Source organism: Chlamydotis macqueenii, chromosome 6 (genome assembly GCF_036417535.1).
Source record: "Chlamydotis macqueenii isolate bChlMac1 chromosome 6, bChlMac1.mat, whole genome shotgun sequence".
Taxonomy (NCBI): domain Eukaryota; kingdom Metazoa; phylum Chordata; class Aves; order Otidiformes; family Otididae; genus Chlamydotis; species Chlamydotis macqueenii.
In genome coordinates this window covers 44,070,218-44,140,043 of record NC_141561.1, presented here as the reverse complement: position 1 = coordinate 44,140,043, position 69,826 = coordinate 44,070,218, and the positions used below count along the sequence as shown (strand labels likewise).

General features: G+C 55.8%; 1 protein-coding gene across 1 annotated transcript; it reads right to left on the bottom strand.

The window, feature by feature from the left end:
• Positions 1–9,786: 9,786 nt before the first annotated feature.
• LOC147600349 (axonemal central pair apparatus protein HYDIN-like) lies at positions 9,787–49,456 on the bottom strand. The gene is made up of 41 exons (XM_086751239.1): positions 49,384–49,456; positions 46,269–46,332; positions 45,829–46,087; positions 43,774–43,917; positions 42,471–42,614; positions 41,322–41,635; positions 39,568–39,715; positions 38,655–38,864; positions 37,634–37,771; positions 35,786–35,963; positions 35,463–35,593; positions 34,273–34,406; positions 33,655–33,791; positions 32,672–32,799; positions 32,372–32,563; positions 31,836–31,985; positions 30,935–31,174; positions 30,488–30,656; positions 29,760–29,945; positions 28,744–28,920; positions 27,930–28,106; positions 26,563–26,756; positions 25,673–25,825; positions 25,190–25,373; positions 24,591–24,732; positions 23,178–23,328; positions 22,002–22,415; positions 21,642–21,869; positions 20,947–21,159; positions 20,472–20,674; positions 20,112–20,294; positions 19,746–19,865; positions 19,214–19,373; positions 18,932–19,108; positions 18,610–18,804; positions 17,575–17,682; positions 16,655–17,236; positions 12,030–12,095; positions 10,792–11,455; positions 10,043–10,691; positions 9,787–9,931 (listed from the first exon to the last, which is right to left on the bottom strand). The coding sequence occupies exons 1-41, from the start codon at positions 49,454–49,456 to the stop codon at positions 9,787–9,789; spliced, it is 8,424 nt and encodes a 2,807-aa protein (XP_086607365.1).
• Between the last annotated feature and the right edge of the window lie 20,370 nt (positions 49,457–69,826).

Sequence of the window (69,826 nt, the reverse complement as noted above, 5' to 3'; positions counted from 1 at the left end):
AAACTGAAGCTGGGCTGAAGATGTTTGAAATGGCCCGGACACGGCGTTTGGTTTGTTGAGTTGTTAACGCGGGTGCAGCAGGCGGTATGAATGGATGCACAGACACCTCCTTGCTGCAGGGTGAGCACCTCAAGTCCCAGAGGTGTCGGTCCTACTCTCAGGGCTACAGAAGAATTTTCCTGCTGCAAGGCTCAAGTGGCATCTGCTGTGCAATGGTCTGTGGTTCCATGGGAGCGGAAGATTTTTAAGAGCTCTTTCTGGTTACCTTACCCCAAGTCTGGGCATTAAGGTTCTGACCAAGCGTCTGCATGCGGACCCACGGGGTTTCCTCCTAGGCTGGGGGCAGAGGTGGAGGGTCAGAGCTACTCGTGCGGCAGGGACTGCGTTAAGCCCCTCCCCTCCTGTTGCAGGAATGGCCGCAGACAGAGGTGCTAGGAAACAAACATCCAACCTGTAACGAGTTAAGAAAGAAGCAGAGGTCTGGGAGAGGGCTGGGGCTGAAGTGGGTGAGTGCAGGTGACGTGTTGTGGGGGATTCGTGCTCCTCTCATTCTCTGTCCAGGTACCAGCAGCGGTCAGGGGGGCGTGGGGCACCTTTCCCCCCGGCAGCCCCCCGGGTTCTGGCTGGCTTGTTGGGCACGTTGTTGCCATCCATTGCTTTTTGCTTGTTGCTGCCCGCTTGCTGCCTGCTGCTCCTTGCCTCCACCCCGTCCTTGTCTGGCTTCCCCTCCCACGGGGCTTTCGAGTGTTTTCCCACGTGGCACAGCCTCCTCTGCTTGGGTGAGCTGTTGTCCCACGGGGAGGTCTCTTGTGGCTTGGAGCCGCTGGCTGGCGCGGGGCGCTTGGCCTTCTTGCCGCCCGCCTGTCCTGCTGTGGGTGCCAGCTGGCAGGAGATGCTGGCCGGCAGCAGCGGCAAGCGAATTTGGGGCTTCCTCCGCAGCGCCTCCTCCAGCAGCTGGACCAGGCATGGCGGGTGATGCTGGGAGGAGCCGGGGGGCTGGGCAGGGGACTCAGCAGTGGGATGCGCAGGGGGCTTAGATGGGGACCCTCTGAAAGGTACTTCAGAGGAGCCTTCCGGGGACTGTCCCCAGCACTGTCCTCTGAAGTCTCGGCGGAAATCTCTGGAGACCTCTCTGGAGAGCTCTCCGCAGAAGTCTCTGGCCAGCTCTCCCGGGAAGTCTCCCAGGGGCTCAGTGGCAGCCAGCTGGGAAGGTCTGCCGCCAGCCCGCCCTGCTTCCCCTCAGGGTCCTGCGAGGGGGAGGCCGCCACTCCCCAGAAGGGGTCGGTATCCCCCAGCATGGCTTTCGCCAGGCGGTCCTTGGGGCAGCCCCCCTCCAGCCTGGACTCCAAGAAGTCAGGGACTTGGTTGAAGGAGGTGCTGCTGGCCGGGCTGCCGGAGACATCGGGGAAGGTGGTTTTGCTGTCTGTCAGTGTCGCCTCCCGATCGGCAACACGGCTTAGGCGCCCGTCCATCTGCACACCTCCCTACGCAGGTACACAAGAGACGGACACATGGTGTCTAGCTCTGAATGCCAATTTACTGCTGCGTCACAAAGCCTTATATACCCCCCGCTACTCGTACACCCGACCGCCCCCTGATCCTGTGATCCCTAGGTCCGCCCCCTGGTGCTCGCAGGCAACTCCCACCCGCCTGGCCCTGTATCCCGCATCTCCCCCCTCTTTATGCCCTGCGGTGTACCCCCATTACCGTTTCATAATCTCTACATTCTTGTTGCTAGTTCCCTAATTGAGCAAATTGCCTTTATTAGAGCTGCTTGTATGTGAGAGTTATCTCGGGTTTTTGTGCCTCTGACTCTTCACGCTCTTTATTTGTGTCAACATCTACCGGAAGCATCATAGAATGAATGCCTACAACGTGTTTGCGGATCATACCTTCCAGGAATCGGAGAAGCATAGGCAAAAGGCAAATAGTGAGGAGGCCAATGATAACCCACGTCAGTATGGTATCAATGAGTCCTGTGAGCCAGGTCCAGCTCCAAGAGAATCCATTTAGGTACCTAATTTTTTGTGAGGTATCGCCCAGTTCCTGGCCCATTGCCGTAGCACGAGCTAAGAGATTTTCGACTGTGCCGTTAGCGCGAACACAGCAGTAGGAAGCCAGGGCTGGCGGCAGCGATGCAGAGCAACCAGAGCCCAATGCAGTAAGAGCATAATCAATAGCCTGTGTATGTGCATCTTTCAAGATTTGCAACACTGTCGTGAGCACATCAATAACTTCTTTCGTACGGTTTGCGTTCTTTGCCACAATGCAGGCAAGGCTATCAACATTATTGGCGGTCCAGGCCGAAAGGAGAGGAGGCAGAAACATGGAGAGGAAAATACGGAGGCCGGACTTCGGCAGGTTGATGCGCTCTTGGCAGTCTGCCGCGATGCTTGTTGTCTGTGTTGTAATCTCTCGCTTTTTTTCTGGCCGCCGTACACTCGTCAGGCCAAAGTAACAGCCCAAGAGAACAGAGGCCGTAGGTTGTGTTCTTCGCTATCGTCTTCCAGCCAGTGCCGTTTGCACAGAATAGCCACCATGGCTCTGGGAGGCGGATGTTCTGTGGGGGTTGGTACCCAGGCACAAGCATAGAAGTCTCCACCTCACTGCCTTTGCTAGAGCTTTTCATCGGAAAAGACCATCTATGCACGCCGTCTGTCAGTAAAAAGTCCATAGGGCACTTCGACAGACCAGGCGGTCCTATCCAGAGCCATGGTACCGAGCGATTCTGGAGCATGCCTTCCGTGATCCAAGGTGGTTGGAGCTCCGCAGCTGAAATGGGAGTAGCGTTCCTTAGCAGCTCAAACGTGCCACACAGATAACAGCCGCCCATGACACGTTTTTCTGACCTGGTCCATTTGCTGGCTGTACTGTTTACGTCACTGTGAAGTGTGATGTTGAAGCTGTTTGAATTTTCCCAGAGGACCGTGGCATTCCAGTTCGTTGAGAAATTGACCTGAACGTCCACCGTTGTGAAATTGTATTTCCAGTTCCAGAGGCTGACTGCTTTGGATATGTCAGCCAATGTGCATTTCTTGTAGCTGGCATCGCCTTCGATGCAGGTGCCATTAGGGGACGTGCGGAAACCTACTGCACAGGTGATGATTGGGTCAGCCAGGCCATGCATCAGAATACAGATGTCCGAGTGCCATTGCTCGGCATACCTCTGCCAATAACCCGCTTCCAGATCCCCACCACTTAAGAGCAGGAGTGGTATCATCTGAAACGACAGGAATATATGTTAGTAGCAAACAGCCTTGTTCATTATGAGTGGCTGTCGTGGTTTTGTTTAGTGAGGGGGGCCTAAGGTGGCAGCTTCTGTAGGAAACTGCTAGAAGTCGCTCCCCTTTGTTCAGTGGACTCAGCCGGGCCTAGGGCAGACCCGCTGCTGGCCAAGGCCGAGCCGATTGGTAGCAGAATGTTCCCTGATAACGCCTCTGCGATAACGTATTTAAGTAGGGGAAAACAGAAGAAAAAGGGAGAAGAGAAGATGTGAAGAAGCTGAGCGGGGGGCAGAGAGGGGGAGGCGCGAGCCTTGTGGGCCTTGCAGGCCTCACCCTCTGGCCTCCCGCCAGGCAGCCGACTGGGCCCAACTTGGCCTGGCCTGGGTGCAAGAAGTGGAGAGGAGATGAGAAGTGAATAAGATGTAAAAAGATCCTGAGAGACATCTGCCAGCCTGTTGTGAGGAACGGCTGCAGACACCAAGGTCAGTGAAGAAGGAGGGGGAGGAGTAACGCGGCTCCTGGCCAAGATTCCCCTGCAGCCTGTGGTGACGACCATGGTGGAGCAGGTTGTCCCTCTGCAGCCCATGGAGGTCCACGGAGGAGCAGAGATCCACTTGGAGCCCATGAAGGACCCTATACCGGGGGAGGTGGATGCCTGAAGGTGGCTGTGGTCCGTGAAGGGCCTGCTGGGACAGCCGTTCTGGAGAGACTGCACCCGTGGAAGAGATGACCCACGCCGGAGCAGTTTCACAAAGGACTGTGGCCCGTGGGAGGGACCCCACAACGGAGCAGGGGAGGAATGTGAGGAGTTCTTCCCCCGACCATGAAGCAGTGGCGTAAAACAACGTGTGATGAAGTGACCGCAACCCCCATTCCCTCTTCCCTGCTATGCTGCTCGCGGGGGCGGGGGGGGGGGGGGGGCGAAGGTAGTAGAGATAATGTTAAGCTTGGGAAGAGGGAGGGGTGGAGGGAGGTTATCTTGTTCTCTGTCTCATTATCCTGCTGTTTGTAGTAATAAATGAATAGTTTTCCCCAAGTTGAGTCTGTTTTGCCCGTAACGGTAAGTTTAATGATTTCTCCCAGTCCTTATCTCAAACCTCGAGCCGTTTTTCTTATATCATCTCTCCCTGTTCTCTCGGAGGGTGGGGGGAGTGAGAGAGAAACTGCGTAGTCTGGTCCCACTCGGGGCTGAACTACGACAGTGGCGGTCACCCAGTGCCGGCTTAACCCATCGAGCAGGATACCACCGTGGCCCCGCAGGGGTCTGCACACAGGCATATCCTCGTCCTAGGACCAGCAGGGGAACAGGGTCTGTGGTCCACGACCCGTCCTCTTTGAGGACAAAGACCATGCCCATGGGAGCCCTCTCCGTCAACTGATGGTCTTGGGCACGGCGTTCTAGGTGACTGAGACTGTACAGGGCACGTAGCAGTACCGCATGGGGACAAAGTTCAGGTCCCGTCAGGTTTCCCCCCTCTTTAAGAGCCCGTAGCCGTGTCTTCAGGGTCTGATGTGCCCGCTCAACATAGGCCTGACCCGTGCTGTTTCCAGGAATGCCAAACACGTGCCGGATTCCCCATGCAGTGCACCAATTCTCAAAGGTGGCACTGTGGTACCCGGGCCCATTATCCATTTTCAGTTCTTGTGGTGCTCCCAGAACCGCGATGGCCATGCGAAGAGCCTTTACACAAAGATGCGCTGTTTGCCCTGTCAAGGCGGACGCCCATATCACTCCACTGCAAGTGTCTACTGCTACATGCAGATGGCGAAAGCGGCCAAATTCTGGGTAATCTGTGACGACCATCTGCCATATCTCATTGGGGTGTAATCCTCTTGGGTTAACTGCCGGGGCAAATGCCGGTGCCGTACGGCATCCTGGGCATGCCTGTACTATTTCCCGGGCAGCAGGCAGGGGGAGGCCAAACATGCGGTGTAAAGCAAGGGCCGACTGGTGGAACTGAGCATGCGACTGCTTGGCTACCTGCAAGTCACAAAGGGCCACATAACAGACTGCATCGGCCTGAGCATTCCCTGCTGTAATGTAACCTGGGAGTTGGGTGTGGCTGTTGACATGCATAATAAAGACAGGATGTCGCCGGCGCGACAAGGCATTGTATAGCAATACTGCCGTCTGTGTTCGGGGTTCAGTGCAGGAACAACAGAGACGAGCAGAGCGAAGACAATACTGGCTATCGGTAACAAGGTTAAGGGGTTCATCCTGAAAAGCCTCCAAAGCTAAGCATACTGCTTTTAGCTCAAGCTGCTGCAATGAACAGGAAGGGTCTTCTTGTACCACAGATCTCCACTTGCCGCGGTCGAGCCAGGTAACAGCATAGCGTGCTGTTTTCCCTGCAGCGTCAGTGAACGCCGTGCGGCCTGCCACCGGTTGGTCTAAGACAGGCAGTATGGGCATCACCGTCGCCAGGGAGAACAGGTCTGCATAAGGTGTGCGTGGTGAGGCAGCGAAGCAGCCCTGATATCCCGCAAGAGCGGTTTGCACAGGCAAGGAGTATCGCAGCATGCTGTCTAAGGAGATCGGGTCTACCTCTACGGTGATTCGTTGAGGCTCTGACCCTGCAACAGCAAGCACCCGATCCCTAGCCCAGCGAAGCGCTAAGGCAAGTAGCGTATCCCACTGAGGCAAAGCAACTTTAGGTGCAGCGACATAGCCAAACAACAATGCGGCTTGAACCTCCCCCTGATGCAGCTCAATGACAGCTCCCGCCGCCTGTAGTAGGAGATGCGCTGGGATGCCCCGTGTGGCATCCCGCCACCGTAAGGCACTGCGTTGTAGGCGTTCAAAGAAAACAGCTAACAACTGTCGGTGTTTTGCTGTCAGTCTTCGTGGAGCTGCCAGATCCGTGTCACCTTTTAGGAGATCTGTCAATTCACGCATTTCCTGCGGACTTAAGGGAGCAAACTGCCGCAACCACTGTATACCGCCCACCAGTGTTTGTAGCTGATGGAGGGAGGTCACAGTCGTTGTAGGTACTAAGAGCTTTTGTGGTTTTACTATGCGGGGAGAGAGCTCAGTACCCAAATATTTAAACGGTGGCACTGTCTGCATCTTTTCTTCTCCTATTGCAAGGCCAAAACGGGCCAAAACCTGTCTGATTGTGGTCAACAGGGCCGGAGGCAGACAGGCACTTGCGAAGAGGAGGTCATCCATATAATGGATGATAACCACATCAGGATAACGCTCTCTCACCGGCTGCAAAGCAGCATGTACAAACATTTGACAAATAGTTGGGGAATTTTTCATGCCTTGTGGCAGCACCACCCATTCGAAGCGCTGAGCCGGCGTCTGGTTGTTCACGGCAGGAATGGTCATGGCAAACCGCTTCGTCTCTTCTGGATGTAGAGGAATGCTGAAAAAACAGTCTTTCAGGTCAATCACAAGACATTGCCAATCTTGGGGTAACATTGATGGAAGAGGTAAGCCTGGTTGCAACGCCCCCATTGCCTCCATGGTGGCATTGACCCCTCTCAAGTCGTGGAGAAGTCGCCACTTACCAGATTTCTTTTTTATGACGAATACCGGGCTGTTCCAGGAGCTAGTTGATGGTATTAAATGCCCCTGCTGCACTTCTCTTTGTACAAGGTCCCATAGGGCAGTCAGTTTTTCTTGGGGTAGGGGCCACTGAGGAATCCACAGAGGGTCATCCGATCGCCATTGCAGACGCCAACAAGGGATGTCCCCAGCGGCCCCCACGAAAACCCTGCGGAGGACCAAGATGTATGACAGTGCCAGCACCGACCATGGCGTCCTTGCCCAAAAGGGTGATCGGTATGCTCAGAACATAAGGACGCAATGGGCCGGAGGTGCGTGACACCCCGCCATCCTCCCACCGCAGGGTGAGGGGCAGAGCACTATGATGAGCCACGGATTTTCCTCCCACGCCCCCCACCGTTACTGATCCCGTGTCCAAAGGCCCATCTCGGGGCCAGTCAGTAGTTGAGATGGTAGTCACGTCAGCCCCAGTGTCTACCAAGAAGGTGATCGTAGCTTGAGCAGGTTTGTGGTGTCGTGAACCTACCAGAGAAACCTGAACCTGTACCTTGGGTCGAGTAGTCATGTCAAATGTCAGTGCAATCAAGGGTAAGGGTTTTTTCTCTTGAGTCTCTGTATGCAGGGATGTAACTGCCACCCTCTGTCCATCGGTTTTTTGTGGTGGAATTTCATACCCCTGTTCAAGAGCCGTATGTCCCGCCACCCATGCCCCGGCCTCAACTTGATTGGTGAGGGGCCCTAGTGTAGAGGAGCCACACCCCACCTGGGCTGCCTTTGTTGCTATTCTTGCTCGGGTTCGGGCCCCGCCCACGGGCCCGTCCATGCGGCTGCTTGTGGGGTCCAGGCGTTTTGCCGGGCAGGCGACCCCTTGTTCCGTCCGGCCCCCCCATTTCCCTGATCACCTCGGAACCTCTGCGGACACTCTCGTGCTCGATGAGGGCCTCCACACACCCAGCAAACGATGTTTCCTCGTCCTTTCTTCTTTGGGCACTCCTTTACTCGGTGACCTGCTTTTCCACAATTAAAACAAGTACCCCCCCCCCGCTGGAGCCAGTCAACTGCACTGCAAAAGCTTGCAAGGCCTCAGCTAGCGGTGCTGTTTCCTACGTGCGACCAAATTCGCACCCTCGCTGGATGATATCCCTCACACTAGCCGTAGCCAGGAGCGCTGCAAGAGCTTGCTTGTACGCCGCTAAGCAGTTTGTACGCAAGCAGTCTCGCACTAGCACTTCCTGTGCAGCTGCTGGGAAAGAGGACCCTGCTATTGCAGTTTGCACTCTGTCTGCGAAGTGGCCGAAAGTCTCATTTGAGCCTTGTCTTATATGGAGATAACTCGGTGTCCCTGAGAGCACAGGATTCATACGCTCAAAGGCTTGTCGCCCGAGCCCAGCTGCAGCAATCAGCACAGGAAGTGGCAACTCAACTTGATCTTGCGGAGCGAGCCAGGGTCCCGTGCCTAGCAACATATCTATGTGGGCCCCATAAATGGGATGGTCTGGCTCATCTCTCGCCTGCAATAGCAGCTTTTCCCCTTCCTCTCGCAGCATCTGCTCCCAGATGGGGACTTGAGCAGGAGTAAGGCAAGCACGAGCGCATTGTCGCCAATCAAATATTAATGGGCCGCCCATGGCGATGGTGTCCAACAGCAGTTGTGCAGAGGGTCCCATGATACGCCCTTCTGTCACAGCTTTCCGCAACTGCATTAAAAGCTTGTAATCAAGCGGATTCCAAGCACGGTTTCCCCCTGGTTGGATCAGCACTGGATATGCCGTTCGCGCTGGCCCCTCCTCAGGCTGCAGCGTGCAATCAGCAAGCACGCCCTCCCGTGCGGTGATCGTCCAGCGTTCTGCTGCTGCTCGCTTCCTGTCCTTATTCGGTGCCCCCTCTTTGCACACCAAGCGCTTCATTTCTTCTCGTAACTCCTCTACCTTTTCCTCAAGCCTTTTCTCTCTTCCCTCTTTCTCCTGTATTTCTTCCCTTGCTCGCTCTGGGAGCAGCGCCTTATCCTCTCGCCCTGCTATCGGTACCCCATATGGCGGGGGCACTGAAGAGGGGACTCGTCCCCTTGGCTCCGGAGCCGGTGCCCTCTGGAGGCGCCTCGGGAATCCGGACCAATCCCCCTTTTCCCAAACCCCAGTACGCACCACCACCCTCTCTTCCCCACATCTGACACTCAGACGGCGCTGAAGGGCCAGAGGGGAGCATGTGGAGCGGCACTGTAAATGGCTCCAGTAACGGCTCTCCGGCCCCCCTCCCGCCATCTTCTTCCCCGCCGCCATTTTCTTTTCCCTCCACGACTTTAGCTGGGATGCAAACCTTCTCACAATTTGTTCCCCCACCCTGTCCCTCCCCGCACCCTTGTCCATTGCCCGCCTTCTCGCTCGGTCGTCCTGCAACCGAGTGGGTGCTGGGGAGCGGTGCCTGGCGCCCGGACCCACTAACCCCTTTGGGCACGGCTCCTGCTGGTCCTTTGTTAGAGGGTTGGGAAGGGACATTCCTGGGCGGTTCCAAGCCTCAGGCCGCAGCAAAGCACATGCCGCCTGCCACGCACCCCTGCAGTCTTTTGCTTTCTCCAGCATGGCCCGGAGGGAGCCTAATGCCGGCAGAAGACCGGAGAGAGCCTCTTTGTTCCCAACACAGGCTCTCTGGAATAGTTCCTCTGCTGTTTGTTCGAGGGCCCCCTTACTCACACAGTGAGAAGGAGCGGCCGCTATACCTGTCCGCACCATCCAACGGAAGAGCGGGTCCAGGTCCTTCTTATGCACAGGGCTCTCCACCTGCTGCCCCACGCCTTTCAGCATACTCACCACTTGCTCCATCAAAGCCATATCGAGCAGCTGAAACAGAGACGCCTTACTGCGCGCCTCCCTCACCAATGCAGGCCTGCCTTATCACGTCGGGGTCACCAATTGTCACCTCTCGATCGGCAGCACGGCTTAGGCGCCCGTCCGTCTGCGCAACTCCCTACGCAGGTACACAAGAGACGGACACATGGTGTCTAGCTCTGAATGCCAATTTACTGCTGCGTCACAAAGCCTTATATACCCCCCGCTACTCGTACACCCGACCGCCCCCTGACCCTGTGATCCCTAGGTCCGCCCCCTGGTGCTCGCAGGCACCTCCCACCCGCCTGGCCCTGTATCCCGCAGTCAGCATCGCCGCCACCACTTGCTCCTTGTTGCAGCCGCCTTCTGCCCTGCACTCCAAGAGGTGGGGGAGCTTGTTGAGGGAGGTGGTCAAGCGGGGGACACTGGCAACATCGGGGACAGCGTCCTCAGCATTCCCCAGCCCCGCTGCCCCCACTCACTCCTTGAGGCAGCTGCCCTCCGCCACGTACTCAGAGAGGTCGAGGAGCTCAGCGAGGGCCTCGGCAGTCAAGCTGGCGACATTGGCAGTCAAGGCGGTGTCCTGGCTGTCCCCTCGCTGCGTCTCAACAGCTTGGTCCTGGGGGCAGTCGCCAACCACCACGTCCCCCGAGAAGTTGTGGTGCTCAGGAAGGAAAGCAGTGCTGGCGAGGCTGTTGGGGAAAAGCAGGACGTGAGGGACGGTGCCCTGGCTGTTCCCCAGCCCTGCCAGTGCCACTTGCTCCTGTGGGCAGCTGCACTCAGCCACATACTTGGAGAGGTCGGGGAGCTCCTTGAGGAAGGCGGTAAAGTCGGGGACATGAGGGATGGTGTCCTTGCTGTCCCCCAGGCCTGCCAGCACCACTCCTTCTTGATGGCAGCCGCCCTCCGCCCCGTACTGGGAGAGGTCGGGGAGCTCGTGGAGGAAAGCGGCAAAGCTGGGGCTGTCGGGGACACTGGGGACAGTGTCCTCAGGGTGCGCAGCGTGGGGTCGGCTGAGCATGTTGTTGCTGGTGGCGTGCGCTGGCTGCTCCAGAAAGGGCTGGGTGAGAGCGGCTGGCCCCTTCTCGGGCACATGAGCAGGCTTGCCCGGAGCTTCCAGCGTGCTCAGTGCTGCAGGAAAAGCAAACACAGCCGAGCCAGCCGCGGGGCGATGCAAGCTTTCCTCGGCTTGGCCACCCGCCTGCAGGCTCCGTCACCCCGCAAAGCTCACCCTGGGGCTTTGCTGTGGTTCTGCCAGTGGGCAGAGTGAGGACAGGCTGGCGTGGGCTGGTGGCAGGGACGCTGTTCTTGGTGGTCTCCCCGTCCTCGCTGGAGGCCTGTGATGGCTTCTGGGTGCTGCCGGGCAGGGTGCGGAGCGCAGGGGGGCCCTGCACCCAATGCTGAGCTGCAGGGCGGCAGGGTGGCGGGGGCCCGTGGCAGGCAGCGATATGCAGCGGGCAGGAGCCTGTGGGGTAGAGGGGCTCCCCCTGCACCACAGCCCACAGCCCCAGCCCCGTCGGCTGGTGGGACACCAGTGTCCCCCTCACCACCTGCTGTTCCCAGCCATGGGCACGGGGACAGGAAGCAGGCATGGAGGGGAGCTGCACCACGGGAGGGAGCTGCCAGCTTTCGGGGAGCTGCTGCAACTTCCCCGCGGCCCCCAGGGGCCCTGGCACCCCGTGCCAGACGCTGGCCTGTGGCACCTGGTAGGTGACGGGGTGGACCTGGGCAGGCTTACAGGACCCCGGCAGCTCTGGAACAGAGGGCAGCACACAGGCGGGGACCGGCGGCGGCACGCCCGGAACCGTGAAGCTCGCACCGGGCACCTTGGACGGCATCGACAGCTGGAGAGGGAGCTTCTCTGTGGGGGAAGCAAAGCGGGGCGATGGGGTGAGCTGTTGGCAGGTGGGTCCGACAGGGGGTTACCTGGAGGGCAGGAGCCCCAGGAGGAGCTGGAGCCTGCTGCTGTACCTGCCATGGCAGCTGGTCAGAGTCAGGTTTCTGGGGGACAACCAGCCTGCATCCCTATGGCGAACACTGCGCCAGCACCTGCTTCAGCCAGCCTTGCCAGGGTTTGACTTTTCCTACCACAGCAACTCCCCAGCTCAAGGATTTCCTGTCCCGCTGATGATTTCCTGTCCCCAGTGCTCATTTCCCATCCCCACAATGGATTCCCAACCCAGCCATGACTTCTCAGCCCTGTCACGGTTTCCTACTCCAACAGTCTCCCATCCCCACCATTTCCCACCCCAAGGGTGATTTTTGCGGGGAGGTGAATTTTCTGTCCAAGGGGAAGGGATGGGGCCAGCACCCGTGGCCTGGCCATGCCCACCTTTGTGTGCTGCTCCCTCCTGCCCTGGCAGTGGGGATGGGGCTGGTTTTGGCACTTTTGAGGTTTTGTGACCCTGTCCCTCTCTGCCCCAGTGGGGCAACTGCTGTTCACAGCTGTGGTGGAACTGGTGCCGGTACTGTGCGGACACGATGGGAGCTGTCACAAAAATGCGACAGCTGGCCCGTGCCATCCAAGCAGAGAGGCTGGGGCGCAAAGTACGGCATCACAAGAGGAATTCTTGCAGTTGTGCATCTGAATGCGCGCCCACACTCTGCTTGTTCTGCAAAGCAACTCCAATTCTGTGGCATCGTCAGCCGATTCTTTCTTGATCCAGGCATCCCTGGAGTCGCTCTTGCTGCAGTTCCCTGTCTCTGCTGCCAGAGAAGGGCTCAGGCACCTGGGAGTTGTCCTTGTCTCTCTTCTGGTAGAGACCTGAAGCAGCTTGCCCCCAGAACAGACCTTCTTGTGCAGAGAAAGCCCTAAAAATGTAGAGCAAGTGCTTGGACCCTCTTGGACCCAGAGAATGAATTGTCTGGCTCCTCTGAGAACCTCGTGCTGCAAACATATCTGAACCTAACAAGGATGTGTATCCTGAAGGATTGTTTGTCCTGGCCAGAGTAACAGGGTTGCTTAAAACTGGGACCCTCATGCAAACAAGTAGAGGAAGTTGTCGGTCCTTGGTTTTTACTTTTTTGGGCAGGCGAGTGTCTGCGTTCCTTCTTGTCCTCATCTCCCTGACCTTTACCGGTTTTCCATAAAATACGTCAGAATATAGATGTGGAGAGCTGACTGACCCTACTCTCTTCTTGCTGTCTGAATCCCATCCTGACCTCCTGAGGCGTTTATTTAGCAGGCTGGAACAGTCTCATGCCCTAGCTGCAGCTCCCCGGCCATGCCTTGACCTGCAGCCGTTCCTCTCACAGAAATCCTTCACAACAGGCAGGCAGACGCCTCTCAGGGTCTCTTCACATCTCATTCCCATCTCATCTCCTCTCCGCTCCTTGCAGCCGGGCCGGGCCGAGTCGGGCCCAGACGCCGCCCGACGGGAGGCCAGAGGGTGAGGGGTGCAGGGCTCGTGCCTCCGCCTCCCTGCCCCCGCTCAGCTCCTTCACATCTTCTCTTTTTTTTTTTTTTTTTTTTTTCCCCTTCTTAAATACGTTATCGCAGAGGCGTTATCACGGAACATTCTGGTACCAATTGGCTAGGCCCTGGCCAGCAGCAGGTCCGCCCTAGGCCCGGCCGAGTCCTCTGGACAAGGGGGAAACTTCTAGAAGCTTCTTAGAGCAGCTGCCAGCGTAGTCCCCCCTCACTAAACAAAACCAGAACAGAACGTGGCACAGCACGGGAAGAGAGAATTTGCTCAATACCTGCTCAGGCAGAGAGAGAGCTGAGTTGCTTTGTGCTCAGTGGTTTGGCTTGGCTTTCAACACCAACTATGGACACTCAAAAACGGGCAGGCAGGCTAGCATCTTAGGATCTATCCAAATTCAAATAAGGTTTATCATCACCAGCGGGCAGTGTCTAAGTTGACTGGAAGGACTGAAGAAGTCCGTTTTTAAGGTCTGTAGCAGCAAAACGCAGACATCCACATTTTCCCTTTCCTTTCTAACCTGCCATTCCCGATGTTTTAGGCGCTGTTTTTGTACGGTTATATTGGGAACACAAACATTTCATAGAACTGTTTGTGAGTTTGAATACAATTCTGAGCATTGCCATTTCCCTGTCATTCAGTAAAACCACATGCAACGCTATTTCCACCAAAAGCAACCTGACAGTCCTTCTCACAGGCCCTTCCAACCCAGCCCTCATGTCAAAGACCTTTGAATGAGACTTCCAAACTCCTTGCACCAACAGCCAATGCGGACAGTCTAGAGCATCTCTAAAATCAGCTTCACTGAACACTGCCTGCAGTGTAAAGACTTCCCCAACAAAGACCTTCCAGCTGGAAGGAAATTCAGGTATCTGAGCAGTATTTCTTGCGTCATCTCCTACGTCTGTGTCCTGGTTTCAGCAGGGATGGAGTTAATTTTCGTCTCAGTAGCTGGTGTGCTTTGGATTTCATCTGTGAAGACTGTTGGCAAAAACACTCTGATGATAGGAGCTGTTGTGAAGGAGACCACGGACACTGTCTGGCTTGCCAAGTCTCGTTAAAGTCTCGTTAACGTGCAGATGTGGGAAGCTGGGCAGAAGACAGACAGAATAACTGGCCCAAGCTGGCCAAAGAGAGTATTCCATGCCATGAACGTCATCCTCAGCATAGAAGGGGGGGTTGCCCATGGGAGGGGGCATCCATTCGGGCATTCCATTCTGGCATGCACCCTTGGCATCCATCTTCTTTCCATCTCTCTTGCTTGCTGGCATCGTTCCCTCTCCCTTGCTGGCTTGCTCTCCCCCTTTGCTTGCTGCTCGGTGTCCTTTCGTGATGGCTGCTCGGGACGGGCTGTGTTGGTCATTCGGACATCGGGTGGTGAGAAATCCTACACTGTCCATTTTGTATATTTTGTAGATATTAATATCCTTATATTCTGTTATCCTTGTAGTTTTTAGTATTTCAGTAAACTGTTTTTATCTCAACCCACAAGTCTTCCTTTCTTCCCAGCTTCTCTCCCCCATCCCACTGGGCAGGGGGAGGGTGAGTGAGAAGCTGTGTGGTGACTTGGGCTAAACCACCACACTCTAGGACACAGAAGGGTTTCCCCCAGCTCCCGAATCTGGAGCTCGCTTCCAAAGCAGGAAGGCAATGAAAAAAACACTTGGCATGAATAATTGCAATCAAAATTCGTTAGCAAGCAGTCTCAAGATAGATCAGAAAGCCGAGCCACAGCCCATCAGCTGGAACCCTTGTCAGTGCAGCAGAGCCAACCCTGAGGAAAAAGGCACACAGCTTCTTCTGAAGAATACCAATCCGTGACGGCAAGCGCTGAGAATGAAAACGTTTGGGTAAGGATTAATAACAGGCTAGCAGATAAAAGTCCAGTGTGTGACAGGCTTGTCCTACCAGAGTGGCTGTCACGGCCAGGAGAAACTGCAGATCCTCCAGACAAAGCCCTTGCTGTTCAAGGAGCTTACAGCCACCGCACAAGGGGACCTGGACTGTCACACACGGTGACAAGGCCAAGGGAGCTGCGTGCAGGCCTCCCACGCGCGGCTTGGACCACGTTTGCAACTGAAGTCTCTCTCTGAACCAGGAAACAGCAACGGTAAAGACCGTCCAAGAAGGTGGGAACCCAGCACCACTCCCGCTGAACAGGCTGTTCCCGTGCCCCTGTAGCCGTCGCTCACCAAGGTCGGACCCTCACGGCAAGACGAGGGAGCCGTGGCTCCAGAGAATGAACTCTCAAACCTCCCCAGACTTCTCCCTCCTCTGCCTCACACGTTTGTTCCATGTTTGGTACAGAAACCCAGAAACAGAAACATGTAAAACCTGCACTCATTTGCCGGCCAAATGAAAATATGCAATGGCCAGGCAAAACAACATCCCTTCATCTACTCAGAAAAATACAGATATCCTTCAAAACAAAAGCGCACTTGGATGAGCTGCACAGCAAAAGCTGTTTGATCCTGGGGATTTCCACACACGCAAACAGGAACACACCCGTGTGCACAAGAAAGGCGGCACACAACTGGTGAACTGCTTGTTGGGGTGGCTGTGCCCCAAAGCCTTTTCTAAAGGACTGTTAGCAAGGAACGGCTGGCACACCCCGTCAGCTGCGTGTTCTGTTGGCCTCTCCTGGCTGGTGGAAAGGGTTCCTGCGCTTGAATGTCTCCTGAAGGTCCTGCTGGGTATAAGCGTCTACAGCCACCGGCTCATTCTGTTAGCAAATTTCATTCTTAAGAGCTGAAGCCAGCTCTGCTCCCATCAGGAGTCACAAGACAGGGCTCGATGGCAATCCAAACTCTTGCCTAACGAGTGAGCACTGAACAGCCGCGGGCTGAGCGCAGTGCTGGCAGAAACGGCTCCGTTTGATCCTTCTGTCAGTGCCTGAAGGGCACAAAGAACTGGAACTCGGGAGATCAGCACGGCATTCATGGGGATAGTTGCACAAATGAGATGGGAAAACCATTACCAGCCTTTGGCAAGGAAATTTGATCTCAGTCTTCACTCAGTAACGTGCTAAAAACCCCTGAAGAGACCGACACGCAAAGGCTACAAGTGATGTTGAGAGGCTGTGTTTTCAACTGGGAAAAGGGGGCAAGTGCTGACAAACAAACCCATTTCATACCACCCAGAACGGTAAGGCAAGGCACCCAGGATTGGCCCCGCTTCACCATGAAGGACTAACATGCTGAAAAGCAACCATAGATCAACGAGATCTCAAAAGACAGTTTTTCGGGATGGTCACAGGAAGCAATAGGGCTCTGGGGCTTCTGCTACCGGTCAACCCTTGCTGCCAGGGAGTCAAGGACTTGGTGTTATTCTGCATCCCAGCGCACCCAGCTCAGCTGCCAGAAATCAAGGTGTGGTTTTCTTTGCTCTGATTTTCTACATGGGCAATATTAATCTCTGGCCGCTAAGTCCCAAATTGTTTCTCTATTAGAATGCAACTCTGCAACATACTCTACTTTTACAACCACTAATTTGATGGATCCAGCTTAAATTAAGATGAATAGACACCAATGAGAACTCTTTTAATAGACTATGGGTGAGGGGCAGCTTTGTCCAGGGACCTCCCAAGGGGGCACAGGTCACTGGGGAGGGGGGAGGCCCCTGAGGTGGTAGACCCAGGAGATGCCTGCCCCTCCCCGGGCAGGAGAGCAGCACCTTGCTGGTGAAAGGGGCCTCGTCAGCGTACAGGCCGCCCTCCAAGGAGATGGTGATGGAGGGGGTCTTCCTGGCACGCCAGCTCTCAGGGCCCCTGATGGTGAAGGCCAGGTGCTCCACTGGGTCTGGAAAGGCCAGGGGCTGCGGGAAGAGGTTTTTGAAGGGGACGGAGGTAGTGGTGCCGCCGGCTGTGATGGTGAGGGGTCCCTGTGCCTTGGGCAGGAGGATGAGGCCGAAGAGGGATACGCCGGACTCCCCACCAAGCTGGGGGAAAAGCTGCAGCTTGGTCCTGCCTTTGCACACTTGGCGGGGCTTGGAGGTCACCTTCATGCTCTTCTCTGACCTCCTCTGGCTGGCACGGGCAATGCTGATGGTGAGGGGTCCCTGGGCCTTGGGCAGGAGGATGAGGCCGAAGAGGGATACGCCGGACTCCCCACCAAGCCGGATAGAGAGCTGCAGCCCGGCCCTGGCTCTGCACACTTGGTGGGGCTTGGAGGTCACCTCCATGCTCTTCTCTGACCTCCTCTGGCTGGCACGGGCCATGCTGATGGTTTTCGCTGACTGGAAGTTGGCCCAGTTGTTCTGCAGAGGAGAGAGAAGAGACAGTGGAGGGGCTGATCACCAAAGCAGAGCCAGCAGCTCGGGAAGGAACCGCTGGTCCCCTGCCATCATGCTGGCTGGGGTCCCTTTCCCTTGCCCATCACCCACCTGTACCCTCCCACCCCTCACACCACAGCCCTGGGGAGTGCTCGTGATGAATGGCCATAGGGGCTGCTGCCCAAACGTGCCCAGCAGGGACAACCCCGCACCCAAACGCTGGGGGACCTCAGCGCCCAGCTCTGGCAGCAGTGGAGAAGTGCTTTGGTTGCCCATCTGCAAAGGCACTGCCATGCACCCGCATTACTTTGTTTCGGGGGCACCCCCTGACCTTGAGAAACGCTGGTGCTCAGAGCAGGCTCGCAGGCCTCTGCAGAGATCTTGATGTTTTCGGTCTGAACGACCCCCAAGATGTCTTCTGCATCTGAAACCTGAGGTGACAAGAAACAAGCACTGCTTAGCCCCTTCTCCTCCATTCTTTTGCTAGACAATATCTGAGTCCTTGTCTCTACAGGCTGCTTCCCCCATGGCCTCCCCTGCGTGACAAGCGCTGTGAGCACACAAGCTTTCCTAACCTGTTCATCTCCCGGGCTGACCCAGCGGGGTTCTGCCGCAGTAAGAAACCCTGTCAGCCCAACTCTTCTCTCCGCCAGCAGCCGCGTGGCTGCTAAAGCACCCTGGGAAGCAAAGGGATCTTAAAGCCACCACAGGCGTGAGGTGTCCCAGAGCAGGGGGCATCGACAACCAACCCTCTCCTCTTCAATCACCCAGCGTCCTCACTGAAATGCATCCCCGAAACCATGGGGAACAGCCTCCCAGGGCGAGAGTTTGTCGCTCTCTGTCAAGAGCCCCAGACAGAGGCCAGGACGGGTGCAGCGAGCATGCCAAAGTCTGGACAACCCAAGGACAGCGTTCAACCTGGCACAGCAGCAAGGTGGTTGTAGCGCGGGCTCAGGGCGCAGCCTCATAACCCAGCCGTAAGCCCTGCAGAGGCAGCGGCTGGTTTTCTGAGGTGACGTGGATGCCCGGGGATGCAGCGTGTGTGCTGGCAAACCCAGCTGGAGGCAGCAGAAGCTGGGGTCGTAGCACCCCTGTCCCTGTCAGGCCCATCTCTTCCTGACTTCCCAATATACTTGCCCCATGGAGCTCAGCTACCAGGGCACCCGAGCAGTCACTTCGTCCCCAAGAGCCCCTTGCTGCTAAGGGCACGGCCCCCCAGCAGTGCAGGAAGGAAAGAATCTCTGGAAGCTCATCCTTTTGCCCTCTTTGCAGGGTACCCTTCAAGCAGCCTCCATCCCTAAGAGCACAGGGCTGATCACTCTGCCCTGCTCTGCCAGGGAGGGCACAGTCCCCCTCACCTCCAGCTGGATCGTCTTCAGAATGCTGAGAGCCTTTGTGGCCTTGAAATGCAGCTGCACAGCAAACTCCGTGTGGGGACCCACGATGCCGCTGTCTTCTGACACCGAGAAGTCCTCGCCCAGGTCTTCCAGCCCAATGAGCCGCCAGGCCACGGGCAGCGGTGTGCGGTTTTGCAGGGCCAGGGTCTCATTGTCCTTCCTGCAGACAAAAAGAGACACTCAGCACCAGCTGCTTGATGGGCATGTTAGTCTTGCAGTTGAATGGAACTTGGAGCAGCCCTGGCTGACAGCTCTCGTCCCCGGCGAGGGGCTGTGGGGTGACTGACCTGGGCAGAAGCAGCGTGTTGAACGACAGCTCCTTGGGGCTGACCCCCAGCTCCACCTGCACCCCCTGGCAGCACAGGCGGAAGACCACCGGCTCTGGGTTCCCCTGAACGCAGCAGATGAGCTTGTCTTCCACCAGGCCGGCTGAAGTGGGGTACGCCCAAACGCTCAGCTCCTAGCCCCGTCCCCACAAGAACAAACACACAAGAGCATTCAGTCAGCAAGAGAAACAGCTCCTGGGCACTGCCACCGCTGCCTGTCCTACCTGCCTGTCTCCTACCTGCTTCTCGTTCGGTTGCAGCCTCATGCTGGGAGGCTCTAAAAGGAACGTGCTCTCCTGGAGATCGCGCTCAAAGGAGAAATGCACCTCTGCTTCCAAGGGGCTGACGTTCAGGATGGTTATCTTCTCGCAGTTGCTGGGATAGCGCAGCTCCTTGTACCTGTCCACAAAAGGGGAAAAGGCTGCAGAGGAGATGCCAGGACCACAGCCTTGATCACATCTTGAGGAAAGCACCGTGTCCGGGCAGCGGCAGGCTGCACTGGAAGACCATGTTCCCACGAGCAGGCTAAGAAAAAGGATCACTTTGGGGCACATTGCACGGAATATGGGTTCATCCTTGCGTTGCTTTGATGTCTGCCCCTATACTTGGTGCCTCCATGCCAGAGGTGTGACGATGCAGTCACGCACTCAAAGAGCGTTTTACAAAATCTAAGTGGAAAGGCACCTGGAAAAATAACAGTATGCCAGGCACATGGCTTCTTCCACCTTCTGTGTGAGCATCAGCTGCTAACTCAGGGCTGGGAGCACGTACCCGTCTCTTGGCTTCCCACACAGCAGCGGTCCAAAGTGGAAAACACCCGTGTCCATGACATACTTCTTGAAGATGATGTCCTCATCCTCCTTGCTCTCCCTCTGGTGGGGAAACACCAGCCTGGGGAGAGAAACAGGGAATGAGGAGCTGTGAGATGCTCCTAGGTAGGAAACCTGGTCAGAAAGCCATAACCCTTCTGGGTGGCTGAGGTACCAGGACTGGTTCCCAGCTCCAAGCACGGGAAGATGCTGGGCTGCTCAGGCAGCACGCTGTGCCCAAGCCAGAAGGTCACAGGGGTACAAGGGGCAGCCCTGGCTCTGAGTTCAGGGGGAGCCATGCGTGAGGGCTCCCACGCGCCAGCCTTACCGCGGGTCCTGGCTGATGGCGGGATACAGGCAGGTGCCCCTGCAGGGCAGCTGGTACAGACGCTTTGTCCCCAGGATCTCAAAATGCAGCGTCTGCTCAAACTGGCCCAGTTCCGTGGAGCTGAAGTGGACCTTCAGTTGCACCTCACCGTGGGCAGGCACTATCCACCGACAGCTGCTCAGCCTGGCAATTAAAAAGGAGATTTCAAACACTGGGAAGAAGCAAATGAGGAACGGAGGGTTGTGGACTTGCCATGCCATGGAGGCACCGGCCGAGGGTGCCTGCAGAGCTGGAGATGAGGGACCTTGTCTGGCGAGATGGCTGCGAAGCAGAGGGGTCACCTCCTGCCTCACAGCTCGCCTGACAGGTCTCCCTGGGGATGGAACCGTGTCCACATCACTTTGGTCCAACCTGGGAGGACATGTGGGTGCTCCTGTGTCCGGCCTCTGGAGATCTCTGCTGCCCCGGCTGGAGCTGCGCTTCTTCCTCAGAGTCTTCGGGCTACCCACAGCTTTCTCCTTCCTCGACCGCCCCCTTGTTGGAGTGACCTGTTTCTTGGAGGTCTTAACAGCAAGGGGAGAGAGAGAAGAGAGAGAGAGGTCAGACCTGCCTGGAGACATCCCACCCTGGAAAGAAAGCTGTGGCTCTTTTCTCTCATGATAAAGAACCATCCTATTTCTCAGCAGAGAGACAGCACAGCTGTCTCTTTTGGACAGACAGAAGGGATGCCTGCAGACACGTGGCCCCGTCATGATTTGACCGCCCTTCCACAGTGATTCTTTTCCATCTCGCCTGCCCCCCGTGCCCCCATGCAGCCTGGCCCCTGCCCTGAAACCTTCACTGCGGGCACAGCGGGGGCATCCACGACACTTACAGTCGCCGCCTGTTCTCCTTCCGCAACAGCACCTTCTGGCACAACAAGCTGGAAGTGCTGGAGGGCTTCTCCTGCTGCAGGGGCCGTTCGCTTCTCCGGGTAGCGGATCACGGAGTACAAAGCAGGAGGGGGAATGGGAGGCCCAGAGGGACCCAGTCCCAGCTCATCCAAGATCTAAAGCAGAAGAGAAAACTCTCTTTATACTCCCGTCACCTTCAACCTCCCACTTCCTTAAAGGCACTGAGCTTTTGGCAATGGGGTTTTTAAAATTATTATTTATAGGGAGTACAGTGCTTTTTTACGCCCAGTGGGGTGGGCAGGCTCCAGAGCAGTGCCAGGACCTACAGCTGAGACCTAGAGAGAAATCTCTCCTCTGAGTGACTCAGCTGAAGGCAACACTGACCGTGAGCTGCCCTGCCCTGGAACCATCTGGAATGATTTCCACACTGGGAAACTGAACGGACAGGATGCTTGAAGAGAGAGCACTCCCGCTTTGCACCCGTCTGAGGGATGGTGAGAACCTCTCCAGCCACGGGGCTGCTCCGGAGCCGTTGTGGAACAGTGGCCTGGACAAGGCTCTGTGCCCTTGTCCGTGGGACGCAATGCACCAGGGCAGAGCATGGCAGGCTCAGCACCTGAGCTTCACAGGGCTTTACCTGCTCTGCCACTGGCAGCTTGCTGCTCTCCAGGATCTTCCTGGTCACATCTTCTGAGCCCAGTGCTTCGATGGTCAAGCAGGGCACCCTGCCACGCTGGCCTCTGCATGACCCTTCTGCACCTTCCCCTTCCAGCTCAGATAACGCGGAGTCCTCAAGAGCCTCCAGATTTTTTAGCCGCTCCTTCTTCGTGCGCTTCTTCTCCACGCGCTCTTTCTTGGAGCAATCCTTCTCCAGGCGCTCTTTCTTCACACCCTCTTTCTCCAGGCGCTCTTTCTTGGTGCTCTCCTTCTCCATGCGCTCTTTCTTCACAGACTCCTCCAGGCGCTCTTTCTTCCTGCACTCCTTTTCCAGTGTCACCTGATGCTCTTTCCCTCTGTTTTGCTGGCTCCTGTGGCTCAAGGCAGGCTGGCGCCGGGCTTCTGCTTTGTGCCGCACCTCCGCTTGGTTCAGAGGGGACAGCAGGATACCCTGAACCCTGTCCCAGAATGACAAGATATGCGCCACATACTTCTGCGATGCCTCATAGATCTTAAACCTCAGGGCCAAGTTCTCGCTGTCACTCAGAGCCCCCTGTTCTGCGTCTGAGTGTTGCACACGCACGGCTGGGCAGGCATCCATCAGGGAAACCTTGCTCTGCTTTCTCTTCTCTTCCTTGTCACTCCCAACAGTGCCTGAGTGCTTCTTTACAGATCCTCTCTTGTCTACCCCTTTGGTGGCATCCAACTGGTTGCTGGTGGAAATGCTGGTGTTGCTGGCGGATGCGTTCGTGTTCTGGGCAGGAGGAGCAGGAAAAAGCAGTGAGCATTTCAAAGCACCAACTCAGATGCTGCAGGGCAGTGATGATCTTTGCAACAGCACCCCAAGCCTCGCCTGAGACCTGTGCTGGGTGCTCCACAAATCCCAATCCAGAACACAGCTGGTACCCAGGGTAGCTCAACTGAAACCAAACTCCCCAGTGCCAGACTGATGGGGAGTCCTGCCCACCAGATGAAAAGTAGAAAAGCTTCTCCGAACCAAAGCGGGAAATTAAAACACCTCCGTACTCCTGTGCAGTCCTCTGGGCTCCATTCTGGTGTGCTGAGCGTCCCTGTGCCTGGCTGACACTTGAGGAAGTCTGGTTGAATACCTAAGGCCGGGCGGGATCTCCTGCCAGGCATGTAGCAAAAGACACCCCATCCCAGACGGATCATGGCCCAGAGGTGTAAGTCATGTGCAGAGTGGGGAGAAATGCTGGACTAAAACTATCTAGGGCTTCACAGTGAATGTCTGGAGTTATGTGAAGCCAAGACTCAAAGGCAGCATGATCCCACAAATGCAGCTCCCCAGCAAACCCATGGGAAAACATCCCTGGCCAAGCAGCAGCATGAGCAAACACCGGCTCTTGTTTCCCAGCACAACCCCACGTGTTACTCACTCAGGCCCATTCCTGGGCCCAGCGCCGCGTGTGGCTGCTGGCTTCTCGGGGAATGGCACAGCTCCGTGGGAAGAAGCTCCCCAGGGCTTTTACTCATCTCTACAAACACAGCCACCCACCTGTCTGACTCCAGGCTGCATTTTCTTCCCTGAAGCATTAACTTGGTCTTTTCCAAGCTCGCTCCTACTCCTCTTGGAATTCTCCAGCTCTTGTTCCTCCTTCAGGGGTTCCAGCTCCTGACGGTGCTTTTCGTCAGGCTGCTCCATCGCCCTTCAGGAAGCCAAACAGAAAACAGCCCTGTGAGTCACCACCAGAAATGTGGGCTCGCTGCAATCCCAGCTGGCCCTGCACGCCATTCATTGACCCTGAGGCCAGACAGAACTCTTAGGCCATCGCCATGGACTTCCCTCAACCTGGGGAGCCTGGGAACATCCAAAGGGCGGCAAGGTGAGAGGGGTCCTCCAGGGCCAGCCAAATCTAGGCTTTGCTGTCCTAAAGTCTAAATTGTGCTGCTTCTCCAATCAGGTCCACCTGGACCCCTCCAGCACACTGCCAAGGACGGATCCACCATCTCTGCGCACTGATGCCAGAAGCCCTCTCTTGCTCTCCCAGTTTCAACCAGCTCACAAATCACTAACGCCTCCTTATCCCTGCGCCAACACCTACGAGGCTTATCCAGCCCTTCTCCCTGGGCATAGCCTGCTCCTTACTGAGGACACTCACATCAGTCAGAAAGCAAAGGTAACTCCCCTCCTGCAAAACAGGCTCTCATCAACCAGGCTTCCTGCTGGAACCCAGCCGTCACCACGGGAAACTTGTGCCGTCTCTCCTGGAAATCAAGATTGGAAGCAGCCCTAGCCATCTCCTCCCAGAGCAACAAACTGGGGCCTGTGCTGACAGAAAAGCTGAAACGCATGCTCACTTGAAGCAGGTCCCCCTCCCAGTTTGACACTTCCCCTGTGCATCCTCCTGGACAGGGCTGCTTTGCTGGATCACAGCTTCTCCCAGGCGCCCCTGCTGCTGCAGGCGAAGGGGAGCCGAAGAGACACCAGCTTCTATGGCTGGCGGCGCTCAGTCAGGAAAACCCTGGGAGATCAGCGTTGCACGGGCTTCACCTACAGCAGGACTGCTCTCTACACCAAGGCAGCACAGCTGCACCTCACACCAGCCCACACCACAGCCCCTCTGGTTTGGTGAGGAAGGGGGATGAAGAAGATGGCCATCCACAGCATTAACTCAGAGACACTTGTGGGTGCACTGGCAAGGCAAGCACAGAGCCCAGCTGCCTGCAGCCAGCGTCTACGCCAGAGGGCTCACTGCTGAATCGGAGAGAAGATGTTCTCTTCTCTCCCAGCGCAAAGTCCCTCCCCTGTCGGGAGCCAGGGAGGTGGAACTGGCCATCCTTGTGCGGCTTGGAATAGACACTTTTGGCGTTTGCTCTGAAAGCCCTCTTAGCTCAACCAAGGTCTCTGGAGCAGGGAAGGCCCTGAGGGACACTATCCTGGGGAGTTGTCCATGGAAGGCTTACAGACCTCCTCCTCCTCTCACGCCGGGCTTGTAGGAGCCTCTGATTAAATTGAGTTTTCTCTTCCTCCATGAGGGCATCGTACTCCTCCTCATCCATCTCCCAGAGACGTGCTTCCTCCCTCCTGGCAGCTTCTTCCCGCTCCCGTTCTTCAGCACAGACCAGAGGTGAAACCATTAGCCACTGCAAGTTCTGGAGGAGCTGCAAGGATTCACAGCTCTGTCCCGACCCAGCCTATCATCCTGCCAGGCCATCCTGGGGAGCTCATATCCCTGCTCCAGCGTTCAGAGAATCCCCCAAACTGTCGCCTGTACCTTGCCTGGCTCACGTGCACCAGCGCTGTGGACAGCTGGAGGGTGGGTAGTTACTGAGCCACAACAGCTTGCACTTGTGCCCAAGCTTTAATGGCAGAGACCAAGGGGAATCTTACAGCCTCAGCTCTGCTGTGTTTAAGCAACTGTGAGCTGAGTGCTGGCTACACTGAGGCAAAAGGCGGAAGGATTCATAAAACCGTTTCTTACAAGCTCTGCTGGTGACACAGATACACACGGGTAAGGTTGAGGGCTTGAGAGAAGATTGGAAAGGCGCGGAGATGAAGATTCTTACCTTCCTGCTCTTTCGCGGCTGTCTCCCTGGCTTTCAAAGAAGCATAATCCCGGAACAGGTTCACAAAATAGATGTGAGGCCGATTTCCCACAGCTTTGAGCAGGCAGAGGAGCGCAGATGCCGTGCTGCATGCAAAGCAGGTCTCCAGGCCATCAAACACCACTCCCTGGAAGCAGTCGCTCAGCTGTGAATCAAGTGGCAAAGGAAGAGAAAGTCAGCGATGGCACGCGTTGGGCTCTCAGCTACTCAGTCAGCCCAAACGGCAAAGGGCAGCGCGTCGTCGTTCCAAGAGCATCGGCTCAGACAAGCTCTGATCTTTCCCTGCGCTCTGCCGGCTTCTAGCATCTGCAGCTTGACCCAGGCGTGCCTGCACGCAGCCCAGGACTTCTCCAACAGCAGATACAGATCCCCTCCTCTGCAAACTGTACCTCACCGCCTGTCTCTCTGTAGCAGGAACGTATCATTTGCCCCCACCCCACGTACCTGCAGCCTTTCCGAGAGGATGGCCACCAGCAAGTCCTCAGGCAGCACGCAGCTCATCAAGCCCAGCTCTCCCGCTGCGCTGTCACTGATGCTCAGCCATCGCTGCGCAGGAACGCAGGGAAGGGCTGAGCTGAGCTCAGAACTCAATGAGCCCTGCAACATTGAACACCACGAGAGAAATAAACCACCTTGGAACCCCCTGAACATTTCCAGCTGCTGGGCTTGCAGCTCAGGTCTCTCGCTCGCAAGACAATAGACCCAAAGGGCAGGCCAGCAGCTCCAGGGGACAACCCTGGGGGTCACATCCCTTGGCCACAAGAGACCCAAGCTTGCAAGCCCCTGGCACAGCGTCCCACAGCTTTGCTCACCACCTGCAGCCACTTTGCCAACAAACCATAGGACTCACTCGAGTTTTTCTGGCAGAACACAGGTTTTTGTTCCCACCCCACGCCATCCCCAACCTGCCCAGCTGCCTCTCTGCACTACCGTTCCCCACACCAGGCTCTGGGTGACACAGAGCCCCGCCACGGTAAGCAGCCCCTGCACTTTTAACAAGGCCTGTAGCGACAGGAAAACACGTAACGGTTTTACACTCAAAGAGGGGACATTCAAACTAGACAGAAGGAAGACATTTTTCATGATGAGAGCACTGGAACATCGGAACAGGTTGTCCAGAGAGGTGGTGGATGCCCCATCCCTGGAATCATTCAAGGCCAGGTTGGACGGGGCTCTGAGCAACCTGATGTGGTTGGAGATGTCCCTGCTCCCTGCAGGGGGTTGGGCTGGGTGGCCTTTAAAGGTCCCCTCCCGCCCAAACCCCTCTAAGATTCTATGATTCTCAAAGGCAACAGAAAGGTGCCATGCACTAAGCTGTGCCGATCACGCTTCACCCGGGAGCCTGTCAGGTCCATTACATGCTGTTTCTGGGACAGGCGCTCCTTTTTCTTTGTCTTGGCCGCTGCAGAGCTTTGGGAACCGACAGACTGCAGGCTGACTTTGTTGGCAGAGGGCGACTGGCTCCTGTCTGGGCTGCGCTTGCCATGGGCCCGGAACTGCCGGCGGCGGGAGGCATCTGCGTTTTGACCTGTGGAGGGGACAAACGGCTCAGTGGGGCTGGCGACGGGCGCTGTGGGGAGCAAGCAGGCACCTCGCACCTCCATGAGCACAGCCTTGTGCCCTGGTAGGGACACAGCACTTGTCCCCCAGCCTGCCTGGCACTGGCAGCACTGCTCCCAGAAGCAGCTCCCTCCCTGCTTCTCTTATTAGCACGAGAAAGCACACCACCTGAAACTAGACTGGAAAGCTAGAGAGCTTTTAATTCACAGCCCTGTGTCCGTCCCAACAAACGTGCACACAAGTAACACCTTTTCCACAGTCACTCCCCCTATGGGTCAAGCCAAGGATTTGTCCTCCAGGACTATTGTTTCTGTACCTTGCCCCCATCCTACATTCTCAGATAGAGACCGTAACACGCAGCCCTGCCCCAGCTGCATCACCCATCTCTGCTGGAGCTAAATCCTCCACATGGGATAACCCCACCGGGGACCCAGGCCCTTCTTCCTTCCACCAGCTCCCAACCCAGCCAAGTTCAAAGCTGAGCAACGCAAAACTGCCCCCACCACAGACAGGGTCTGGCCTCACCCTGCAGAGCTTGGGGCACCAGCTGCCCAATAAAGTTTCCTTAAAGTCTCCGGTCTCACAACGGAGAACAGCACAACTGGCACCAGCTGCCTAACCTGACAGCCTGTATAGGAACATCTCTGGAGAAAAGAGCTCATCTGCAGCATCTCTCTCATCTGAAACTGCCCCAGAAGGTGATCCTTCCCTTCCTCTCATCTTTGTGAAGCCACACTCAAAGTCAGTCGTCTAATGCTTCATGAGTCACTTTAGAGACCTTTTTCCTTCTTAAAGTGGGCAGCAGTTCTGCCTGACGGCCCTGAGGAGCAAGCTGGATTCAGCTTTGAGGAAACAGGAGAACTCTCAGTAAGACACAAACAAGTGTGCTTCACTGCTCCTAGAAAAAGGAACCCGTGCCAAGAAGCTCAGGAGCAGGAAAAGTGCCCCTGCCGGATCCCGGAAAATGGAGAATTTTTTTAATACCCAGAGATCTTTGAAGAAACGGCTTTGCATTTCTACACGCTGCAGCCATGTTCCCCAAGAGACCCAAGGGCTGTCAAGCTGCTTCTCTGGAGCAAGGGAGGTGGATGGTCATGGTGGGTTTCTGAAGCGCTGCTGGGGGTCCAGCGTTTCTCCTTACCCGCACGCTCTGTCTCCTTGCGGCTCTTCTGCTCGATGGCAGCCCTGATGCACAGCTCCTGGGCACACAGCCCTGCTGAGCTGCTCCTCTTCGAGATGGCTTCCTCCACCACGGCATCGATGGACAAGCAGGCAGCGCCATAGTATTTGGACAGCGCGACCGCTGCCGTGGTCTTGCCTTGAGAGAGAGGAAGACTGCTTGGTGACACTTGCACATGAGGCATTGTCAGGGACAGGCTCTGGAAATGCCCCAAAAAGTATTTCACATTTTCAAGGGCAGGGGGAAAGCACGTGCCCCTTAAGGAGAGACCATGAGGGAGGCAGCCTGAGCATGGTTAGAAATGTGGATCATCTCCACCTCATCTTCAGCTGAGGACTTTGTCCCTTGTGGTGACCTCAACCCTGGGCCAGAACACTGCTTCCAGCCCTGTCCCACCACCACTCAGACTATTATTCGCTAGCCTGTGTTGCTCGCTGCTGTCTCAGGCAACCTCTGGGCACACTTTGAGGGTCAGTGTGGGCTAGGGACTGCTCCCACGAGGCAACATGGACCCGAGGCAATGTGGTCCCACAAAGCAACAGGAACATGGCCACACTGCTTGCGGGAATGAGAGCCCAGCTCCTAGCAGGGACACAAGATGAGCCACACCACCTGCATCAGCTAGGCGAAGGCCTGAGGCTGCTTCATGTACCAGCAGAGCTGTGGCTCACCTTGCTTCACTTCACTTGGTCAACCAAGCACCGTGGTCCACCAGGAGATATATGTCTCTCCTGCTGCCCCCCATCCTGGCAGCCACGGCCTGCCGCTCACGTACCTGTCAGGGGTGCCCCATGGACGATGACGACGATCCCTCTCCGGTTTCGGGCTGCGCGCCCTTCTGCAGAGAGATCGATGCCAAGGTGGCGGGCAATGGCCTTAGTGACAGGGCTGTTGTCCAGTTCTCCCGCTGCCTCCTTGCTGCTGGCGGTGCTTTGCTGATGCTCTCCTGTGCAGAAGCAGGTAGAAAAGTCGGTCTCCTGCCTACCTGTCATCCTGATCATCCTCCCATCCCCTCAGGTCCTGGGAGAGGAGACTGCTGAAACCAACGTCACACCCAAGATCTCACCATGCCCTTCCTTTAGACTTGTGCAGATCAGGGTCTGCCCTAGATGCTGGTGAAGGTGCCTCTTCAGGGTACAGGAAATGGGGTGGCAGAATGGGGTGGCAGAAAGAGAACAAAGCAAGCAGCCAGCAATGCCTGAAAGGCCTGGGCCAAATCTTTCATGAACTGTCGTCATGGGAGATTGGTCTCAGGTCCTGCTGAGTAAGGGGACACAGGCAGAACCAGGCATCTTACTCAGTCCCAAGGCAGATCGCAAGCTGAGGATCAAGCCATTATCCAAAAGCCGGATGCTTGAGGAATATTACTAGCAGGACATCTGGCCGGGCTCTGAATTCACCAGAACAGCATTTACAACGAGTTCCCACCTTTGACCTCAGGAGGTCACCAAAAGACAACTCAGCTTGCAATGCCACGTAGGACAGCGAGCGCCCTGCCCTGCCCTGCCTAGCAAAGGGAACAGCATCATCCTGATCCCAGCAGCTCCTGGGGGCAAACATGCTCATGTGGCAAAGCTGGGGAAAACCTCCCTGGCCTCTCCCTTGTCCCTGCCCCAGACTCCTCCCGGGATCCTGCAGACTTCCCAGAGAAGAGCGCATTCCGGGCCTACAGGAGTGAAGGTGGCCCCAGGCTGCAGGGAAGTGATGGAGCTGACACTCAAGTCCTCCACTGAGACCCCTTTGCCACAACGGACATAAACCAGGTGACGAGCTTAGGGTTGTTATCTGTCCCGCATCTTTTCTCAACGCCTTCCTCCTCCTCTTCTCCACATTCAGCTTTAGAGTCCACCTTGTTGGACTGGCTTTCACCAAAAATGGAGGAGGGAACGACCGAGCTGTGGGATGAGATGGTGTGAATGATCCCAGCAGAGTGCTTCCCTCCTTGAGCTGACAGAGACCGGACACTTTCAAAGTTTGCTCAGCAGGAAGGACACAGGGAGGGAAGAAGAGAGTGAACATGCTCAGGCATCTGCTCTTTGCCATTTGACACTTTGCACAGCCACATGCAAAAGACACAAAATTGCCCAAGGAGGGAGACTCCCAAGGCACAGGGAAGTCTGTCCAGGCTCTGGCTGCCCTCAGGGGAATTTTGAGCTTGTGCTTTTGTTGCTGGGAAGAAACAAATCGGACATAGCCAGTGGTATTAGACCTGGTCCGACTGTCTGAAGAACTCATCCCATCCTACTCTTTGTGGATGAGGGACACAAGGGGACATCCTGACTACTGCCCCAGTCCACGGCAGGCAGATACGAGCTTGCTTTGGCTGCACTCAGGGCTGGCAGAGGATGCGTGTTACAAGCCACAGATTTCCACCTGGAAATTCCTCCACCAAGCTAGGGAATGGGAAGCTGCTAAAAGCATGGGCTTTCCATGGACAACGAGGTCATGGGGAGCTCAGGGTGTGTGGGCTGAGCTCCCTGCTGTGGCCACACTCAGGAGAGCCAATGCCAATCCCTCACCGTTGTCCTGGCCTGCTGCTTCCCCAGTCCTGGACTGTGCCTGCTCCTCTTCCAGCCTCTTCTGGTCCTCATAGTACTCCAGCACCTCTGGGGGCAGCTTCTCACCCGGGGCACGTGGTGGCAGCAACAAGGTGTTGTGGCAATCGTAATCCTTCAGTGTCCGCAGGATCTGTGTGCATAGGGAAAAAAAAACGTAGGTGGGATGTGATTCTTGACCTTCATCACACGAATAGACTCCCCAGCCAACCCATCTTCTCCCTCATTCCTTCCTCCCAACGGCACGGACTATCCAAGCCCCTACACACCTGCCAGCAGAGGTGGCCAACCCTGAAATGCCACCAGGCTTTGCCCTGGGGACTGCCTCCACCTCCCTGGCACGAGCCTGGGAAGGCTGGAGCGCTAGGAAGCGACGGGAGTGTGCGCATGGGACCAGACCTTCCCTCTCACCTGCTCCTCAGCAAGGTACTGCTGGTCGAACTCCAGGGAGTAAAACTCGATGGGGAAATCGCACGGGTTCTTCACCACCACTGTCCCCTCTGCCCCGCGGCTGCACGGCAGCGATGGTCCCAGCTCCAGCACCGAGGGGCTGAACTCCAGCTGTGGCTGCAGCCCATGCCCCGACATCTGCAGCTCGAGCTGCTGGCTGCTCTGGCAAATGTTAATCTTCACCTTGCTTCTGTAGGATTTCTGCAAAGAGAGAAGCACAGAAAGCTCCTCCATGAAGCCCCAGGTGACAGGGCCTCCCATTCAAGCCTTCCCCAAGGTCAGACTGCCTGGGAACATGCAGACAGGCTGGGCCAGGGCCATGGGGACTGCTGGCAGCACAGCACTGCAGGTGACTGTCCTGCCGTGCCCAGGAGGGTGTCTGGCGGCTGTTTTGTCTGCTGGTACCAGCAGCGGGATTAGCCTCGATGGGCCCTTCCAGCGTTATCCCCTGTGAGCACGCCACGTGCTCTGCACCAGGGCAATGCAGCCTGCAAATACGTCCTGGCAAGGGGGAAGATGATGGGAAAGAGGCAGAGTTCCCCATCATGCACCCACAGGTAGCCACACTGCAGTGCCCTGATGCTCGCTGTGCAAGCTCCCCATGGGGATTTCAAAGCCCCTCTCAGAAGGCTGTGCTGCAAGGGAAACCGAGGCACAGTGGGGACGGGGCTTGCAGAAAGCTCCATGTGGAGGTAGACCTCATCTCCTCCTCCCCACGCTGGGCTCTCGTTACCACACTGCCCTGACAGACCTCCTGGGGGTGAGTGAGCAGGATGAGTCCTGGTGTGCAGGGGAACCGCATATTTGTTTATCAGATGGACCTAAATTGGTCTATCAGGTGTTTCTGCCTCGCCAGTCTCACCTCTTCCACAGGTGAAAACCTGACTTGCACGTGGCATCGCTGTCCTGGAGCGAGGACTCCAGCTGGGGGCAGCACCTCGAAGACACAGGGCTTGGCCTTCAACTCCTGGAGCAGCTTCCGATGCATGCGCACCGACAAACGTTTGTCCACCTGAGCACAGAAACCAATCGTGTGAGGTCTCCTTGGTCTGTGAGGACAGACTCTCGGTTCCTGCAGTGCTCTGAGATACTGTCATGGTGCTGCGAGCACCCACGTCCAAACCAGCCACAGCCACCACTGGCCTAGAACTGGAGGGAAAATGTGCAGGCAGGGTGCGCAGATGCACTGTCAGAAGAGGAGCAATGGGTGAAGCTGGCAAAGAAGTGAAGCATCAGCTAGTGAACAGGTGCAGGCAAACCAGATTTGCTCTGTACCTCTAAAGCTTCCTCAGGTGGGCTGTAGCCCAAGGGCTCAGGCAGCCACAGGCGCAGAAAGGGCAAGAGGGGCAAAGAAAGCCCAACCACGACGTTACGCGTTCCACGGAGTCTGTGCTTTACCTTCTTAACAGGCTCACTCCTGGTGGTGAACCATTTGCAGGGGACCTGGAGTGGATTGTGGAGCTGGATGGTTTCTTCCTGGCACTGTCCGCACTGGACAGTGGAGAACTCCACTGTATCCTTGGAGAGGCAGAGGGACGGCACAGCAACGTTGGCACGGAGACGGACGTGAAATGTGGGGCCCCCTGTTACCTAGTGAAGGACAGAGCATCCCGCTGAAAGCCCAGGTGACATCTGCTGCTGTCCCAAGCTGCCACCTGCCCTGAAAGGTGGTGAGGGAGGTGAGGAAGCATGCGGTACCTTGATGGGCAGGAGCACGTCCACCTCTCCCAGCGGCAGCTTGGCACTTTGTGGGTCGAAGCGCACCTCTAAAGTCTCTGTCTCCCAGCAGGGCAGACGTTTCACACGGGCAGGCTCCACACTGAAACCTTGAACAGATGAAAATAAAGCAGCTGAGAGGCACAACCCACATCAATGTGTCACAAGCGTGTTAAGGCCATATGAGTGTCCTGGCTGCTGGCTCTCTGAAGGACCCCTTGGCTTCTCCGGAGAAGCCTGCCACTCTTTCTCCCTTCTCACCACACACGGACAAAGGGTTTTCACAGCCAGAATCCAAGGTCCACACGGTAAAAAGGAAATCTATCATTTCAGGACCTCCAGCAATTTCTTCTTCAGGCATCCCACGGAAGGATGCACAGACCTCTCCAAAGGGGAATTTCCAACTAAGATCCCTCCATGCCATGGTGCTCCCTGGAAAACAACTTAGAGGAGACACCTGACCACCCCTCAGACACAGCGAGTCACCGTTGGATGGCAGTGCAGCCTTACCTCAAAGGCCTGCTTCAGAAGCCTGTTTCCATACAACACAGGACCTCACAGGCCACGTTCTCAATAAAGGCTGAACACAAGCCTTTATCTTTATGAACTCTAAGCAAAGCACTTCCAAACCCCAAAGAGTCCGTCTGCTTGTAACACAAGCCCAGAGTGCACAAAGAAACTCAGATGACACTCCTGGCAGTCAAGAGCAGAGGTTGCTGAGAGGGGACCACGCTGATCAGCCCATCTAGCCCCCAGGGAAGTGTTAGGGCAGTCACAGGCAGGCCAGGTCTCTGGGTCCTGCTGGCCAGGAGAAGTCAGGCTCCAAAGCAGCAGGTAGAGAGGGTCGCAAGGAGGAAGAACTAGACAAAGAAGCACTCAAAAAACTCCCCATGGCCAGCAGCTGAAGCTACTTTGTCAGACAAGGCTCCTTCAAGCCCACGAGAAGTCTCTCCAGCACTGGTTACCTGTGTCACGCAGGACCTGTCCATCGACGTGGAAGGACACAGGGAAGTGGCCAGTGTTGGTGATCTTCACGCTGTGCGTGTGGATGTCACCAGGAATGACGGAGCCAAGGTCCAGGATGTACTCGGGCAGCTGAGCCCTGAAAGGACGAGTAAGGACAGTTCTTAAACCACAGCCTGGCTACGTTTCCAAGTGGGTGGACGATGCAAAAAATGTGGGTATTTCTGTGTCCACTGCTGTAGAAACTCAGCTCTAGTCAGTGAATCCCAAGGCCTGACTATCTGGTAGTAAGACTTTGGCAAGTCCCAGGGAGTGTAGGTTCTAGGCTTCCTCAACTAGCAAAGGGACCTTAAAATAAAGTTACTTTAAAATGGATACTGGTCACCGCTCGTGTGCTATGAAAAGCCACTGCAGACAAGTTCACTGGACCTCCACTGGTCTCCGTGGAACTGCTGAGCCAGGGGTACAGCCCAAGCCTGAACTTGCTTCAGGACCCTGAAATAGGATTTGCCCCCACCGCTCTGCAACCAGCTCTGTCCCCAAAACAGCAGCAGCAGGGCTGCGCCTCTGGCTGTTACCCTCGGGGTGCCTGGAGATAGGCTATGGGAGTCCCCACTGACTTGAGAAGGCTCTGACGAGCACGCTGGTCAAAGGCTGTCTCCTCCGGGGGATGGGAGGCAAGAGCTTTCTGCTGTGCCAGGGCGTGTTCCTCTACCAGCATCTGCTCCATCTGCATCTGCAGCCGAGTGTCCAACTGATGACAAGGAAAGACAGTGGCTGGTTAGCAAAGGTCCTTCCCAAGGCACAACCCTGTCTCTGAAACAGGATCCCAGCCTGCTCTTGTGGAGAGGGGTGATGGGGTCCTCCTGGCTCACTGCTCAGTGTCTGTGACACCTCCTGCTCTCTTAGCCAGGACCTTATCTCTAGGGAAATGAACTCCAGCGCCTTCGCCTGCCCGTCACTGTTACAAAAGCTGATCTCGTCAGAGAGGCAGACGGACAAGCCAGGAACCTTCCAGTGCTCCGAGTGCCTGCGCCCAGCCGGTGCCAAAGCAGCTTGGACAAAAGCTCTCTTGAAAAGGGAACCTTTTGTTGGGCCGGTGCCACTTGGAGCTGAGCACCGACAGCACAACCCCAGGGCACAAGTCAGGCTGCTGCGATTAACTCTGTAAACCTGGCAGGGCTTGGGTTCAGAGAATCCTAGAATCCTGGAATGGTTTGGGTTGGAAAGGAACTTCAGAAATCATCCAGTCCAACCCCCTGCAGCGAGCAGGGACATCTCCAACCAGATCAGCTTGCTCAGAGCCCTGTCCAGCCTGACCTTGAACGTCTCCAGGGATGGGGCATCCACCACCTCTCTGGGCAACCTGGGCCACTGCTTCAACACTCTCATCATAAAAAAAATTCTCCTTATTCCTGGTGTGAATCTGGCCTCTTGTAGTTAAAAACAATGACCCCTTGTCCTGTCGCTGCAGGCCCTGTTAAACAGATTGTCCCCATTGTTGTGAGCCACAGACACCCCAGCCATGACCTGCAGCGCCAGCACAAAGAACCATCAATTCGATGCCTTGAGCAGGGTCTTCAGGATCCCTCCCTGGGGCAGTCAGGAAGCTGGTGCATCTATGGGAGGGACAATGCCCCGAGGTGGGCAGCCCATGGGCAATGCTGAGTTGATGCATGACCATGGGCAGGTGTGGGCAGGGAGGTCCCAAGTGCCAGCAGGACCCCAGGAAGCCTGCTGTGGGGTGCAAGGGGCCCAAAGGACACAGGGGGAGCACCCTGTGCCAAAGAGGGAAGCAGTTGTTCCTCACCAGACTCTGCGAGTTGTCCATGGGTGGCTCCGCTGCCGCAGCCTCCCTCAGAACAACTGCTTCGTCCCTCTGGCTGTCTTTTTCCACCTTTTCTTTCGCCTCTTTGAGCAGCTTCTCATATTTTTCATTTCCTGAAGGAAGAGAACATCCACAAATACAAGTGTGGGCACAGCGCCATTCCCATTCAAGCTGGGAAGCCCCATTCCCCTAACGCTGGCCTCTCCCAGAAACACATTCCTCAAGCAAGATGCCCTAGGGACATATAACATGGGGGAAAAAAAAAACCCCAGGGCCTTCCTGGGGAGCAGACGGGCAGTGCTTACCTTTGACGTTCCTGGGCAGGTCCAAGCAGATCCTGGGAAAGCTCCCCTCTCCTTTCAGGGAAATTTCTTCTGGCTCCAGGTGAGCCACTCGGATCTGGAAAGTCCTGCAGAAGCCTCCAGGCACTCCCGGCAGGTAATAGACTTTGAGAACTTTCCGCGTGCCAGGTCCAACGTAACCCTGCAGAGCGCGGGAGAAGAGGGAGGGAATGCACCAAAGAGGCTTTGGTGGAGGGATGGCTCAGACGACAGACATGCTGCCAAGAGAAGGCATGTTCTCCAGGCTCAGAAAGGGTAAGACAACATGGCCTTCTTCTGTCCCAAAGCTCACATCTCCTGCACCAGGATGCACTGTGTCCTTCAGAGGGCTCCTAAGGCTGCATTCCCACAGCACTGCCTGCCCTTTGCTCAGCGTGAGCACAGCTCTTCTGCTCACGAGGTGTGCCCTCTGCCAGCCAGAGCCAAGCTGAGGGAAGAAAGGCTCTTTTGCCAGCCGCTACGCAAGATGAGGGAAGTGCCCGCACTCTCAGACGGGCCGGCAGCTCCTGTCCCAGCACGTCAGCGGTGCCCAGGCTGGTGTTGAGCGCCGACGTATTCACAGATCCCAACCAAACGTCTCCTGCCTGTGTGGTTGCACCCAGGGTGCTCGAGTCTCTCCAGACTCACAGTGATCTGCAAACGTACATCTCTGGAGAAGCAGGAGCCCAGTGCAGGAGGAGATCCAGGGAAGAAGGTGCTGCCAGGAAGGCCACCTCCTCTCTGGGCTTCCAGAAGGGCTGTCGGAGTCCCGGGCTGGGCTGACGCCAGCCAGGTCAGGAGCAACTACAAGCAGACAGCACCACTGCTCGAGGTGACAGGACATGGTCTCAGCTTTTGCAGCTCGCCCTCTACACACTGGGCTGGACCCTCAGCTCCCGGCTCCCCTCCACGCTGCAGGGAGAAGCTGCTGAGCGGGACACATCCTGCCACTTGGTCTCCTGTGCCCTTACTGCAGCACACAACACAGCTGCAGCGAAAGCCAGCCCTGCCAAGCTGCCCGGGCCCATGAAGCAACTACAGCAACCACTGCCCGGGCCCAAGCAGAGCTGTGCTTTCGGGAGCTCGCGGGAAGGGGGCATCAGCGTCTCAGCCCTTTTCGGAGACAGGCATGAGGAAATGTGAAAGCCATTTGGCTTCCTCTTCCCATTGCACAAAGGGACATAGATAGGAACACTGCTTCAGCTCAAAGACACCCACGCAGAACGGAGAAGCTGGGATGGTGGGGTGCTGCAAACTCCTCTCCTTGCTATTCCACAGCCCCGCTCCTCCCTGGCCCCCCTCACTGCCCCACAAAGCTGCTGCAGAGCAGCAAAGCTGGAGCAGTGAGGGACCAGTACAGGGGCTGTCACCATTTCTGGCAAAGGACCTTCACGCCCAAACAAGAAAGTATTTCAGTCTCCCCTGCTTAGTGCTGGCAGGGGGCAGGCAGGGTTTGTGCAGGCTCGGACCAGGAATAAGTCCTGTCCAATCACACAACCGGGGGAAGGCGACCCTCAGCAGAGTCTGCGCCATCCGGCTCCAGCGCCAGCATGAGCAGAGAGCTCAGCAGCTGGGGGCCAGAGAGCTCCCCAAGCACTCGTGCCTCCCGCCGGTGGGTGCTGTGTGACAGCAGGGCCACCCGCCAGCAGTGGCCGTTAAGGAACTCTCTCAGGCCCGCACCTGCTTGACCCTCTCTGCCCCCCAGCAGCAATTGCTTACAGCCCTGTCTCTCCTGGCTGCTTCTGTGGGTCTTGTCTTTTTTCCCTTTTTTCCCTCTCACCCTCTCCTGGGCAGCCTGAGACAGGCCCAGGGTTCATCGCTTGTGCTACTCACCGTGCTGGGCACAACCAGGGGCACGCCGGGCAGCGGGCTGTCTGCAGTGGCCGTGCTGGGGCTTAGCACCGCGTAGGTGATTCCCACCTTGCCGCTGTTCTGCAGGGTGAGCTCTGCTTCCGCGACTTTGTGAAACGGCTGAAGAGAGGGCAGAGGAGCGGGAAGTTACACACACCAGTCTGCTGCTGGGAGTCTCCTGCTGCTTGCATTGGGATGAGAGCAAATGAACACAACGCAAGAGAGAAGCAGGGACTGCAGAGAAGATACGGGCACTTGACTCTCCCAGGTCAGGCTGGGGAGCCCACAGCCACAGGGTAGCTCTTAGCCCTGCACAGGAACAGAGAGTGATGGCGGCATGCAGAGGGGCAATACCAACCATAGACAGATCAGTAATCAAGAAACCAAAGAGGATGCCAGCCCTCTGCACTTCAAGGTGTCATCTAACAGCTGGCTGAAAGAAAGGAGGAGGCACCAAGACATTTCAGAAGAACAGGCACCCGCACGCAAGTATTTGCAGAGCTTGCAGTGACAGCGACAAAGGGAGATGGACGTGCAACATGTACAGGGCCAACAGCTGGAAATATCTGGGGGGTTTTGAGCTGAAAAGAAGCAAAGCAGGGATCATTGTGGGACATTCTCTCCAGCTACAGTGACGGGAAGCCCAAGTTCACTTCCTCCCTGGTCTACTGTGTTGGTTAATCAAGAGCATGGAAAGAGAGCATCTCCTTGGACCTCAGGCTTTAGGAGCGGATCAGTGGATGGATGTCTTGGGGCATGTCCCCCTGGAGATCACCTCTGGGATCCTGCCTGCCCCAGGAGGCAGCATGAGTGACCTTGAAGAGGAGGAACTGCCAGTTTTGGGGGAGCAGGGGTGGAGATGGCCATCAAAACCCAGCCTGGATGCAGGACGTATCACTCAAAAAGTAGCTGGGAAGGGGAGAGAGCCCTGGACCGAGGTGGGCAGCAACGCGCTGGTGGTGGTTTCGTGACAAGGACCTCTGCCAAGAGAAGTGCACGGTACCTGCAGCCCGTAGTCAATCTCCATGACGTCTAGGTGGTAGCTGATGAGCGAAGCCTCCCCACTCAACGCCATCTTGTAGGTCGGGCCTCCCTCCACCCTGCACAGCGCCATGGCGCGGGCAACAATGTTGGCGTGGCCAAAGAAAGTGAAGGTGACTCGCTGGCTCTCGCCTGGCTGCAGCACACCGTGCAGCGGCAGGATGTCGAAAACCTGGAAGCGAGGGAGGAGAGATCAAGATGTCGAGCACTGAAATGGGTGCAGAAGGGGAGCCGTGGCTTGGAGAAAAGGACAGACATGGCTGGAGGGACCTCTCCCTCAAACACAGGCAAAATCATCCTCATCTCAGCCTGCATCCATTCCACTTTCCAGCACAGTAACCACGGGAAAATTTTTCTCCCTTGCTCACTCATTAAGGCATTCATTAATACACTACACTGAAGTACTTTGGAGGTCTCCTGGCAGCAACAAATTCTCTCTGCTGCCTTTAGAAACAGGTTTTACTGCCTTTAGAGAAACACAAAGACTTGGAGGTGAGAGCCCTAGGAGCCCCTAGGAAGACTCCAGCCCAGCTCCTCTGACTCCTGATGCTTTGCACTCTCTCTCTGATTTGCATGCTGCTCTCTCTCAAGACGCTACAGCAAAATCTACTGCAGAAATTTCCTGCTGACCACTCGATTAGAGACAAGATGGATAATGCCCTCCGTGGGTGCAGCAGAGGTAATGCCCTCCATCAATCCTATGACACGTCCCGCACAGCCTCTCCAGTGACCAGTCGCTGCAGCAGTGTTGTGGGATGTGCTTGGAGGGGTGCAAAGCTGCTCTGTGAGCAGCATCGAGAGCCACCCGTGGGAGCGGGAGCTGCGTAACTGCTTGCCACACTGGAAATGCAGGAGAGAGACACATTCCTACTTACATCCTCCGCTCTCAAGGCGAGGGGGTCTGCCTCCCCCAGCTGCCTCAGTTCCTTCATCCTCACCGGGCTCTGAGTCTTGATCCTCGCCACGCTGCCCGGGGATGACGCGCCTCGCTGCTGGAATAGCGCTGGTGCGGGCAGCTGGTAACTGGTTGCAAGGAGAAGTGGAAGAGGACAGAGGTGAACGCCTTGTGGGGAGGTAAGAAGTGCAGCAAGAAAAGACACATGAACTGTGCAAAAAGGTGACACTGAGACACAAAGGGGCAGATCTGGACAGCGATGAGCTACAACAGACCCCCCAGTGCCCTCCTGAAAGCACCCACCCCTGCAGACCGTGCCTTCCACACCCAGAGGGCCTAAGTGAGAGAATCTGCAGCTCTACTGGATATTTCTCCTGAAATTTCCCTTGACAATTACCCACAGCTGTAGGTCCGTCCAAACAAGCAGCGGTGCTGGTAGCGTTCTCTAAGTGCGATCAGGCCGGAGCAGGGATGGAGCCTGCTTGTACTTAAACCCTAGTCTAATTCAGCAGGAGATGGCAGAGGCCTCCAAGCAGAGCTTACAGCCCTGCTCCTCCTTCCCTGCCCACCTCCCTCCACCTGCTCTTGCAGACCTCCCTCTGCCTTTTAGGGTCTGTTCTTGAAGGCGCCCTGCATCAAGAAGGGCCACACTGAAGACTTGTTGTTACTTGGTAAGGCTCAGCTGTGAACAGGCTACCCCAGTTCCCAGGACTTCTCCCCCAAGCCCTGCTCGGAGCAACAGCTCATTTCCAGGTCCAACAGCTCGTCTCCTCCGGGCCAGATCCCAGTTCCCTCAACAAAACTGTTTCGTGGTGATCTCTTGTATTTGGAATAGCAGCACTTCCATGTCCAATGGTAAACTTGGCTTTGTTTCCTACAGCGTTACAGCAACATCGTTTGCTGCTGTAATTAAAACTGTCCAGACCAGACGTTTGCCCTGTGCAGAGAGGCCACAGCGGGAGGAACTGCTAGCAATGTGTTGAGAGATGGGCTCCAGCGCAACTGGAAGACTGGTCCTGGGCTTGGAACCCACAGGCCAGCGCTGGACAGCCCTGCTCGCCAGGGATGCTCAGACAAGTCCTCCCGCCAACATCTACAGCTGTACCCGAAGCCACAGCAGAACCTGCCGTTTGCTGTGAAACACTCAAGAGCTGGTTCGTGAAGGTGACGTGCACGTTAACAGATGGAAACTCACTTCACCAAGGTGCTGTTTGCCTCAGGCCACCAAGCTCTGAGAAAGCAGCTTTCCACGCCAGCTTTCCTTCCCAGGGGAACCAGTACAGAGGCTACAGCCAAACAGCAGCAAGAGGCTGGGACAGCAGCACAGCGTGCTGGTGGCAGTGCCGTTGTAGCTTCTTAGTACGAGACGACAACAAACAGAGTTGGCAGGGAAGGAAAAGAGGCCACATGATACATCTGCTTGTCCAAGTGCCTAAGCATGGCTTTGTAGCTCCAGAAATAAAGCAGGATTCTAGCTTACGGCTCTGCAAAACGTGCTGGTAGTATCCTACAGCCCCAGCTTGGCTGGAGAACATTGTCTCCTTCCCAGCATCAAACTGGTGAAGATCACCTGTTTGCTGAGCATCTCCCCTGACCACAGCTGGCAGGTGTTATTTCCACAAGGCAAAGTGGAAAGCAGTTTGTCAGATCCCAGGCAAACAGCCTTGGTCTTTGCCAAGGACAGGCAGGACATCAGGAAGAAGAGCTTCAAGGAGAGGGCAGAGGTGCACATACCTCCTCCGGCTCACGTGGCTGTTTGGCAGGAGCATCCAGTGGTACCGGACAGGAAGCGGGCTGCAGTTGGTCATCTCGACGTAACGCTCCTGTTCGGTGTCATTCAAGATGCCGCCAAAGTCCAGGGACGTGGTCTGGATGCGGAGACTGGGAAAGTAGACCTCTCCCCTAACGGGGACCAGCTCCACATGCGGGTGCTCTAGAAACTGTATCTTCAGAGTCTTCTCTGCTACCCGGCTATTCAAATCCTTTTCATAAGCAGGGTTAAAGCTGATGAAGAGATGAAGCTCCTCCCCTACCTCCAGCTTCATGGGCTGCAAGGAGATGAAAAGCATTCACCACCAGCTGATGAAGTCCCAAGGTCTGAGGGCATAAAACGTGTCAATGCTCAAAGTGTGACCCCTACGTGGGCTTCAGGTCATGCTTCATTTTCTGGACAGTGTGCACCTGACCGCAAGCACCACAGCAGTCTTCTCTGAGACTGCCTCAGGCTCACATCTCTGTGCTCTGCATCGATAGCGATACAAGGGGGAAAGAAATATTGTTCTGCTGTACTCGGAACCCACCAAAGCTGTATGCGGAGTACATCACCAAAGCAGCACTCTGGCAAGCCAGGGCCTTTTCCCCTGACTCTAGAAAAACTTCTTTATCCTCACACTCAACACAAGCACAACAGCACTGCGTCCTCACCCTTGCTGGGGCTAGTCACCAGCACGGCACAGAAGTGGTGGCCGTGCCTACAACAACACGTGTTTAGCAGGGTCCACGTCCCACACCTTCCACTAACAGCAGGGCAGGCACCAGGCTGAAGGCAGAGCTGCCCTCCAAGAGAGCAAGCAGCTCCAGAAGTGATCTGAGGATGGCGGCTGGAGAGCTGGGACGGCTTCCAAGAGATGCCTTTACTACCCAGCTTGCCCAGACCTAGTTGCCTGCTGCCTTCTCTCCATGTCTTAGAGCCAGGTGTGTTTCCCCAATTCAGACGATATTCTGTTTCCTTCAGCAGCTCGTTTCAAATCTGATTTAGTTCAGGCCAGTCTACTGCTGACTCTAAAGTATCAACTTCTCTACTGGAGGGCCTCCCACCAGAAACGCGCCACCACACTCCTCCCTCTCCAACACCCACCAGCAGGAAGGTCCACGGCTGCTCACCTGGACATCTGCAGGGAGGGGCTGCCGGTGCGCATCGCAGATGAAGAAGGGTTGCTCTAAGGCCAGGACAAGGCTGACTGGCAGGGAGGAGTCGTTTTTTAAAGAAAGAGACTTGTACTGAAGGCAAAGGACATCACTGGGTTGCTACAGAAACAGAAGACAAGGGGAAAAAATCAAGTTCAAGTGGCCATGGACCTCCTTCCCTTTCTGACACATTGCAACTTTTTCAACCCCAGACATGCATACATCTCTATTTACGATTTTCATTAGTTTGTATCCTTCCAAAAGTTTTTCCTCTAAGACTATCAGATGCTCTCCATGTTCAGAAACTGCAGCATCCCGTGTGGGGACAGCGGAGGGAATAGGATTTACCCTGTAGTGGAGAGCCTGCAGTAGCCTGAGGTTAGTTTGGAACATTTACACGCACACACAGTCAGCGAGAAACCTCAGCTGCCCGGTAGCAACCTGTCTCCTGAGGCCCCTGCTACAGGGGGCATTGCTCTGGGTTTCCTGCATGGTTTATAGAAACCAGACAGTGTCTGGGAAACTAGTGCTGTGCGTGCTGATATCAAACAGCTGCAGTGCCATAGCCCTCCATAAATCGGAGCGCGTGGCGTCAAGCACACCACAGGCAGACATCAGGGAGAGCTGAAAAGCTTCTAATTAAATCTGCCAGCTCACAGGATTTTGTGCTTCTCAGGATGCCTGGGAACCAGAGGAGACATCTGAAAACACAGAAACTAAACACTGAAATATCTTATCTTTGTCAGACCCATGTTTATCTCATGGGAGAGGGAAAGTTCACGCAGGAGTTGGGATCCAGAGACTAAAGGGCACCTGCTTTGGGTTGTTCTCAGTGCTGCAGCTGAAGACGTCTGCAGGTCCTTTGAAGAAGGTGAGTGTTGGGGAAATGCGAAGAGCTAGCATCCATACCAATGTCAGAGAAGGCAAAGAGAGACAAGAGATGACAGGTTTTGCTCATCACCCTGAGGAGCTGACAGCAATCTCAGTTTTCCTCTGCTTCCCTACAGGACTGCTGTTCAGACTTCACCGTGCCTTGGAGGATCCTCAAGAACCTCCCTTCACACTGACTGCAGAACCTTGTGTCTCTCTGGATGTGGCCATGATCCCCTTCAGCGCAGCAGCTGTCATCTCAGTTTTACTTGGCTGAAGTTAAAAAGAAGTCCCCTCTCTGACTTGGAGAAGCTCTTTCATTTCCTCCTTGAGCACAAGCACACGCACCCCACAGGCTTTCAGGCCTCGGCCACGCTATTAAATGCCAGGATGCAGTCCCGAGACTTACCTTCTCCACCCGGAAAGTGATTGCCCTGGAGGACATTTGCAGGACGGGAGCAATGAACTCGCACGTGACGTCCATGTGCATTATCTGCCTCTTCCTTCCCTCCCTTCCCACGATGGCGTGACACAGCAGCCGCTCCTTCACCACCTGTGTGCAAGAGTCGCAGGTCACCCGGCGGGTGCTAGCACGGCATCCAGAACACACCCTGCATTTACCATCACCCAGCCACGGACCGTACTGCTGCCATGAAGTGACAGCCACTGGTCTCCTCAAGAGCCCCCTTTTCTTTTGATGCTGCTTCCTATTTATTCTGCACGCCAGTGTCCATAATGCTACACCCCAACGTCCACAAAAGGCACCTGTGAGTCACCTGCTGCCTACAGCCGTAATAATCCCTGCCACAAGGGATTATTGCTTTGATGTGCCCCCTTGCTAAGCACAATACGTACGGAGAGCTGTTGGAGCTGATTAAAAATATAGAACCATATGAAGGGAAGGAGGTGCTGGAAGGGCCAACGCCAGCAGACCCTGCCTTGGAAGCTTAGTGGAAAGGATCCATGGAAAAACCCAAGGAGCCAGCCTGCTTTCAGGTCAAGAGGGGATCACTCGTGTACTCTGCCCTCCTAAAGCACCCCAGGAAAGAGAGGTCTTGCCCTTCACAAGAAAAGCCTCTGCTTAAGCCAGATGCTCTTACATTCAAGACTTTTTCCTCATTTCCCATGGTTTCACTTCTCCAATTCCTCCTTTCATTTCTCACTCTTCCTTCTTGTACAACACCACAACCCAACTCCTCCTCTGAGCCTACAGCCTTCCAAATCATCTGTGTCGCACGGGCAAGGCAGGGAGTTGGGCTTCTGACCAGCCTGAGGAGTATTAAGTTCTCAAGACCCAAGGAAGGTGGAAAGCCCACTCCCAGAGTCTTGGCTTTGACTGCAGGAGCCACAAAGCCACAGCTGTGCCCACAGATGCCCTTTCAGCTTTCCAGGCAAGACACCCTCACCAGTGCCCTGAGCACTTTATTTCCTTTCTGGTACCTTTGTCTCCTCTTCAGCTAAACCTGTGGGCTCAGAGCTGCACTGGGACAGTCTCATCACAGTCAGCGAGGGGAGTAATCAAGTCTTCTTCAAGCTACCACTGAGGCAACGCTTTCAAACAACCTTCAAACCACTCATACCAGCAGGAGCTTAATGCAGATTTAGTTCCCATTCGCTTAAACATCTGTGCCCAGGAATGCTGCAGGCAGGGAATGCGCAGCAGGGTTAGCCGGCAGCTTCTCTGCGGAGCTGGATTTCCCCTGGAAAGAAGGGGCCTGGGAGGAGAACAGCCAGCAATCCTGCTGAAATTTCCCTCTCTGAGCTGCCATCCAAGGGTGCCGCAAGACCTGGCTGCCCTTGGGACAGCGGGGCTGGCTGCGAGACTGGGGCAGGCAGTTATGGAAACACTGACAAAAGTCAAGCTGTCAAATACAGTGATCCCTGGGAACAGTTTCCCACGTGGGGACCGTCACTGTGATCACCAGAGCTGGCACAATGTGCTTGTTTTTCTCCTCCAGGACTTAGAGCTAGAGCAGCCCTCTGTCCATCTTTGTCTACAGAGGAAAAAAATGTCGTTCCCAGACACTCCCTCCCTTCACCGGTGTTTTGTTTTATTCGCTGCTTCCCCCAGAAGCTTTGCATTTTTTTTTGCATTTTTCTTTACTTTCTGCCTGTGCTCCTAGTCAAAGTGTAGCATCTTTTCTCTGCCTTTCCCTTCCACCTCAGCACGTGACACCTCGTAACCTGCCGTTTGCCCCTGAGCTAGTAATGCTTCCTTCTGCCCATCTTTTGCTAGCAGCAAGGTGGGTTTATGGTAGCTACAGAAACATGAAAAAGCCTTAGCAACTGATGGTGGCCAGCAAGGAAAGCAACTGGTACCGCCATGGTGGCAGCTTGCTTGTGCCACTACAACAGTTCCTTGAAAGCACTTGCTCATTTTCTCAGGGAAATGTCAAGGGGCTGCAGAAGAAGTCCCAGCGCAGGTGATCTGATGGGAAAGGCTCAGCCCTCGGGGCAACCTCACCTGGGGAGTGCTGGAGAAGCCTTCCAGCACCATCTCCATGCTCTGGCCTGGCATCAGCTCCATCCTCGGAGGATGGAGCTTAAACACAGGGCAGGCAGGCTTGCGGCTCTGCAAGGAAGCTTTGCCCTTGGTGTCTGTGATGGCAGGCAGACGGTCACACCGGTGAGATGGGGCAAAACCTTCCATTGTCCCACAGAGATGATGAGTGTGTCCTCCTTTCTTCATTGTCTTGAAAGAGTAACAGCAGCACGGAACCAAGCTAGAAGAGAAGCAGAGATGGAAAATGTCATGGGAGCTGCCATTTCCAAGGAGTCCCTCAGCCTCAGCACCCCCACGGCCTTAGCGCACTGCACACTGCGCAATAAAGCCACCTCCAAAAAGGCTGACCCAGCTCAGAGCTTCAGCAAAAGCCAGACCTTGGCTGCCCCTAAGTTCATCACCATCCACTAGCTGGTCTGTTTGCCTCACGGAAGAAAAGCTGCGTGAAGAACATCATCTCAGTTGCTGTGGACAGAGCAACACCAGCCTTTGGCGCTTGAGACCCAGAGCATTTTTCCAAGGTGCTTCCTGCAGGTCTCGCTGCTTCGGATGCCGAGCTGGCCTGTCCTGGCTGCAAGTGGATGGCGGAACAGCTTGGCTGCCGTTTCACCTTCCCCTTGGGAGCTGCTGCCTCAGCTGGCTTCCTCTGAAGATGCTATTTGGGAGCTGCAGGGTTTGCAGCCTCATCTGCCCACCTGGATGCTGGGCTGGCCCCCGTGGTGGGGTCCCTGCCCTGGCACCAATGTTATCCACATCGGCCCCCCATCCCTTAGGGAACAGCCAACCGCCACTGCCCCACACCTACCGCCCTTTGCCTCAACAGTGCAGCTGCTTTGAGCTTTAGGAAGACGCACTGTGAGAACACAGGATCAACAGACGTTTCCCCGAGATTAACGCTGCAGTGACATTGTAAGATAAATAACTACAGCTAGACAGAAAGCAAAATGAATATGCAATGGAAATGGATTCCTTCGTGTACAAGAAACACTCACTGTGTCTTTTAATAGATTCACCTCAATAACCCGGTTTTGCCCACCCAAGGGATGCCCATCCTCAGGAGAAGGTTATTTCCCTCTCCAGTCTCTCTTCTGGAGCGCGCGCCAAGGGAAGCTACTTTATCGCTGCTGGCTCCCCAACAAGGGTGGCCAGGTTTGAACAAAGGCTCAAGGGCAGAGGAAGCCAGGACTGCTCAAATCCCACCGCAGCAGCCATGTGGCTGGGCGATACTGCTGAGAGCATGAAGAACAGCTCCGCAAAACCGGTTGATCAAAAGCACCAAAGTCTTCTTTCCCAAGAGTTAGGTAGCGCTTCTCAACAGCCCCTGAAGGACTGAAGCACTCACTTCTGTTTCTGGAAGACGACAACCAAAGCAAAACCTGTCAGCAGAGCTCTGCCTGCTCCCCCAGAGAGACCACAGCCACTGAGCCTCCTGAAACCACCCAAACATCAGCACCAGATGCAGTTTTGTCTCAAAGGCCAGGGATCCACACAACCCCAGGAAGGCAGACAAGAGAAGTGGCCTCAGCGACCACGTAGGATCCCACCAGCCCTCTTCTCTTGTCTCTGCATCCCGTGCGGAGCCCATCACTAGCCTCAGAGGCACCCACTGCTCTGCCATCAGCCAAGGGCTACCCAGCCAACACCTTCATACCCAGCTGGCAGCTGGCAGGTTTTCATTGACATTAATGTACAACTTCTCCTGGGATTCATGCTGACACAGGGGAGCTCGCTTGAAAAGGAGACCTGATGGCTCTGCTCCAGAGGTGAATCTGCAAGGCTGCTAACTGGCAAAGCTCATTTATCAAAGCTTGCCAACGAGCCGCGCAGGACGTTGCACCCGAGAAACTCTTACAGAGGAATGGTGCTAGGCTGTCTGGATGGAGCCAGGCGTTGCATTCCCCAGGGGGACCCAGCGCAGACCACCATGCCCTGCCAGGCCAACGGCCCACTCCACAGCAGCACGATTTCCCTTTTGTTATCACCTTTTATTCCAGTTCCTCTGTGCTTTCTCCCTGCGGCACTGTCACCCTGCAATTCAGTGCAAAAGCTCCAGCACAGCTGAGAGAATGACCAGGAGCCTGGTGTTAAACCTTCCTGCTCGCTCTTTAAACAAACGCCGACTCTCAGCTGACACTGAGGTGGACCAAGCTCCCTTCCAAGAGGCTGCTGGAGATCCACAGCTCCACATGCTGTCATGTACAGCTATGGCTCCTGCCTTAAGGCCTTACACTACGACTGTCTCTTCTCCCAGCATTTCCCTCTGCTCTCCTGCCTTCCCAACTTGCACCAGCTCTGCCTTTTTATTCACTCTTGGCCGGGCATCTGGCCCACATTTCATTTTGGTTCACAATGCATCAGAGCTCCCACGCAGCTGGCGACTTTGGAAGGGAAGAGCAGAACCCAAAGGACTATGAGTGGATCCCCAGGGCAGCAGCCAGCAGCCAGACGCGCGGTCAGAGCTGACTGTGCATGGCTGAATCCAGAGCAGCAGGTGAGCGAAGCCGTACCACTCCTGAGGGGCTCCTGTCAAGAGCCCATTCCAAGTTCCTGGAAATCACAGGAAGACTCCTGTGGGGATCAGATTGTCTGAGAAATCTGCACCCTCCTGGAGCAGTCCAGCCTTGCTGTTTTCCCTAGGTGTATGCAGGAACCGCTCCCCAGAAAATCACCCACGGGTTTAAAACGCCAGGGGAGTCGCGGTGAGTCAGCTTTGCAGTCCCTTCCAGCTGGGCCAGCTGTTGCACTTCTCATCATAAGCCTTCACCGCATTTTATAGACAGAGCAAGGACAAATAATCTCACCCCTCATTGACAGGCTGAGCCAGAACATGCAAAAGGCCACGTGCAAGATGAGGAGGGCAACAGCAGCAGCCGCGAGGCAGGCAGCCTCTGTCCCCTCCACGTTTAACCCACAGCCTGGATGCAGTCACATCAGCATCCCTTGGTAAGAAAGGAAGAAGTTTTGGCAGTTTCTCTTTTGGGGAGCAAAGCTTGCTCCCTGTCCAGCTCTGCGGGGGAAGAAGGGGCTCCAGCTCCCAGGCCCTGACACGGAAAGCGCTGCCGCCCCCAGGTGCCTCTCAGGCAGCAGCAGAGCCCCCACTCTGCTCCACAGGCCACCTCACCCCTCAAATCCTCCCCCAGAAAAGCAGCTTGGTCGCAGGGGGCGGGATCCCACAGGACGGGAGCACAACCTGCTCCCAGGAGAGCTTTGTCAGGCCCGAGGTGGCCCTGGCCCAGGCGCAGCCCTGCCTCTCTCCCCCCTCTCACACAAGGGGTGCCCCCACACCGCTGCGTGGGACAGGGGGTGTCAGCCCTCCGCGAGCTCCCCCACAGCCCTGGGTCTCTGCCCAGCCGCGCTCCCCAGCCCCTCCTCCCGACCCTCAGCAGCCTGGGCTCAGCGGCACCGACGGCTGCCCTCCCTCTTTCAGAGGGGACAAGACGCAGCCACGTCAGCACGGGGGTGCTCACCAGCATCCCTCACCTTTCCCACGCCGCGGGGACACCGAGGCACACTCACCCGCTTGATCCCAGCTCTCAGCCGGACTGTTGCCCTCGTTCCCGTAGCAACAAGGGCATCCCAACACCGCCATGGCGACAGCAGGGACACAGAGGGGAGGAGGCGGCTTCGGAACACCATGGCGGACACGGAGGCAGAGGGGACGGGGACGCTCAGCACCCACCCACTCCCGCAGGAGCAGCGCACGCCATCAGCAGGGATCTCTGACCCGCTCCTTGCTGCCCCAGCGCCACAGAAACCAGCCGCACTTCCCTCCTTTGCTGGGGCACGCACACCAGAGCGCCTGGCTAGCAGGGCCTCATCTCACAGCAGCAACAGCAGCTCAGGGAAAGCACACAATGGCCACTGCAGGCATCTCTGACATTGCCGCCAGCACAGCCTCCCCGCTCCAGCACAGCCACATCCCTCGGGGTGTTACCCTGAAACACAGCAGCGGCCAGAGAAACTCATGGCAGCACCCAAAGGCTTCCTCCCAGCTCCATCACCTGTGCCAGGGCTCAGACCAAGCCAGCTAGCCTGCAGGACTGACCGTGAGCAGAGCCACACACCACCTGCAAACACCCACTCTGGCCCAATATGCCAAAAGCCAAGTCCCACACAGCCCACAGAGGTGCCAGCGCTGCCCTCAGAAGGGGCCAGCTGCTCTTCTCTCCGGCACGCTTGGTGATAACTTGGACCCTGCTTCAGCCCGCTGCCCTGCTCTGCTGGCACCTCGCACCTCCCAGCCTGCCCGTGGCAGGGCTCTGGGCACAGGCTGACACCCACGCGCACAGCCCAGCACAGCCGGCCCTGTCGCTCTCACGAAGCACCCCGAGAAGCACAGCCTGACACACACAGCTCTCCACTCTCTCCTGAACCCAGGCTCCCCCTGACTCCCTCACCCAGGAGCTCCACACGGCCTCCGCGCTCCATCGCTCTGCGCACCGGGGCTCCCTTCAAACGGATGCGTTTCACCCGAGTGCCCCTGCCCAGGGCTCTTGGGCAGGCTCTGGCACGGGGCTCAAGGGAGGTCAGTGCCTGCTGACTGTGGCTCAGATCCCTCATCTTCATCTCACGGCCAGAGATGCTTCTGCAGCTAAGGAAACAGAACTGCTTGGCTGGCCGTCACGAGCACAGCGGGAAACTCCAGTTGCATAAGATGGCAAACCAGAGCACTTCCAAACCAGGTCTCTGCAGATTAACTTCTGCTTCACAGGGAGCATCGCCGCTATTTCAGTAAGACTCCATCTATAGGATAGCAGAAGCGGGGCGGTAGGGAGGCGGGACAAAAATTGGGAAAGCCAAACAGGGGCGAGAGGGGGCGGGCTAGGGAGGTCACGGGGTTCCGGGGCAGTCGGGTGTCTAGGTGGCGTGTGGTACATAAGGCTGTGTGACGCAGCAATAAATCAGCATTTGGAGCTAGATGCAATGTGTCTGTCTCTGCGTGTCCCTGTCCTGGGAGGGCAGACGAGATGGGTCTGAGCCCTAGTATTCGGGACCTCCTGAGGAGAGCAGCCCACAGAAGAACGCTACAAGTGGTGACCCCGACGTGATAAAGGCCCGGCTGGGTGAAGGGGTCTTTGAGGTAGCTGTGTGCCACAAGAGAAGAAGGACGGTTCCAGAGGAAGAAAGGAAGGGTTCTCGAAGTGGGTAGCGCGTGCTCTTCGGGAACGCGTGTGGCACCCGGGATAACCATGGCATCCATGGAGGCGGTGGTGAGCACGTTAAAGACATTAGCATCTCGTGCAGGCACGGAGGTGCATGGGAAACAGACGCGCGCGCTACTCCAGTGGATGATGCGGCGTGGTCTGGCTTCGAGTCCAGGGGGTGCCTGGACCGGAGCGTATTAGAAAAGGCGGGGGAGGAGTTGTTTCAATCGGCTTGTGCGGGAAACAAGGAGGCTGCAGGGCTAATCTCGGCATGGGGAGCTGTGCGAGATACCTTTAAGGCGCCAAGAGAGCACCGCGACACGCTAGCTGCCGCGGTCGTGGACCTCGCTGACCCGGGGGAAGGGACGGGAACACCCGCGGAAGGAAAGGAGAGCAAGAAGGGCGAGTCGGAGGACAAGTCGGGGAAAGGGGGGGTGGTCGAGGAAAACCCCGGAGAGCAGGAGACACTGTTAGCGCCGGCTGAAAAGGAAAAACACGCTCAGTATAGGGGTTCAACAAAAATAACTCTGTCGGGGGAATAGCAGGATTCCCAGGGTGGACGCACCCCGTCACGGAGGGAAGGGGGATGGGGGGAGGCCCATTCCCCACTCCGTTCCCCACGCCGCCATTCTCCTCTTGGAGTCAGAGTCGGAAGGAGGGAACAAATCAGCCGTTAGACGCCTCGGCGCCACCGGCGTATTTGGGCCGGGGGGGGAACAGGCGGATAAAAAGGGGGAACAACAGGAGCGAGAAGCGGGTGGGGGACAGGACTTGGTGAGGAAAATGATAGATCTTATGGGGCAACCGAGCGAGATGGTGGAAAAGGCCGAACAGGCAGCCCAGAGTGTCCAGCAAGCGGCTCAGAGAGCAGAAGCAGCAGAGGGGGTAAAGTTGGGGGAATTAGGGGATCTTGCAAAAAATTGGCGTTTGCGAGCGCGGGAATGCATTTTGGCGGGCTGCAGACTGGAAGCGGGGGGAGGGGACCTTCCCTTGTTATACCCGATTACCATGGGCCCGGGGGGGCCGGTGTGGAATCCTATAGATTATAAAATTCTGGTTCAGCTGCGAAAAGAGATAAAGGAGGGGGGCATACAAGGGGGGCCGGCTCAACTGCTCCTAGATAGGGTATTCCAAAACTGTCCGAGTGCTTTTGACTGCAGACAGATGGCCAGAGCAATATTCTCCCCGGCACAATGTATGCTTTGGGAAAACGCCTTCCAAGCAGCTTGTGAGGGCGCTTTCTTAGAGGCACAGCATAATCCTGCGCACCCCGCGTGTGGGGCCACGAAGGAGCAGCTAGCGGGGAGGGGGGCCTTCACAGACCCGCAGGTCCTGTGCCATCTGCCGGTGGGTACTTTGATGGCGACGCCGACTGCCGCTCGCAAGGCTTTGGACAAAATGGGAGCGCTTATAAGTAGTTGCCCTGCGTATACCCTGATGAAACAAAAACCGACGGAAAGTTTTGGGGCTTTCGTTGATCGGCTGTCTGCGGCTATAGAGGCGAGTAATTTAGATGATGGGGCAAAAACACAGTGCTAAAAGATCCCGTAGGAACAAACTGCATGCAGAGTTTTAAACAGGCACCGGCTCGTCTCCCATGGGAGGCAAGTCTCGGGGAATTGTTACAAGCTGGGGTAGATTTCGAAAAGCTACAAGAGGCAGCGCCGTTGGCGGCAGCCATCTCTGCAGCCTCTCAGCAGGGGGAGGAGGACCAAAGTGCTTTGGGTGTGGGGGAGAAGGACACCTGCAAAGAGAACGCCCCAACAAGGAAAGGTCGGGGTGCGATCGCCTGCCCGCTGCGGGGTCTGCGGGGGGCAGGGCCATCTGGCCCGGAGCTGCAAACAACGAAAGCAGGCCTCGGCGGTGGGGAAAGGTGCAGAGGGAAGGAATATCGTGGCAGGAAACGGGAGCCGCAGCCAACCGCGGGCCCAGGTGGCTGCGACAAGATCACGGGCCCAGAACCGAGACCAAGCTACGACTCTGACGGCACCACTCATTCCCTGGAGGGGACCCTGGCCGGGGCCCAACCAAGAGGAAAACTAACATGTGCCCCTATCACGGTCGCGCCCGGTGAAATTCGACTCGCGCGAATAACCTCTCCCATGGAGCCTGGATCAGTGGTATATGGGGCAGGAGCACACGCTTGGGGGGTGGACATCCCTCCTCAAATAACGAATGGACACACGGTGGTAGTAGAATCAGTAGGGCTAGAAGGGGAAATACCGGGAGAGTGCCCGTTAGTAGGCCTAGCCATGCAGGTGAAAGGCGCCCGACCCATGGTATTCCTACAGCTGACGTGCTCAGCGGGGCCTTGTAAGGATCCAACAACACGCGTTGCAGTAATGATCGACACGGGTGTGGACATCACCACGGTACCGGCCAGTGTTTGGCCAAAACACTGGCCCCTGAGCACAGCACGACAGCTGGGAGGGTAGGCGGGATGGCGATTGCTAGGCAATCAGAGGTAATGATTACAATTCAGATAGAAGGAGAAAAGGGACAGGGCCGATGTCGGCCGTACGTCCTCCCGAGTTTGTCCATTTCGTTGGTGGGAAGGGATGTCCTCTCACAAATGCAAACACAAATTGTCACTGGGGAACATTTTTGTTAGGGGCCACTGGAGTGAGTTGCCAGCGGATGAAATGGGTTTCCGATAAGCCGGTCTGCGTGGACCAGTGGCCCCTCACAAAAGAGAAGCTGGCAGCTTTGCACGAATTAGTGGACAGAGAAGTAAAAGCAGGACATTTAGTCCCTACCACGAGTCCATGGAACTGCCCGGTGTTCCTTATAAAGAAAAAGTCAGGTCAGTGGCGATTTTTGCATGACCTGAGAGCGGTAGCGCTGTGTTAGAAGCCATGGGCCCTTTACAACCTGGTCTTCCCTGGCCTTCCATGTTACCGGATAATTGGCACACCCTAGTAATCGATCTAAAAGATTGTTTGTCCAGTATTCCGTTGCACCCAGATGACGCTCCAGGATTTGCGATGAGCATCCCCACTACCAATAATGCGGCACCCGCAAAAAGGTATCACTGGGTGGTGCTCCCACAAGGGATGACAAATTCACCCACCTTATGCCAGTTATACATTGCTGCGATACTAGAGCCGCTCCACCAGAAACATCCAGAGTGGGCTGTGTATCATTACATGGATGACATCCTGACAGCAGCCGACCCTTGGCCTAGCACTCTGCGTGCTGAGGTTGTAGGGACCTTGGAGTCAGCAGGACTCCAAGTAGCCCCCGGAAAAAGACAAGAGGGATGTCCCACGAACTACTTGGGGGCCCGCATTCAACAACGCTTTATCTCTCCGCAAAAGATAGTAATAGAAGACCCTAAAGTGCATACCTTAAATGACATGCAAAAACTGGTGGGGGCAATCCAATGGCTGCGGCAATTCGCCCTCTTTTCACCTGAAGAGATGAAGCCGTTCACAGAGGAACTGGCAGGGACTCAAGATCTTGCAGCCCCGCATAGCTCGGCATAAAAACCTGCTGTCCACCTTCTTCCGCTGACTACAGGAAGGCGGACTACGGCGGTGGGACCCGCAAAAGGAGATGGGACGCCACATCATTCTGCAAAAAGAGGGAGCAATCGTACTCATATTTCAGGGTTTGCCGGAAGCACCCCTGATGTATGGGTATGTGGGAATTCCAAGAGTGGCGTTACCCCAGTGGTCAGCAGTACTGGCCGGAGCCATCTCCTGGGGCTGGCAAAAGATCACACAATTATGCGGGGAGGAACCTCAGAAAATCCAGGTAGAAATGGAGGCAACATCCCTCCACCATGTTATACAACATAGTACGGCAGTGCAAGCCGCCTTAGCCGACTGTCCTGGCCTGCTAATCGGCTCTGCGCCCACAAAAGTAGGCACAATCCTGGCGGTGGTTCGTGTCTTACCAAAAATACTCATTGCAACTCGGCCGGTAAATGGGCCGACGGTATTTACAGACGCCGCAGGAAAAACAGCAAAGTATGGGGTCGTTTGGTTGCAGAGGAAGCAATGGCAACAACGTGTGGTACATTCACCTGAAACCCCCTCAGTACAGCAGCTGGAACTCGCGGCAGTGTGCGCAGCGCTCCAGCAGTTCGCTGCCTGCCCGGTCAATACAGTGACAGATAGCCAATACTGCTTTTGCATGGCACAACTGTGTAAAGACTGCTGTGGGGCTCGCACCCCCACGGCGCTACGACTGTATCAGGCGCTGAGTGAACGTGCATGCCCCGTGTTTATCATGCACTGCAATAGTCACACCTCCTTACCTGGGTTTATAACAAAAGGAAACCGCAGAGCCCACAAAGCCTGCGCCATGGCCGTGGGAATCTCGTCCTTAGATCTCGCACGCGCCTCGCATGCTCAATTCCACCAGAGCGCAATTGCATTGCAAAATTTGTTCCATATTCCTTTAGCGCAAGCACGGCACATCATTCAAGAATGCGAGGCCTTGCACGTCACTCCCCACTTTCCCTTCAGGAGTAAATCCCCGTGGCTTAAAACCGGGAGATCTCTGGCAAGGAGATGTCACGGAATACCCCATATTTGGTCGCTTTCGTTACCTTCATGTAGTGGTAGATACCTGCAGTGGAGCCATTTGGGCAACGGCTGAAACAGGGCAAACAGCAAGACGTTGGAGAAGGAGTTGCAGAAGGTCCAGAGGAGGGCCACAAAGATGATAAAAGGGCTGGAGCACCTCTCTTATGAGGAGAGGCTGAGAGAGTTGGGGCTGTTCAGCCTGGAGAAGAGGAGGCTCCAGGGAGACCTGAGAGCGGTCTTCCAGTACCTCAAGGGGGCCTACAAGAAAGATGGGGAAAGGCTGTTCAGTAGGGCCTGTTGCGATAGGACAAGGAGTAATGGTTTTACAATAGAGGGGGGTAGATTTAGATTAGAAATTAGGAAAAAATTTTTTACAATGCGAGTTATAGAACACTGGAACAGGTTGCCCAGAGAGGTGGTGATGCCCCATCCCTGGAAACGTTCAAGGCCAGGCTGGATGAGACTCTGAGCAGCCTGATCTAGTCGGGGATGTCCCTGCTCCTTGCAGGGGGGTTGGACTAGAAGACCTTTGAAGGTCCCTTCCAACCCTAACCATTCTATGATTCTATGATTCTATGACATTGTGTTTGAGGCCTCCGCGCGGCATTCGCGGTACTGGGAGTTCCAGTAGAAGTAAAAACCGATAACGGCCCCAGCTACCGCAGTCAGACCTTTGCTGCATTTTTGGCCAGGTGGGGGATACGACACTCTTTCGGTATCCCAGGTAATAGCCAGGGACAAGCAACAGTAGAAAGAGCCCATCGAACACTCAAACAGCGTCTACAATGCCTTAAAGAGGGGGGAGGATTAGAGAGGGAGGAGGGGTGTCCTCACGCAATGCTACATAGAGCACTGTCCTCGTTAAATCATCTGGAGGGACGCATTAAAGACCACTTTGGTGGCCCACAGCACCCTATAGGGATAGTGCAGGTAAGAGACCCCCTCTCAGGAATGTGGGAGAAGAAGCCGGTGCCTTTGCTGGTAATGGGACGCGCTTATGGTTGCGTACAAACAGCATCAGGACCGAAACGGTATCCGGCCAGATGCATCCGGCCAGCTCTTGTGAATGCAACACCCAGCGACTAAGAAAACCTGTGAACGCATTTGTAAAAGCCCTAATAATGAAAGCCAAGAGTGTGTTTTGTCTTGACAGGTGAGCAGCCAACGCCTTCTGCTGGGACTGCCAGCAATCATGATCGTCCCAACAACAGCGACAAATTTCTGGGAGGAGTTTGCATCGTACACTCATGAGCATTAGGTTTGCCTGGCGCTGAAAAGCGTGGGAGCACCTTTCACCACTTGTGCCATCGGGGTACGCTTTAGCAACATCTCAGACCGACTAGGCAACGCAAGTCAATGGCTTACTTCACCACAGATACAAGTACGGAATATCAGAATGTCGGAGAGTGGAAATATGTCTGACCGGTACAGCAAAGACAAAAATGTCAAATGGTTCGCTAGCGTTTGGAAGATGAAAAACGAAAACTGCAATCATAACGACATATGTATATTCAAAGACTCGGATCGCTGGATTCAGAGGACTAAAGGCTGGATCGATAGGAGTGGATGGACTGATTATAGACAATTCAGTGGATTCGCTACGGCTGCCTTAATCCTCAGTGGGAAAGAGGTGCCAACAGGAGAAAACATCAGATGGCAGACCCTAGGGACGATGCGCCCAAAAGGTTCCACGGTGGGCTGGCTATGGTTCAACAGCACATAAGCGAAAACAACTCTCCCCATCAGTGAAGACGCCCGTTGGGAAGACATTGGCCCCAATGATTTAGAGTTTCTCGGCAGAATTGAGGGAATCTACAAAAACAGACGCTGTGCCACCATAATACAACTGACACTAACTAACGATCGGCCATTAAGACTGCCGGAAGGGATGTTCCTCATTTGTGGATCAGGCATGGTGTATCCGACCATTCCGCTGAGGCCTCGGGGCGGACCCTGCAGCAGCGGTTTCCTGGCCATAGCCCCAACAACCATAAGGGCGACCAAAAGCGCCGCAAGCAACAGAACAAGACGAGAAAGCATTCCATTAGACCCAACTTGCAACGACCAGATAAGCCTGACCGGAACGACACAGATGGTCTTCGAGACATTCTTCACGTGGCCGCAAATTCTGCGTAACACGGGCAACCTGAAAAACTCAGCGTGCTGGGCTTTGAAAAATGCCAATCGCACGGCCAGTGCGGTGAGCGCGCTAGCGGATGTCCTGGAAGGGCACGGCGAGGCGCTCATGACTCTAAAACTAGCTATGGACTATACACTGTCCAGACTGGGTATCGGTTGTGAAGACACAACAGAAGAAATAAAAAGAGAATACTGCTGCCTGGACTTTGACAAGAACGCCTTGACAGCCATCGAAAAGGTGCGGGAACAAGCAAAACAGATAGCAGAGTCAGGCAACAAAGCAAGAATCCAAAAAGACTGGGGGTGGTTCTCAGGGCTGTTCAGCCTGCCTGGGTGGTTGTCAAACGTAACATCTATGGGCTTGACGATTTTAGTAATCACCTTAACAGCAATGTGTTTACTGCCATTACTCTTAAAAATGCTGATGCGCGTGGTGGAAGGAGTCGCTAGTAAAGTAGCTATGACCACTTATGCTATGGCAAATTATCAACCGCTACAGCAGAAGGACCAAGCATAAAGAGGGGGGAAATACAGGATAGCAGAAGCGGGGCGGTAGGGAGGCGGAACTAAAAGGGGGAAAGCCAAACAGGGGCGAGAGGGGGCGGGTTAGGGAGGTCGTGGGTTTTTGGGGCGGTCGGGTGTACAGGTGGCACGCGGTATATAAGGCTGTGTGACGCAGCAATAAATCGGCATTCGGAGCTAGATGCAATGTGTCCGTCTCTGCGAGTCCCTGTTCTGGGAGGGCAGACGAGATGGGTCTGAGCCCTAGTATTCGGGACCTCCTGAGGAGAGGAGCCCAGAGAAGAACACTACAGGTATCAGATTGTCTCCACACAGGACACATCTCACTCCACAGCAAATGCTTTGGCATGACACTTACCCTGGCCTGCAAAGGAGAGCTCAGATGCAATGACCAATCCTGTACTCCCTGGGGGTTACAGCACACGAACCTCTGCTCTGCTGACACGCAAGGATTTGTTAATCTACCAGGGAACTGCACAGCCATGCTGGGACAAGGGGCACTGCCAGCACCCTGAAAAACCACCCTCTCTCCCGTTCTGAACTGTCTCTTGGCTTCTGCAGCATCAACTCGACGCGCACAGCACAGCCTGCACGACGCACACATCCTGACCAGCTGCCTTCACCAGCCAGGACCCTGAGAGCTCAGGCATCAGCCCCGTTGTCTGAAATGGTCCTGTGAACCTCCACCCAAGCCAAGCTGGATCAGCCTCCAGCTTCAGAACCTTCCCAGTGAAACAGTTCTGCCTGTTCATGCCCAGCTCTCACAAAGGCCTTTCAGCCTCTGGAAGAACAGAACCACGCATTGCATCCAAAGGTGCCAGACTGACGACAGGGAACCCACCGGAAGCAGAGGCAGGAATACCACCCCCCAGCCCCACCTTGGCTGCCTCCAGCCTCGCACCCAGTTCTCCAGCACACACACACTACTGGCTGCCAGGACAGGAAAAATCTTGGATGTACGGGATTACTGCTGTACTGCTACAGCACTGGCTGTAAGCCCCAGGTGTTACAGAGCACACTTTGGCTTCACCGAGTCCTTTCCCACCCTTCAGTCGGGGGGCAAGGCTGGACAACCTGGTACGAGCAATCTGCACCCTCCTGGAGCAGTCCAGCCTTGCTGTTTTCCCTAGGTGTACGCAGGAACCGCTCCCCAGAAAACCACCCATGGGTTTAAAACGCAAGGGGAGTCGCGGTGAGTCAGCTTTGCAGTCCCTTCCAGCTGGGCCAGCTGTTGCACTTCTCATCATAAGCCTTCACCGCATTTTATAGACAGAGCAAGCACAAATAATCTCACCCCTCATTGACAGGCTGAGCCAGAACATGCAAAAGGCCACGTGCAAGATGAGGATGGCAACAGCAGCAGCCGCGAGGCAGGCAACCTCCGTCCCCTCCACGTTTAACCCACAGCCTGGATGCAGTCACATCAGCATCCCTTGGTAAGAAAGGAAGAAGTTTTGGCAGTTTCTCTTTTGGGGAGCAAAGCTTGCTCCCTGTCCAGCTCTGCGGGGGAAGAAGGGGCTCCAGCTCCCAGGCCCTGACACGGAAAGCGCTGCCGCCCCCAAGTGCCTCTCAGGCAGCAGCAGAGCCCCCACTCTGCTCCACAGGCCACCTCACCCCTCAAATCCTCCCCCAGAAAAGCAGCTTGGTCGCAGGGGAAGGGATCCCACAGGATGGGGAGCACAACCTGCTCCCAGGAGAGCTTTGTCAGGCCCGAGGTGGCCCTGGCCCAGGCGCAGCCCTGCCTCTCTCCCCCCTCTCACACAAGGGGTGCCCCCACACCGCTGCGTGGGACAAGGGGTGTCAGCCCTCCGCGAGCTCCCCCACAGCCCTGGGTCTCTGCCCAGCCGCGCTCCCCAGCCCCTCCTCCCGACCCTCAGCAGCCTGGGCTCAGCGGCACCGACGGCTGCCCTCCCTCTTTCAGAGGGGACAAGACGCAGCCACGTCAGCACGGGGGTGCTCACCAGCATCCCTCACCTTTCCCACACCGCGGGGACACCGAGGCACACTCACCCGCTTGATCCCAGCTCTCAGCCGGACTGTTGCCCTCGTTCCCGTAGCAACAAGGGCATCCCAACACCGCCATGGCGACAGCAGGGACACAGAGGGGAGGAGGCGGCTTCGGAACACCATGGCGGACATGGAGGCAGAGGGGACGGGGACGCTAGCGACCACCCACTCCCCCAGGAGCAGCGCACGCCATCAGCAGGGATCTCTGACCCGCTCCTTGCTGCCCCAGCGCCACAGAAACCAGCCGCACTTCCCTCCTTTGCTGGGGCACGCACACCAGAGCGCCTGGCTAGCAGGGCCTCATCTCACAGCAGCAACAGCAGCTCAGGGAAAGCACACAATGGCCACTGCAGGCATCTCTGACATTGCCGCCAGCACAGCCTCCCCGCTCCAGCACAGCCACATCCCTCGGGGTGTTACCCTGAAACACAGCAGCGGCCAGAGAAACTCATGGCAGCACCCAAAGGCTTCCTCCCAGCTCCATCACCTGTGCCAGGGCTCAGACCAAGCCAGCTAGCCTGCAGGACTGACCGTGAGCAGAGCCACACACCACCTGCAAACACCCACTCTGGCCCAATATGCCAAAGCCAAGTCCCACACAGCCCACAGAGGTGCCAGCGCTGCCCTCAGAAGGGGCCAGCTGCTCTTCTCTCCGGCACGCTTGGTGATAACTTGGACCCTGCTTCAGCCCGCTGCCCTGCTCTGCTGGCACCTCGCACCTCCCAGCCTGCCCGTGGCAGGGCTCTGGGCACAGGCTGACACCCACGCGCACAGCCCAGCACAGCCGGCCCTGTCGCTCTCACGAAGCACCCCGAGAAGCACAGCCTGACACACACAGCTCTCCACTCTCTCCTGAACCCAGGCTCCCCCTGACTCCCTCACCCAGGAGCTCCACACGGCCTCCGCGCTCCATCGCTCTGCGCACCGGGGCTCCCTTCAAACGGATGCGTTTCACCCGAGTGCCCCTGCCCAGGGCTCTTGGGCAGGCTCTGGCACGGGGCTCAAGGGAGGTCAGTGCCTGCTGACTGTGGCTCAGATCCCTCATCTTCATCTCACGGCCAGAGATGCTTCTGCAGCTAAGGAAACAGAACTGCTTGGCTGGCCGTCACGAGCACAGCGGGAAACTCCAGTTGCATAAGATGGCAAACCAGAGCACTTCCAAACCAGGTCTCTGCAGATTAACTTCTGCTTCACAGGGAGCATCGCCGCTATTTCAGTAAGACTCCATCTATAGGATAGCAGAAGCGGGGCGGTAGGGAGGCGGGACAAAAATTGGGAAAGCCAAACAGGGGCGAGAGGGGGCGGGCTAGGGAGGTCACGGGGTTCCGGGGCAGTCGGGTGTCTAGGTGGCGTGTGGTACATAAGGCTGTGTGACGCAGCAATAAATCAGCATTTGGAGCTAGATGCAATGTGTCTGTCTCTGCGTGTCCCTGTCCTGGGAGGGCAGATGAGACGGGTCTGAGCCCTAGTATTCGGGACCTCCTGAGGAGAGCAGCCCACAGAAGAACGCTACAAGTGGTGACCCCGACGTGATAAAGGCCCGGCTGGGTGAAGGGGTCTTTGAGGTAGCTGTGTGCCACAAGAGAAGAAGGACGGTTCCAGAGGAAGAAAGGAAGGGTTCTCGAAGTGGGTAGCGCGTGCTCTTCGGGAACGCGTGTGGCACCCGGGATAACCATGGCATCCATGGAGGCGGTGGTGAGCACGTTAAAGACATTAGCATCTCGTGCAGGCACGGAGGTGCATGGGAAACAGACGCGCGCGCTACTCCAGTGGATGATGCGGCGTGGTCTGGCTTCGAGTCCAGGGGGTGCCTGGACCGGAGCGTATTAGAAAAGGCGGGGGAGGAGTTGTTTCAATCGGCTTGTGCGGGAAACAAGGAGGCTGCAGGGCTAATCTCGGCATGGGGAGCTGTGCGAGATACCTTTAAGGCGCCAAGAGAGCACCGCGACACGCTAGCTGCCGCGGTCGTGGACCTCGCTGACCCGGGGGAAGGGACGGGAACACCCGCGGAAGGAAAGGAGAGCAAGAAGGGCGAGTCGGAGGACAAGTCGGGGAAAGGGGGGGTGGTCGAGGAAAACCCCGGAGAGCAGGAGACACTGTTAGCGCCGGCTGAAAAGGAAAAACACGCTCAGTATAGGGGTTCAACAAAAATAACTCTGTCGGGGGAATAGCAGGATTCCCAGGGTGGACGCACCCCGTCGCGGAGGGAAGGGGGATGGGGGGAGGCCCATTCCCCACTCCGTTCCCCACGCCGCCATTCTCCTCTTGGAGTCAGAGTCAGAAGGAGGGAACAAATCAGCCGTTAGACGCCTCGGCGCCACCGGCGTATTTGGGCCGGGGGGGGAACAGGCGGATAAAAAGGGGGAACAACAGGAGCGAGAAGCGGGTGGGGGACAGGACTTGGTGAGGAAAATGATAGATCTTATGGGGCAACCGAGCGAGATGGTGGAAAAGGCCGAACAGGCAGCCCAGAGTGTCCAGCAAGCGGCTCAGAGAGCAGAAGCAGCAGAGGGGGTAAAGTTGGGGGAATTAGGGGATCTTGCAGAAAATTGGCGTTTGCGAGCGCGGGAATGCATTTTGGCGGGCTGCAGACTGGAAGCGGGGGGAGGGGACCTTCCCTTGTTATACCCGATTACCATGGGCCCGGGGGGGCCGGTGTGGAATCCTATAGATTATAAAATTCTGGTTCAGCTGCGAAAAGAGATAAAGGAGGGGGGCATACAAGGGGGGCCGGCTCAACTGCTCCTAGATAGGGTATTCCAAAACTGTCCGAGTGCTTTTGACTGCAGACAGATGGCCAGAGCAATATTCTCCCCGGCACAATGTATGCTTTGGGAAAACGCCTTCCAAGCAGCTTGTGAGGGCGCTTTCTTAGAGGCACAGCATAATCCTGCGCACCCCGCGTGTGGGGCCACGAAGGAGCAGCTAGCGGGGAGGGGGGCCTTCACAGACCCGCAGGTCCTGTGCCATCTGCCGGTGGGTACTTTGATGGCGACGCCGACTGCCGCTCGCAAGGCTTTGGACAAAATGGGAGCGCTTATAAGTAGTTGCCCTGCGTATACCCTGATGAAACAAAAACCGACGGAAAGTTTTGGGGCTTTCATTGATCGGCTGTCTGCGGCTATAGAGGCGAGTAATTTAGATGATGGGGCAAAAACACAGTGCTAAAAGATCCCGTAGGAACAAACTGCATGCAGAGTTTTAAACAGGCACCGGCTCGTCTCCCATGGGAGGCAAGTCTCGGGGAATTGTTACAAGCTGGGGTAGATTTCGAAAAGCTACAAGAGGCAGCGCCGTTGGCGGCAGCCATCTCTGCAGCCTCTCAGCAGGGGGAGGAGGACCAAAGTGCTTTGGGTGTGGGGGAGAAGGACACCTGCAAAGAGAACGCCCCAACAAGGAAAGGTCGGGGTGCGATCGCCTGCCCGCTGCGGGGTCTGCGGGGGGCAGGGCCATCTGGCCCGGAGCTGCAAACAACGAAAGCAGGCCTCGGCGGTGGGGAAAGGTGCAGAGGGAAGGAATATCGTGGCAGGAAACGGGAGCCGCAGCCAACCGCGGGCCCAGGTGGCTGCGACAAGATCACGGGCCCAGAACCGAGACCAAGCTACGACTCTGACGGCACCGCTCATTCCCTGGAGGGGACCCTGGCCGGGGCCCAACCAAGAGGAAAACTAACATGTGCCCCTATCACGGTCGCGCCCGGTGAAATTCGACTCGCGCGAATAACCTCTCCCATGGAGCCTGGATCAGTGGTATATGGGGCGGGAGCACACGCTTGGGGGGTGGACATCCCTCCTCAAATAACGAATGGACACACGGTGGTAGTAGAATCAGTAGGGCTAGAAGGGGAAATACCGGGAGAGTGCCCGTTAGTAGGCCTAGCAATGCAGGTGAAAGGCGTCCGACCCATGGTATTCCTACAGCTGACGTGCTCAGCGGGGCCTTGTAAGGATCCAACAACACGCGTTGCAGCAATGATCGACACGGGAGCGGACATCACCACGGTACCGGCCAGTGTTTGGCCAAAACACTGGCCCCTGAGCACAGCACGACAGCTGGGAGGGTAGGCGGGATGGCGATTGCTAGGCAATCAGAGGTAATGATTACAATTCAGATAGAAGGAGAAAAGGGACAGGGCCGATGTCGGCCGTACGTCCTCCCGAGTTTGTCCATTTCGTTGGTGGGAAGGGATGTCCTCTCACAAATGCAAACACAAATTGTCACTGGGGAACATTTTTGTTAGGGGCCACTGGAGTGAGTTGCCAGCGGATGAAATGGGTTTCCGATAAGCCGGTCTGCGTGGACCAGTGGCCCCTCACAAAAGAGAAGCTGGCAGCTTTGCACGAATTAGTGGACAGAGAAGTAAAAGCAGGACATTTAGTCCCTACCACGAGTCCATGGAACTGCCCGGTGTTCCTTATAAAGAAAAAGTCAGGTCAGTGGCAATTTTTGCATGACCTGAGAGCGGTAGCGCTGTGTTAGAAGCCATGGGCCCTTTACAACCTGGTCTTCCCTGGCCTTCCATGTTACCGGATAATTGGCACACCCTAGTAATCGATCTAAAAGATTGTTTTTCCAGTATTCCGTTGCACCCAGATGACGCTCCAGGATTTGCGATGAGCATCCCCACTACCAATAATGCGGCACCCGCAAAAAGGTATCACTGGGTGGTGCTCCCACAAGGGATGACAAATTCACCCACCTTATGCCAGTTATGCATTGCTGCGATACTAGAGCCGCTCCGCCAGAAACATCCAGAGTGGGCTGTGTATCATTACATGGATGACATCCTGACAGCAGCCGACCCTTGGCCTAGCACTCTGCGTGCTGAGGTTGTAGGGACCTTGGAGTCAGCAGGACTCCAAGTAGCCCCCGGAAAAAGACAAGAGGGATGTCCCACGAACTACTTGGGGGCCCGCATTCAACAACGCTTTATCTCTCCGCAAAAGATAGTAATAGAAGACCCTAAAGTGCATACCTTAAATGACATGCAAAAACTGGTGGGGGCAATCCAATGGCTGCGGCAATTCGCCCTCTTTTCACCTGAAGAGATGAAGCCGTTCACAGACGAACTGGCAGGGACTCAAGATCTTGCAGCCCCGCACAGCTCAGCATAAAAACCTGCTGTCCACCTTCTTCCGCTGACTACAGGAAGGCGGACTACGGCGGTGGGACCCGCAAAAGGAGATGGGACGCCACATCATTCTGCAAAAAGAGGGAGCAATCGTACTCATATTTCAGGGTTTGCCGGAAGCACCCCTGATGTATGGGTATGTGGGAATTCCAAGAGTGGCGTTACCCCAGTGGTCAGCAGTACTGGCCGGAGCCATCTCCTGGGGCTGGAAAAAGATCACACAATTATGCGGGGAGGAACCTCAGAAAATCCAGGTAGAAATGGAGGCAACATCCCTCCACCATGTTATACAACATAGTACGGCAGTGCAAGCCGCCTTAGCCGACTGTCCTGGCCTGCTAATCGGCTCTGCGCCCACAAAAGTAGGCACAATCCTGGCGGTGGTTCGTGTCTTACCAAAAATACTCATTGCAACTCGGCCGGTAAATGGGCCGACGGTATTTACAGACGCCGCAGGAAAAACAGCAAAGTATGGGGTCGTTTGGTTGCAGAGGAAGCAATGGCAACAACGTGTGGTACATTCACCTGAAACCCCCTCAGTACAGCAGCTGGAACTCGCGGCAGTGTGCGCAGCGCTCCAGCAGTTCGCTGCCTGCCCGGTCAATACAGTGACAGATAGCCAATACTGCTTTTGCATGGCACAACTGTGTAAAGACTGCTGTGGGGCTCGCACCCCCACGGCGCTACGACTGTATCAGGCGCTGAGTGAACGTGCATGCCCCGTGTTTATCATGCACTGCAATAGTCACACCTCCTTACCTGGGTTTATAACAAAAGGAAACCGCAGAGCCCACAAAGCCTGCGCCATGGCCGTGGGAATCTCGTCCTTAGATCTCGCACTCGCCTCGCATGCTCAATTCCACCAGAGCGCAATTGCATTGCAAAATTTGTTCCATATTCCTTTAGCGCAAGCACGGCACATCATTCAAGAATGCGAGGCCTGCACGTCACTCCCCACTTTCCCTTCAGGAGTAAATCCCCGTGGCTTAAAACCGGGAGATCTCTGGCAAGGAGATGTCACGGAATACCCCATATTTGGTCGCTTTCGTTACCTTCATGTAGTGGTAGATACCTGCCGTGGAGCCATTTGGGCAACGGCCGAAACAGGGCAAACGGCAAGATGTTGGAGAAGGAGTTGCAGAAGGTCCAGAGGAGGGCCACAAAGATGATAAAAGGGCTGGAGCACCTCTCTTATGAGGATAGGCTGAGAGAGTTGGGGCTGTTCAGCCTGGAGAAGAGGAGGCTCCGGGGAGACCTGAGAGCGGTCTTCCAGTACCTCAAGGGGGCCTACAAGAAAGATGGGGAAAGGCTGTTCAGTAGGGCCTGTTGCGATAGGACAAGGAGTAATGGTTTTACAATAGAGGGGGGTAGATTTAGATTAGAAATTAGGAAAAAATTTTTTACAATGCGAGTTATAGAACACTGGAACAGGTTGCCCAGAGAGGTGGTGATGCCCCATCCCTGGAAACGTTCAAGGCCAGGCTGGATGAGACTCTGAGCAGCCTGATCTAGTCGGGGATGTCCCTGCTCCTTGCAGGGGGGTTGGACTAGAAGACCTTTGAAGGTCCCTTCCAACCCTAACCATTCTATGATTCTATGATTCTATGACATTGTGTTTGAGGCCTCCGCGCGGCATTCGCGGTACTGGGAGTTCCAGTAGAAGTAAAAACCGATAACGGCCCCAGCTACCGCAGTCAGACCTTTGCTGCATTTTTGGCCAGGTGGGGGATACGACACTCTTTCGGTATCCCAGGTAATAGCCAGGGACAAGCAACAGTAGAAAGAGCCCATCGAACACTCAAACAGCGTCTACAATGCCTTAAAGAGGGGGGAGGATTAGAGAGGGAGGAGGGGTGTCCTCACGCAGTGCTACATAGAGCACTGTCCTCGTTAAATCATCTGGAGGGACGCATTAAAGACCACTTTGGTGGCCCACAGCACCCTATAGGGATAGTGCAGGTAAGAGACCCCCTCTCAGGAATGTGGGAGAAGAAGCCGGTGCCTTTGCTGGTAATGGGACGCGCTTATGGTTGCGTACAAACAGCATCAGGACCGAAACGGTATCCGGCCAGATGCATCCGGCCAGCTCTTGTGAATGCAACACCCAGCGACTAAGAAAACCTGTGAACGCATTTGTAAAAGCCCTAATAATGAAAGCCAAGAGTGTGTTTTGTCTTGACAGGTGAGCAGCCAACGCCTTCTGCTGGGACTGCCAGCAATCATGATCGTCCCAACAACAGTGACAAATTTCTGGGAGGAGTTTGCATCGTACACTCATGAGCATTAGGTTTGCCTGGCGCTGAAAAGCGTGGGAGCACCTTTCACCACTTGTGCCATCGGGGTACGCATTAGCAACATCTCAGACCGACTAGGCAACGCAAGTCAATGGCTTACTTCACCACAGATACAAGTACGGAATATCAGAATGTCGGAGAGTGGAAATATGTCTGACCGGTACAGCAAAGACAAAAATGTCAAATGGTTCGCTAGCGTTTGGAAGATGAAAAACGAAAACTGCAATCATAACGACATATGTATATTCAAAGACTCGGATCGCTGGATTCAGAGGACTAAAGGCTGGATCGATAGGAGTGGATGGACTGATTATAGACAATTCAGTGGATTCGCTACGGCTGCCTTAATCCTCAGTGGGAAAGAGGTGCCAACAGGAGAAAACATCAGATGGCAGACCCTAGGGACGATGCGCCCAAAAGGTTCCACGGTGGGCTGGCTATGGTTCAACAGCACATAAGCGAAAACAACTCTCCCCATCAGTGAAGACGCCCGTTGGGAAGACATTGGCCCCAATGATTTAGAGTTTCTCGGCAGAATTGAGGGAATCTACAAAAACAGACGCTGTGCCACCATAATACAACTGACACTAACTAACGATCGGCCATTAAGACTGCCGGAAGGGATGTTCCTCATTTGTGGATCAGGCATGGTGTATCCGACCATTCCGCTGAGGCCTCGGGGCGGACCCTGCAGCAGCGGTTTCCTGGCCATAGCCCCAACAACCATAAGGGCGACCAAAAGCGCCGCAAGCAACAGAACAAGACGAGAAAGCATTCCATTAGACCCAACTTGCAACGACCAGATAAGCCTGACCGGAACGACACAGATGGTCTTCGAGACATTCTTCACGTGGCCGCAAATTGTGCGTAACACGGGCAACCTGAAAAACTCAGCGTGCTGGGCTTTGAAAAATGCCAATCGCACGGCCAGTGCGGTGAGCGCGCTAGCGGATGTCCTGGAAGGGCACGGCGAGGCGCTCATGACTCTAAAACTAGCTATGGACTATACACTGTCCAGACTGGGTATCGGTTGTGAAGACACAACAGAAGAAATAAAAAGAGAATACTGCTGCCTGGACTTTGACAAGAACGCCTTGACAGCCATCGAAAAGGTGCGGGAACAAGCAAAACAGATAGCAGAGTCAGGCAACAAAGCAAGAATCCAAAAAGACTGGGGGTGGTTCTCAGGGCTGTTCAGCCTGCCTGGGTGGTTGTCAAACGTAACATCTATGGGCTTGACGATTTTAGTAATCACCTTAACAGCAATGTGTTTACTGCCATTACTCTTAAAAATGCTGATGCGCGTGGTGGAAGGAGTCGCTAGTAAAGTAGCTATGACCACTTATGCTATGGCAAATTATCAACCGCTACAGCAGAAGGACCAAGCATAAAGAGGGGGGAAATACAGGATAGCAGAAGCGGGGCGGTAGGGAGGCGGAACTAAAAGGGGGAAAGCCAAACAGGGGCGAGAGGGGGCGGGTTAGGGAGGTCGTGGGTTTTTGGGGCGGTCGGGTGTACAGGTGGCACGCGGTATATAAGGCTGTGTGACGCAGCAATAAATCAGCATTCGGAGCTAGATGCAATGTGTCCGTCTCTGCGAGTCCCTGTTCTGGGAGGGCAGACGAGATGGGTCTGAGCCCTAGTATTCGGGACCTCCTGAGGAGAGGAGCCCAGAGAAGAACACTACAGGTATCAGATTGTCTCCACACAGGACACATCTCACTCCACAGCAAATGCTTTGGCATGACACTTACCCTGGCCTGCAAAGGAGAGCTCAGATGCAATGACCAATCCTGTACTCCCTGGGGGTTACAGCACACGAACCTCTGCTCTGCTGACACGCAAGGATTTGTTAATCTACCAGGGAACTGCACAGCCATGCTGGGACAAGGGGCACTGCCAGCACCCTGAAAAACCACCCTCTCTCCCGTTCTGAACTGTCTCTTGGCTTCTGCAGCATCAACTCGACGCGCACAGCACAGCCTGCACGACGCACACATCCTGACCAGCTGCCTTCACCAGCCAGGACCCTGAGAGCTCAGGCATCAGCCCCGTTGTCTGAAATGGTCCTGTGAACCTCCACCCAAGCCAAGCTGGATCAGCCTCCAGCTTCAGAACCTTCCCAGTGAAACAGTTCTGCCTGTTCATGCCCAGCTCTCACAAAGGCCTTTCAGCCTCTGGAAGAACAGA

Bases quoted from the DNA above. Each gene is read 5' to 3' on its own strand.
- LOC147600349 (XM_086751239.1), bottom strand. From the start codon at position 49,456: ATGGCGGTGTTGGGATGCCCTTGTTGCTACGGGAACGAGGGCAACAGT. The intron at 32,800-33,654 runs GTAACCAGTGCT...CATCTGTTCAAG, and splicing joins ACAGGTCCTGCGTGACACAG to GTTTCAGTGTGGAGCCTGCC. The intron at 31,986-32,371 runs GTAAAGCACAGA...TTCTGTGCTCAG, and splicing joins GGAGTGAGCCTGTTAAGAAG to GTGGACAAACGTTTGTCGGT.